Below are 58,581 nucleotides of genomic sequence, written 5' to 3' on the forward strand. Positions count from 1 at the left end.
AAAAAAACCCATTTTATTCGAGTAAACTGATTATTGTCAGTATGGGATTGTGGAGATTGTTGAACTTCATTGAAATCATGAACTGATGTAAGTTAAACCACCATTGAAAATCTGAGAGCACTGGATAGCCGTTTAATCCTAGTATGGGACTAATCAGCAGTGCACAGGCACGAATACGTACTCGTGCATTGAACGTAGGACCTTCTGTTTGACGTACAAACACCTAACTTTCAGATTACTGTGTCGGCATCCAACAGTGTTAATGTTTAGTCTCAATCATTTCATGATGTTATGCAACCATCTTTCATTATTTTGAGTGAGTAACTGCCTCTGATTAGTTCCACTGGTCATGGCTTCTCATAAGTATTGATCAAGATAACATTATCATTTGAAATGAGATAGTTTTGAATAGTTTATTGACAAATTTTCAGCCGATAAAAAACTACTGTATTATAATCAATGCTTTAAAATGATTAAACATTCACTACAAGACTTGAATGTTTCGGTATCATTCTCTCATGGGATCCTACCTGCTGAGAAGTTTCATACTATAAAGAAACGCTTGTTTAATGCTTCCTAGTCTTCAACTGTGTCTCAGCTGAACTCAATCTATGACAACTTTAATATACAAGTTAAACTTAACTCCACAAAATCGATTGACCTAGTAGTGTTCTATGATACGATAATGAATCATTAAATAATAATCAACCTGTTTACGGTTTAATGTGTAGCCAAACCTATCTTATGCAAAGTACATGGTTTTGGCAAGTAAGCTCCACTGATATCTCCTGGTGTCATTCTCTTCTCGATACCTCTACTGTTATTACTTCTGTCTACTTCCAAACTACTGAAGTTTTCTTATAAGCGATTATATTTTCCAGCTGCGAATATTAAGGATTGTAATTGATCAGTCTCGTTTGGCATACGAGTATCGTGATCCGATTACTTGGATTTCACCAATTAGTCATAAACAGTAATAAGTTGAACTGTGACTAACAGTGGAGTCTAAGGGGCACGTTTCGCCCTGGTCAGTACCCATCAGCTGTATGTACCTGCCACATCCTAATGTTGATGCTCATACTTATATTTTAATCCAAATGACAGCAGTCTGTTCATTAAGCTACTGATTCCGGATATCTAGTGATTTGATCAAGAGGTATGAATTTTATTGGTAAGAATGTATATTTTTTCCCATCGCTACCGTTGAGAACTGGAATTAATTAGTATCTTGTAGCTATGTAGCTTAGTGAATAACGTATTCGCGTTTAAAGTGTTTAACTATTAGTCTGAACACCTATACTAGGGTGTAGTTAGTGTATCCAGCCGAGTCCCACATTAAACAAAGTACTTGTTCCGGGTTTCAGTTTCAGCCACCACGTCTTATTTCTAAATAGTCAGTCATTGTAATTATCCTTAGAATGAACACAATTTACCCATAAACCAAGTATATTCTAGGTAACTTTGATTCGTAGTCATCAGTTTAGTAACTGATGATATAATTAACCATACTTACTACATCGTTATATGTTTTCCTGGTATTATTCGACATAAGTAATCAATGACACGATACCTAATGTTTTGACTGATTTAGTGGTTCTTGTCTTTTCTGTAACAGATTAATTATATGTTGTCTTATTCGCACATGAAATACAAACTAGAGCGTTTAAGTTTATGGTTAATTTGTAATCAGTATTTAACACAGATTGATCTCAGTTGATGTACTACTGAAAACTAGGGGGACAGATGATTAGTCCTAGTGTATCAATTAACATTGTGCACCGATGTCTTCACTACGAATCGAATTCATTCCCTTTAGTTTTCGACCACTAGGTCGACATTCAGTGGAATACTTTTGTGAAAATCATCCAATGTAATTAATAGTAACTATTCTATTTCCAACATGTCTGGACTTCACTAGTCACGAGTCCTCACTAGAAATTCAGGGACATCTTGAAGCGACTCACTGAAGGGTGACTATTCTGGTTCAGTTGAAGGGTTTATTTGAGTTGGTAATCGTCAAAAATTGATCTTAGTTACATCAAACAAATATCCACAATTGTTTGGTTCATAAACTTATTATGATGAGATTTTAACCGTTGTCCGAGTAGAAAGATGTCTAGCATCATTTACTGACTCCAGATAGACAATTCTTTTGAATTTGGCAGGATCAAATAAATGTTTCTCCTTGGTATGGAGGCTTCAACGGTGTGCGTCTATAACATTCTCCCAGTGATTGGACTCAAGACCCTTATAATTCACACAAAATATGTTACTTGTAAATCACCAATTCAGTTGGAATCTGTCGAGTTACATTTCCGAATTCATTGATATTTCGAAGCTGTATGAATATCATAAAATGCTACAACAATATCTACCTAACTTCTGATGTGACCGATATTTACTATTCGTAAATTCACACCAGAAATTCGAAAAATTGTTTCATGCTCTGTTACAGCCGATGGTGGGGATTTCACTCTTCCTCTCGAAACGCTCTCACATGGTCACGTCTATACAGTCATTGCCAAGGAAGTCCTACTCACTGCATTCTCATGGCATTGCCGTTCTTTGCGAAATCAAGAGGATGACAAACGTATGTCCAGCACTTTAACCGGGTTGGTGAACACGGAGAGTCCACCTACGGGAGTTGGAAGACCCTCATTCCAAACAAATGGTGTACATGGGGTCCAGGATCCTGAGGAACAAATGGAGTATGCGCCAATCGTTGGTCACCGGCTAACATGAGACTTCATCTCCTGACGTTGTTTCACTACCTTGTGCATCAGACCTTCAGATCGAAGGCTCCGAGTGTGGCCTCCCAAGAAGACCACCTATCTCGGCTTGGGCACCTGGACAGTACCACAACCCACATACAAATCGAGCGACTTTTCTGGCGCATATGTGTTCGTGCCTCCTTGTACCAATATTTATGTTTTCAAATAGTAACAATAGTGAGCAAACAATTATAGTCTGTCTAATCATGTGGAAAGATCAATTCTAATTTTGAGATAGTTCGTATGGTGTCTGGCTCCAGCTATGAAATCATTTTTTCCCAACATAATGCATACCCACGATCTAATACAAAACTGAAAATATTTTCTTCGATTCTCCTGCCAATCTTGACACATTCCTTTAAACCACTGACAAAAGATCCATTTGGCCTACACTTTAAATTTCAATAAAGCATTTCAAAAATTCTAAACCTCAGAATACCGTTAGATAAAAATTAATGTAGTTTCATATGTGAAAATTTCTTACTGAATCGGCCTGTTGTTGAGACACTTAATTGAAATCTGTTCAATTTGTAGGTTACAATCGTGACACCATGCTGCAAATCGATTAAAATCAAAAACTTACTTACTTACGCCTGTTACTCCTCGTGAAGGAGCATAGGCCGCTCACCAGCATTCTCCATCCAACCTTGTCCTGGGCAATCCTCTCCACCTCCTTCCACTTGTTATTCATCTTTTCATATCTGATTCTATTTCCCGACGTAATATGTTCTTTGGCCTTCCACTTTTCAGTTTCCCTTCAGGATTCAAAGTTAGGGCTTGCCTTGTGATGCAGTTTGGTGATATCCGTAATACATATACTTTCCATCGTCTTTTCATGATTTCCTCCTCAGCTGGAAGCTGGTTTGTTCTCTCCCACAGAAGGCTGTTGCTAACAGTATTCGGCCAATGGATATTGAGTATCTTGCGTAGACATCTATTTATAAATACTTGTACCTTCTTGATGATGGCTGTTATAGTTCTCCAAGTTTCAGCTCCATACAGTAGAACTGCCTTGACGTTCATATTAAAGATTGTGACTTTGATATTGGTTGATAGTTGTTTTGAGTTCCATATGTTCTTCAATTGTAGGAATGCTGTCCTTGCTTTGCCGATCCTCACCTTTAGGTCTGCATCTGAACCTCCTTGTCCATCGACGATGCTTCCCAGGTATGTGAAGGATTCTACATCTTCCAGAGTTTCACCATCAAGTGTGATTGGATTGCTGTTCTCCGTGTTGTATTCGAGGACCTTGATTCTCCCCTTGTGTATGTTGAGGCCCACTGATGCCGAGACTGCTGCTACACTTGCTGTCTTTATCTGCATTTGTCCATGTGTATAGGATAGGAGGGCTAAGTCATCTACGAAGTCCAAATAGTCTAATCGGTTCTGAGCTGTCCATTGTATTCCGTGTTTTCCCTCAGATGCAGTGGTTTTCATAATCCAGTTGACCACCAGAAGAAAGAGGAAGGGAGAGAGTAAACAGCCTTGTCTGACTCCGGTCCTTACTTGGAATGCATCTGTCAGCTGTCCTCCATGAACAACTTTGCACCATGGTCCGTCGTATGAGTTCCGGATGATGTTGACAATCTTCTCAGGAACTCCATAGTGTCGTAGGAGTTTCCATAATGTTCTCTTATCTGCACTGTCAAACGACTTTTCATAATCAATGAAGTTGATGTATAGTGATGATTTCTACTCAACTGATTGTTCGACGATGATCCGTAGTGTTGCAATTTGGTCTGTGCACGACCGATCCCTACCAGATCCAGCCTGTTGATCTCGAAGTTGCGCGTCTACTGATTCTTTCATCCGGTTCAGCAGCACTATGTTAAAGACTTTCCCTGGTACTGACAGTAGTGTAATGCCTCTGTAGTTTTCACATTTGCTCAGATGTCCTTTCTTTGGAATCTTGATGAGGTGTCCTTCTTTCCAGTCCATCGGCACTTGTTCCTCCTCCCAAATCTTTTTGAATAGAAGGTGAAGTATGTTTGTAGTAACCTCGATGTCTGACTTCAGTGCTTCAGCTGGTATATTGTCAATGATATGAATCTTAAGCACTTACTTCTAGATCTAAATGCCCTAAGTTCAATTATTGGAAAAATTATGACTACCCACTACTAAGAAGTTATGTAATAGAACAAAACATATCGAAAGTTCCCTAATATTAATTCATGACGTATACCAGCTGTGAATTAAACTATGTTAAATATGAATATATAGATTAAAGTTTCAATGCACACAAAAATTCTTAAATCTCCCCCTCCTCCAAGAAAGATGTATACACCTCTAATCATTGTATAAAAACTTAAATTTTGATTGGTTTACAATTCAACATATTTAATTGAATACACTTTGTTCACATGTCCATCTTATTTAAAACAAGAGGAATTTTATTGAAAAAAAAACAACAATCATTACATTGTGTTCTATTATTATTATTATTATTATTACATTTACTATCTAATTTTCTTTATATTTTCTCTTTCCAATCTTTATACTTGTCTCCCTATTTCATTCTTGTCTTATTTATTTTTCTTATCTCTTTATTTTATTCTTCTATTCTTTTTTCTTTTTCTTTATTGAAACTCTTTTCATCCAATCATTTTTCAGATAATTTTTTTTTCAATATTTTATTTTTTGACCAATAAGATTATTTCAAATGTGATTAACTAGCGATCAGATTGAAAAGAATAATATTCATATTCATATTCTTATTACTAGTATTATTATTAATAGTATAATGTGTGCATGTATGGGTATGTGTGTGCGTGTGTAAGAGAGAGAGGTGGAGAGTGATGAAGGAGATGAGAGGGAGAGTTAATATATTACAAAGTATAACAATGAAATTTCTTAATTTCTTTTTTTCTTTTTAAAACGGTTTCTATTTTATTAAAAGTCAATCATTCACTGGAAATAAGATAAATGATCTGAATTCTCAAATATTATTTCTGTGATCTATAAACATAAGATTCAATATCTATAGAGTAATACAAATAAAAGGTATGTTAAACATTATTCGACTATAATTTACTTAGTCATAATAATATTATTATGCAATTATGAATGAATACTGGTAGTGTAGATAATTTTAGTGAAAATTGTTGATAATTTTTCATATGTGAGTAGATTAATTTATCACTAGCTAGCAAATGCTACATCCATCTGACGAGCCCCAAATAGGACGAAACATGCGTCAAATTGGATTTCACTACTAGCTACTATCCATCTTTGCTTATAATGCTTGTAAATTAAGGCAATATCAAGGAAATACATACAGTATGCATATATGCCAATAATAAGAGACTGATCAATTACAGTCGTAAACATCAGTGGGAAGTTTCAAGTGAACTAATACAATGAGTTGAATGGATCCGACATTTCATTTACATACTATGGTAGTTATTACTTCAGGTGATTTGATTTTGATTTAATTTCAAGTGTTTGCTAATGATTTACAAGAAATCTCCAATCTAAGTTTTGTATTATCTATTACTTGTTACTGTGACAGTTTCACAAAACTGTAAGAAATGATGATCCTATTAATGTGAGATTGAGGACTCTTATTATAATTACGACATTATGATTAAACTGTTCAGGCTGTGAATAATCTTTTATACGACTGAGATATTTACATTGATCAATCATAGGTTACTTCAATTACTTGTTTTTTGAGTAAAGTAAGTATCTAACCGTAAACTTTCATTACCATTATTTAACTGATGTTTCCTCAATTTAGTATAGTCAATTACATTGATCGATAATGTATACTAAGACTAATAGATCAGCTCTGAGCAATATTTAGAAAAAAGATGAAAGTTTTAAAGTATTATCAGTCAATTAACAGATAATTTGTAAAATTCAAGAGTATTCTGTTAAGCATGTAAACAGACTTGTATAATTATAAGCAAAGATAAACAGTAGCTAGCAGCGAAATCCAGGACGCGTGCTTGAAGCGAACGGCACTAAGTTCGAGTCCCAGAACATCATGTCTGAGATCTAGGTACATCCAGCTGACGAGTCCCAGATAAAACGAAACACACGTCAAACTGAATTCCACTACTAGCCACTATCCATCTTTGCTTATAACGCTTGTGACGCACGGTATGCACTTATTTCAACAACAGACTTACCAATTGCAATCATAAACATCAATGGGAACATTCAAGTAAAACAATACCAAATGAATTGAAACTTCTATAATCATTTTAAAATTCTTCTTATCAATTTTGTTGATTTAAATATTGAAGGGGTTTTTTCTCTCTTTTTGAATGAAACTTTATTCTAATTTTTAATGAATGCAAATATGTTTCTTACTCAATGATTTCATAGTAAACTTAACATCCCTTACAAAATTATTCGTAACAAGTTGATTGTATAGTGATTTGAAATGGTATTATGAGATAGTTAGTATAAGGATGATGATCTAACACTCTCCATTACTGTACAAAATGATCGTTAGATCAATAATAACGTAATTTTCTAATGAAGATAATGAATCGATCTAAATTAAATAAAACCATTCTAGATGAAGAAATACTAATTGTTTAACATAAGTCAATTTTTTATCTCAAAACCTCAATGATGAACGTGGAATAGGTACGATGTACATTTGGCTTATCAGTTGCAAGTATTTTTAGTACAGCTATCTCATAATATGATAAATGATAAAGGCTAAGGTTATCTGGAATGTTCAACCAGCGTATCTTATCTAGCGTTTTCAGTCATTTTTTCATTGATCTAATGAACAAGTACTGCATAATGGGGTGGAATTTTCATTGAAAATATTGTTTAAAACATCTGAAGTGATCGGCATTTATCTAATATAGACACTTTCAGTATAGCACACCTCAACATCTTAGCTGTAAAACACAAATATGGTGAAATTTTTGTGTTTAAAATGAAATCTCTAACGAAAATTACTCTTTAATATCCTATGCTTACCCATTAAATGAATAGAAAAATAGGCAAAAGTGCATGGTAAAACCCATTTGTTTAACATTGACAATATAGTGGATAATCTTAATCAAAAAAACTTTAAGCTGTGTACGATCTTCCATCGAAGTCATTCAAGGAAATTATTCAATTTTTTGTTTTCTTCATGATGAAAAATGTAATTTTCCAAATTATTGTTATGATTTAACTCACTAAAAAGAAAAAAAAGTCAGTTACTATAGACAGATTTGTGGGGTTTGTAGAATTCTCACGATTTCAACTATGAACTGATTTTAAATGAACTACTGTTAAAACGCAAAAAATACTGAATGACTCTTTCGCCATGATACAAGACTCCTCAGAAGTCTGTTAGTTAACCATTGTAGATTATGAAAAATGGCTGCGTAATATCGTGATCTGATTGAATTTAAACATGTACACCATTGGATTCGTTCTAGACGTAAAATATTTGCGTAAAAAACCCAAGGTCATAGGTCCGGTCCTATGTAGTTAGATTGTGGATGCACACTGTTGAGAAGTTTCATACTAGAACAAAATAGTTATCAAATGCTTCCTTATTTTCTAGCTAAGATCAGTTTAGGATCAAAAAATATATAAATAAATAAATAGGGATGAAATTATTATAGTTAAAGTTGGTAAACGTTTGAATTTAGTGAAACTCAAAGGTTCTAACCCCAAATTTTATGATAAAGCTACAGTAAATAAGTAAACAATTAATCATGGGTGTATTTTTGAAATTTTCCAGTTTTTCCTGTGAATCATACTGTCCAAATTCATATCAGAAAATGAAGAATATTGAAAAGTATTCTGAAAACTGTAGAGAACTACCTACAAGTTCATCTTATATAAACTTGATTGAATCATCTACCAATACAACCTTACCATCGTCATTACTTACTTCATCATCATCACCATTATCATCGTCATCATCTCAACAATTACCTAGTACATCACAATCAATATTCAATTTAGATTATACTTCAACAGCTTATAAAGAATGGTTACAAATTATGAAACATTTACATCATATTGATCATTTAAAACAAATTAATGATAATAAAAATAATATTCAAATGGACTTACAATCTTCATGTTCACCATTCACATCTTTCAATAAAACTATCAGTGATTTAACAAGAAGTAAAAACATTGAACTATTGAACAATAAATATGACCCATTGGATTCAAATAACTTAATATCACAATATTATTACTATTATTATTACAATTATTATTACGGTTTACAAAAATCGCATAAATTTCTTCAGTCACGACAACATCAACCTGATGATCATAATTATAACACTAATGATGAAGTATATAAGTCTGATGGAACTACTGAGACATTATGTGTAGATAAACAAGACAATTCATTGAAACATTTAACGCCACCATGTTGTTCAACTTCACCACCAATTTTAACAGAATCTATTGTTAAAAATTCACATTTATTTTCTTCAAAATATCCACCAATTTTATTTGAAGGTAAGTTGAAATATTCCCTTATTATTCAGTCGATTGATTATGTGAGATTCGTTATATGGAAAATTAAGCAATCAAACAAACATGACATTGGTTAATATGTACTGATCAGTAAAGGTTAATATGTTCAGTGATGACTAAGAAATAGGAATATCAGTTTCTGTAAGATTGTAGGTTTATCTAGTTGACGAGTGTCAACTAGCAAGAAAGTTCGGTTAGGTAGGGTTACCTACCAACCATCTCGGATCATATGACATCTGAATATCGTACATTGTGTCAAGATACTTAAATAATGGCCAAGTTGTTACTTGATTGACAAATGTTGGTCAGGACTAAAGGACTAGATAAACATGACACCCGTCAATAATCATATATCAATCAATGTACAATCTAGAGGCGCTGATGTTTTTCCGAGTTTCATACTCTTCAACATAATTCATCTATCTCTCAACTAAGTATGCTTTGAATGACCATTGCTTTATATCATCAATTAATTAAATTTAGAAATTCGAATTGTGGTACTAAGTCAGTCATTTCAAAGTTCTCGGGTTTGATTCTTGACATATTTGCAGGTAAAAACTCTTGGGAAATTGTTATAAACTTGATTATCACAACTGTCCATTATTTTTCCAGTTTTCTCGATAGCTAGTTAACCAACATTGACTTCTGACAAAAGTTATGTCATAAGGTATAATCTGGTGTTATATAAAGTATGGTCAACTAGATAAAGTTCGATGTAACTTTTATAAATGTTCCCCCCCCCAATTTATCAACTAAGAAACTGTATTTCATTACAACTGATGTTATCTTTTGCGAGATTGAGAATTTGCTAGAAAATTAGACTTCTAACGTCTATGGAGAATAAATATTAGTAAAAATGATAGTCTCATGGAATATATCAAATGTTTAGTGTGGTATAGAATTCTAGTGATAAGAAATCAGTAGAGGGATGAAGTCTGGGAATTAACAATGATTGATTTTGTTGTTTGTAACATGATCAATCTCACAGTACTCATAAATTCATTCTGTATAATAATTTATAAATAATTAGGAATGTATTCTATGTTGTGTTCATTATTAAATAAATCTGCATCGAAAGTTTCGCATTACAGACTGACTTTCGTCAAAGAACCGCTACAAACCAAGATGGTTTGGGTACAACAACACCCCACTAGGAATATAAGGCAGGTCTCACAACCCTACGGCAACTCCCTGACCCTTATACGATTGAGCTTGTAAATGAGAGTTGCTGGGAGGTCTCATACTCAGAGACAATAGTTGTCTAGTATTTCCTAGTTTTCAATGGTTATCTAAGGTTTGCTTGTGACCTAACCTATGGGAGATATATCAAGTGAGAAAATAATTATTATCTAGTTACGTTTCACTAAACAACACTGTATTGTCTCAGTTTGAAAAAAACTCAGCAGTATGTGTTAACGACCACCGCGAATTGGATAGAACCCAATACCTTCAAGTCATCTAGAACGCTTGATACAATCTTGTCAAAAAGTTGAAACTTAAAAGTCTAAGAATACATAAGATCATTCACTATCTTTGCAATCGACCACTAAAGTCAAACAATATAATTTTTCGCTTCAAAAACTTTTCATTTTTAAACGTAGTCCACATTGATGATGAATAAGGTGTTAGTTGAAGGTATTCGACAGGAAAGCATGAACCTAAGTTTCGTAATATTTAACACTCGTCAGAAAGATATCTCTTTAATCTTGAAGGAATCGATATTTCATGGCGGATTCAAGCTCGTATCGCCCAACTGTACAGTCTGACCTCCTGAGGGAATGAGGGGTATTTACAGTTGACTGATCACCGAATAGTGACCAATGTCAAGTACTATTTTGGTGCGGATCGAATTCTATCGACTCTGTCGCAATATAGTTACCAAACACTACTCAGTATTTAATTAATTATAAACACTGATAATATATTTATGATAAAAGCTATTTGTAAATGAATTTAATATAATTCAATGACTTCAAAGTATTCTATTAATTTGTATTCAGATTACGCCATTTTAATTTGATAGGAGTAATTGTATAGTTAGAACTTAAGAGATGGTTTTTTGTTTGCATATTAAACTGACTCAACTGTATGAAAACTGTATGTAATCACACAAATTACCCATACCAGAAAACATAGAATAATTCAGAAAGATAATTGTACATCCATCTAGCGATGATACATTGTAAAATGTCTAGGTATTTATAAAATAAATGTAAAGTATATACTTGAGAGTGCCCTAGTACGGCCGAGAGTAGAAATAGTCAGCTCTCCCTCTCGAAATGCCCTCACATGGTCACGTGCATACAACCACTTTCAGGGAAGTCCTACTCACTGCCTTCTCGTGGCATTACCGTTGTTTGAGAAATCAAGAGGACGAAAAACGTATGTCCAGCGCTTAAACCGGGTTGGTGAACACCGACAGTCCACTTAGGCGAGTTGGTAAACACTCATTCCAAACTGGTCGTGTACATGGGGTCCAGCATCCTGAGGAACAAATGGAGTATGAGCCAATCATTGGTCACCGGTTACTATGAGACCGCATCTCCTGACATTGTCTCACTACCTTGTGCATCAGACGCCAGATCGAAGGCTCCGAGTGTGGCCTCCCAAGAAGACCGCCTACCTCGGTTTGGGTACCCGGACAGTATCTCAGACCTCATACAAATCGTATGATTTATGCAGTGCATATCTATTTAGTGCCTCATTGTACGAATGTTTATGTGTTTGAACAAAAATAAATAAATGAACAGTTAGTAACGATGAAAATTTAGTGACATTCGATTCAATTTTTACAGCTGATCTAAAAAATCTCGAAACAATGATTCAAAAACTATTTATTAACTGATTTGACTGGAATTATTTCGGTGAAATATTGTTACTTACTTATACCTGTCACTCCCAATGGAGCAGAGGCCGCCGACCAGCATTCTCCAACCCACTCTGTCCTGGGCTTTCCTTTCCAATTCCGTCCAATTTGTGTTCATTTTTCTCATGTTTGTCTCCATTTCTCGGCATAATGTGTTCTTTGGTCTTCTTTTTTTCCTTTTACACCTTCTAAATCTTCTCTGTCAAGTGTGATTCGATTGTTGCATGCTGTGTTGTATGGAAGAGTCTTGCTTTTCCCTTTGTGTATGTTGAGATCTACTGATGCTGAGGCTGCCGCCACACTGGTCGTCTTCTCCTGCATTTGTTGTTGCGTATGCGATAGAAGAGCCAGATCATCTGCGAAGTCTAGGTCGTCCGTGAAATTCTCATTCACACTGATACTTAAATCTTATTTTGAAAAAAATTCTGTTCAAGAAAAAAACGGTTGAAATTTAGTAAGAAAGATTTCATGAGAACGATGGAAAATATCGAGGTTCTTACATTTGAATAATCTGTTGTAATGGCTAATATTGTCATTCAAACAATTATCTTGCATAAGGTATAGTAATGGAATCCAAGTATTTATTATTATTACTGGCTTTATTCAATATTATATTTTTGGTACAATATAGAATTCTCAGCACGAAGTATTTCAACAAGTTTCCTTTTCTTATTTCTTGATCGATCCTTGCAATAAATATTAAGTGGTCGCCAGTTAGATGTTAATAGTTTAGGACTCGACATCTGAATAATCTATATTCTTTTTTATGCATATAACCACGATGTCTCTGATTGGACTCTTTTGTAACTTGTACTGCGAAATATCGCAAAATTTTCACGAACGCACCCAAATAGATTATGAGACTAATAAGTATAATGATGTATTAAGACATACAAGAAAACAGATAACTTGTTGAAATGACCGGATGGCAGGAACAGGTAGTCCAGATATTCCAGCAGGCGGCCTTGTAGAACTCACTAGCTGAATGTACTTGCTACACAATAGAACTTGAATTTAGTACTTTTCGCATCAAATGTCAGCATATTATTAACTGAGCTACCTCACTGACATGATAAAAATAATGTTGACATTCAATCTTTTATATACAACTATATTAAGTCATAATTTTTTGTCCCCTTCATAATTTTTTTTCTTTAGGAGATATTCGTCATGGTTCATTCTCATCTGAAAACTAAGAAGCATAGGATAGCTGTCTCGTCCTTAATATAGGACTCCTTAGCAATACTCATACAACGGCCCTAATGGGGATCGAAACCAATATATGTAAACATCCATCTTCAAACATTTAGGACGGAATCCACTTTTTACTTATATAATAATTATTTCAATGGTTAAGATCATGAGTCAGTTGAAGCTAGACCACCATGGAAAACCTGGAAGCACTGGACAGCCGTTTCGTCCTATTGTGGGACTCCTCGGCAGTGCGCATCCATGACCTCGCCCCTTGCGAGATCCAAACCCAGGAGTTCCACAATAGGACGAAACGGCCATCCAGTGCTTCCAGGTTTTCCAGGGTGGTCTAGCCTCAACTGACTCATGATCTTAACCATTGAAAGTACTATAATATCCACAAAACCCATCTGATATTAATAATTATTTGTTAAGTTATTTTTCATTTATCATATATTTAAGCTTAATTTTTCTTTTGTTTCAAATAGGTCAAGGACGAGTAAATCAGTTAGGCGGTATGTTTATTAATGGTAGACCATTACCATATGAGACACGTTTGAAAATTGTTGAATTATCTAATAATGGTATACGTCCATGTGATATATCACGTCAATTAAAAGTATCACATGGCTGTGTCAGTAAGATTTTACAACGTTATAGTGAAACAGGTAAGTGAAAAACATGTTTTAAATAATAAAAAATATGTGGAGATTGTTTACATAATAGATTGATTTTAGCTAAGATGCTTGAAAGTTCTCTGTTTTTATCCCTAGTGTTGAGAAGACTTATAATAAGATAGAGACAACTGTTCAATACTTTCTTGTTTTATATGTTTGTATAGTTGTAGTCATTACAAAATGTTAAGCATTTTCTAAATGAACAACTTTCATAAGTCTATCATCCTAAAAAATATATTTGCTTATTCTATGTTATGATAATTTATCGAAATAATCACAGTAATGTAAGATAACGCAATTAGTTTTCAGTATCGTTTAGATTTACATTTTCACTTATCCCTTAAATAGTGAATAGGAGAGTAATGTTAGGTACGGATTTTGTCCTATTCGAAACTAGTCAGTTGAATGTACTTAATGCTTCCTAATGTTAATGTTCTCTGCTTCGGTTTGGGCTCTCAATCACTATTCCAGCTTTCACACAAATCATTCGATTTGTGTGGTGCACATATATTTGGTGCCTCCTTGTACCAATGTTTGTGTTTAAATCAATAAATGAAGTACCCAGTTAAATTCAGTAATGATCTGTTTTAAGTAACCAGATAATATTAATATAATAATGAAGTAACAATATGTCAAATTCGATAAAAGGATGGTTAACATTAAATCTAGATTGTACTTTTTTGGAGTTACATCTCATACTGTTGAATTGGACAATGAACAAAAAAAGATTAACACCAATCTATTCAAAAATCCGTAGACAAGTTGAACGGATCATTTTTTTTTATTGATTTCAAACAGTTAACATTTATGAAGTTAATGAAAAATCCTTAAAATAAATTTTTACGAAAGATAATAATCCATATAATTCATCATAGCAAAGAAGTCATTCTTAATAGATTTCACGATATCTTTACTGTAATATAAGGCCCCACTATATCATTTAAATGGTTTATTAGTATGTAAATATTCCAGTCGTATAGGAACTCAGTTATTGTTCACTGAGCCCGGTGATAACATGTTTGTTTATAACATGAAGTGATGTTTGTCCAAATCTTATAGGGGAGCATGAATTTACTCAAGATAGTCAATGTTTGACAAATGTCAAAATTCATTTCCTCATCAGTATATCACGAAATTCGTTTATTTCTTAAGAATTACATCTCTTAAATTACTGTATTCAGTAAAATTGTCATCGGAAAGAAGAAGAATAATACGCAAAGATGTACAAAATCACTCTGGAAAGAAAGTATCTAGAATTAAAATACAATACTCTGTGATGTATAAAATAACTGTTGTCATACTGTACACGATTTAAATCTTGTGGCATAAAACAAAAAAGATAATGATTATTTGATTCTTCATATTCAGTTTGACGTACTCATTTAAAATAATAAGATTGAAGTTCATTCCATTATGTGAATTAATGTCGACAAATACACCATTAAACAAATATTTTGTTCTTGTTTAGGATTCTATATAAACTTTTGGAGAAAAATAGTAAAATATCACGATTTTATGTTTAGTACGATATCATCATCATCATCATCATCCTGTTAATGAGATCAAACTTATTACCTTCAGGTCTCTTTTAAATACAATGTGATTTATATTTCCAAATATAATCACTTTGGGAATATATAACCTAACATTCATTCAGTCTCATTGTTCACATCTGTCTTATTCTCAATACGGTTGAATTCCGCCAATTATTTTAAGAAAACTAAGACTAATCTAGAATAAATCATAATAAGAATAGTAGTTAAGACGATTTAATAATAACTCTTTGTTCAGTGTGATTTCTTAGCTTTTAGCCTAATAATTCTATGATGATTTACTCTTCGCCTCTTATTATCTCTAAAATTTAAAGCTGAAATTAATATCTTGTAGAATATTCATTTAGTTCATCTGTACTTTATTATTTAAAAAGTTTCATTTAAATTCACTTGGTATTGTTTACTTGAATGTTCCCAATGTGGTTTACGACTGCAATTGATCAGTCTTTTGTTAGTATAAGTGTATACTGTGCCTACTGCCTCGATATTGCCTTTAATTCACAAGCATTATAAACAAAGATGGATAATGACTAGCAGTGGAATCCAGTTTGACGCGCGTTTCTTCCTAGAGTTTCAGAGTGAACATCATCTCTGATATGCAGGTAGATCCATCTGACGAGTCCTAAATAGGGCGAAACGCACGTCATACTGGATTCCACTACTAGCTACTATTCGTTTTTGCTTATAAGGTTTCATTCAGTTTACTAATAAATCTTATATTTGAACTTCTATAACTCATTAAGGTAGAGTTATAAATTAGTTTAGGTAAAGAAAACTTAAGGTTTCTTTTTCTATTATTCTTTTCACTATCTTCTAATCATACAATCAATTGGCTTTTATTAACATAATGAAATTAGAAATAATGAATTAACACAAGTCATGTTTTAAATAAATGCGTCCTTTTGTTTTTTTTAAACAAGATTCACTTGATTTCATTTGCACATCATCAATGAATGGAACATTTAAATTACATCATTTGAATATATGTATAACTTTATAACTCATACAGTCAGTTAGATTATTTCCATGGCTAATAACATGAAATTTACAATTGCGTAACATAGATTATGATTATGATTATTATTATTTGTCATAATTAAACGGATACATGAAACATAAAATTGTATTACTTTTTTCTTGATTGATGATAGTTCTTATTCAGATAAACTAAAGTTAATCAACCTGATTCTTAACTCAATCAACGATACAATCATCTGTACACATTTTTACAAGTCTATAAATGTGTACATTTATGTGCATAGACGTATGTGTGTGTGTGTGTGGCTACGTACTAATAAGCCAAAATGTGGTAATTACATCAAATACCTATAATTCGAAAATTAAATGAGTCCGATTTATCATTTACGATACAATTTCAGTTTAACAGATAGAATTAAATTAACACATACGACTTGATAAGCAAGCTATTGGTCACTCATTATTCAGTGATCAATTCATGCAAATAACTTGGTCCTACAAAAGATTAACCTTGGTCCTAATATCCAAACAGTAATGTCTCGAACTGGGAAACTAATATGATGAGGGTTAAAAGCTTACAAGAGTTACCAGTTTTCTTAAGATTGCAGGTTTTCTAGTATGCAAGAAATCTAAGTTTAATAAGGTCCCTGTCAATTGTCTCTAACTATTTAACATCCAAACATAATTCAAATGATGTCGCATCATCTAGACTATTGGTTAGACTACAATTTAATCGACAGAATTCGATGGGTACTAATAACTAGACAAGCAAGGCATTGGTGACTAGTCAATGATTAATCCATGCAGGTCAAATACTTTATTAATATCAGAAGGGATTTTGTGGATATGAGTTTTGTTCCCATAATATAGGAATGATAATTTTATCGAAATGTTTCCACTTTTGTTCTGGATCACATCATCGGTGTCTACTTAATGTAATTATGTTTAAAACTATATTTTTTAATACAATGGCGTGTAATGATCTCATTACACTAAAATGAAATAGAATACAATCACTTCGTCTTTCCAGGGTTGCTAAAAGAACGAGAGATAAGCTCTTAAGTGATTCATGGAATAATAAGGTCTGTGAAAACTAAAAAAATGACATAAATCCATAATGTTCATCAATTTGCTATGTTGATACGTAAAATCAAATATATACTGTCTTTTGTGTATCTCAGTATTCAATTTGCTTTCTGTATAATTCTTAATAAAGTTTATTTGTGGCAATAACTCATGAACATGATTCTAGTAAACTATTCAGATTGGATAGTATGATGTGAAAAATTCCTGAAAGGATAGCAGAGTTGAATAATCTTATTTCTAAAGACTTCTAGAAATATTTTGGATGAAAAGACATTGATGGATCAAGTGAATTGTTATAAATGAAGGTGTATTTTGTGGAGGATATTATTGTCATGAAACATATTTTGATGGAGTTTTGTTCTCTGTGCTTGATGTTTTGGTCTTGGAGCTTTCATCGTTCCATGACCAAAACATCAAGCACAGAGAACAAAACTCCATCAAAATCATCCACCTGAGCTACAAATCTCATGCAATATATTCTTCAATATAAGATTTTTATGACCGCATTTTATGTATTTACTAGAGAGACTATAAGAAAGGTAAAAAAAAATGGTTATTGAAATTTAGAGAGCACAACAAATATCTTCATTAATCATTGAAATCAAACTTCGAACCCTCAAATCACATGACAAGGATAATACATTTAAACAATTGGATCGGAAGCCAATCGATGTTAATTTCTTTCACTTTCGACTTGATTGTCTTCAGTTAGAATTTTGAAGAATATATTTCAAAGATGATTACTTGTGAATACTTGAGTAATTACAACAACAAAAACCACCGACGAAAATGAAATATCATTGTAAATGGTCACTTTTATTTCAATATAAACGAACTAATATCAGGAGTTTTTTTGGATATTATAGTAAATTTATTAGTTGAGATTATGAGTCAATTGGAGCTACACCACCATGGAAAACCTGGAAGCATTGGACGACCGTTTCGTCTTAGTATTGGAATTCTCAGAAGTGCGCGTCCACTAACCTACACGCATGACACAAACTCGGGATATTCGGTGTCTCGCGCGAATGCAAAACCTCTAGACTACTGAGCCTGCATCCAACAGTCTTGATGTCTAACTTCAACTAATCCACAGAATTGATCGACATATCCACTATTGTCTTCAGTGAGTTACTATCTCCCTAACCCTAACCCCAATAACACCGAAGTCATTTCTCACTAATAAATCAATAAAATTAAGTATTTAAAAGATTTGTTAGTATTGGAAGTAATAATGGTGCTCTCTTTGAGAGTTCTTTTGATATAACGAAAAGTACATGCGAAATTAAAATCAACTCTAAGATCATGTTGATATCTGACAATTGAAAGCAGTCAATAGAAGACATTATTTGACATAAGTTTCATAATAATTGTCACTTACAACTAATGTGTCTCGGTATTTACAAAGAAACTGGTACTTTTAGTGAGAAATAATATCATGAAGCTATTTTAAAGATTAATTTTAACAAGTAGAAAACTTGTAAATGATTAAGAATGCGTGCTATTTCACATTTTCAATCATTTATACCACACAAATAGGTATGCATCGGTGACCAGATACATCAATCGGCAGTAAGCCGATGATGATATTACAAAAAAACTTTCTATTTCACAAGATAGGGATCATTGTGTTTAAAGTTAGTGACTGAATAATAGTACTGATTAATTTTTATATTGGTTGTTTGAATCTTCCCATTGATGTTTAGGACTGCAATGGATCAGTCTCTTTTGGCATATGTGCATCCTGTACAGGTGGCCTCGATATTACCTTAAGTTATAAGCACTATAAGCAAAGAAGTCCCATAGTGAACATCAACTCTATGATGCAGGTATATCTGCCTGATGAATCCCAAATAGGACGAAACGTGCGTCCTGGATTCCACTGTCAGTCACCACGCATCTCTGCTTGTGAATAATAGTGTGTTCACTGGTAAAAAACTTAAGAATCTACGAGTCAATCCGATGTATTTATTGGTTACTCGATGCTCATAAATCCTAAACTATGGGGAAAAATTACTACAGTGACCAATGGGTTTCGGTTATCCACTGACTGACATCGGTTCCTGATAAGAACTACTTTCAAATTGTATAGAACCATCATTAATATTACTTTTATCGTCACAGTTAAAACACTTCAAATATCTTATTTTACATTTTCTATTTTTATCTTATATCCTAATAGGTCCTCAATATTATAGTTCATAAGTGAAGCACATCCTTTCTTTTAACCTTCTTCCCTTTTTAAATTTGACAAATTAACCTTGTCAATCCATAACAGCCCATTTCGTTTTTATTTCTCTTATGTTTAATGAGGTATGAAATAGTGAGACCATTTAATTGAGACAAACATTTCAGTCAAAATATATGAGCATATATATATATAAATGTCAGTTTCGTTTCAACCGTTTATTAAAATAAACATATATACCATCGAATTGATTAACCATTAACTGGATCCTCCCATTTTTCCCCCCAAAACTTATCACATTAAATTACTAGATCAGTAAATTTTTCAAATGTTCACCTGTTAATCAAAGTGTTTACTTAATTTTGATCTCTTACATGTATATACATGTACGTGTGTGTGTGTGTGTTTGCGTGTACGTCTGTATACATGACCTTGTCGTTGAAATGCCTAATATAGAAATAAACAAATTCTTTACATCACAATGTCATCATTAAATGGTAATAAATAATAACTGGAGCAATCAAAACTTTTCCCATACATACCTCTTTATTTATTCATAGATTCTTATTACAGTAAACGTTTACCATGTTGACATATTGCAAACAAAAATTGTGTTAACATTTGCTTATTTCAGTAGTTATCATAATTAGTTATGAAATTAATGTCAACTTAAATGATGTCAGTAAATGGATTCAGTTATGCTGAAGATGAGTTGACAAACAAATACGTTTTTCAATCTATTCAATGTAGATTATTTGGATTATTGTCATTCATATCATAAAGGAATAACTTTTGAAAACTAGAATGTTTTAGATGATTATTTCGTTTTAATATATATATATATATGACTCCAAGGTAGTGTTCATCAATGAGATGTGAATTCAAGAGTTTAAAGTCTAGATGCAAGAAATTAACTTTTCAGAAGGCTGAATTGATATCAAATAGTTTAATTTTGTAATTTCAATAATTTCATGAAATTGTCCAACCGTCTGTCCATGCGACTAGTGGATGACTGTCGTATAACTGAAATGATGTGATTACATAAAGTATGAACATGAGATTAAATATTATAATGTAAAGTGTATTTTTTATGGATGCGATTTAAATGTTAATTAAAAATAGATAGTGGCTAGCAGTGGAATCCAGTATGACGTGAGTTTCGCCCTATTTAGGACTCGTCAGATGGATCTACCTGCATATCAGAGATGATGTTCACTCTGAAACTCTAGGAAGAAACGCGCGTCAAACTGGATTCCACTGCTAGTCATTATCCATCTTTGCTTATAATGCTTGTGAATTAAAGGCAATATCGAGGCAGTAGGCACAGTATACACTTATACTAACAAGAGACTGATCAATTGCAGTCGTAAACCACATTGGGAACATTCAAGTAAACAATACCAAGTGAATTTAAATGTTAATTGTTTGAAGTCAATCGGTAAAAAAAGTTCTGTTTAACCTAGATTTTATATTAATCGCAACTTATCAGCAAAGGATACCCATGATCTAAATGGAGAGAGAGAAAGAAAGCTAGTGAGATCAAAAACCGGTAATCTCACAAGTCTAGGTTTATAAACTTCAACCAATAGAATCTAGCCACTTAACATCAAAATTTAAGGCACTCTGTTGCTGAGTCCTTTCACAGGTGATAATATATATGATGAGGATCTGATCCATTCTAAGCTACATGAATATTTCTATATTTTAAATATTATTTTTCTTATATCCATAATGAATAGACATGAAATGTTAGTCGATTACATTTGATCAAAACAACTTCAAACACGAGGAATTCAAAGAAGCTGTACATAATTGCAGAGAATTTGAAATAAGAATAAGAAGATAATACCCTGTAGAGCATGGTTAGTTGCATAGCTTACAAAGAAGAGTGATATTTTATTGCAGGGAATATGTACCTAAGCTAGTATCATACAAAATGTTTGTTTATTAAGTTCAAATATTGTATAAATGCCAATAAGAAATACAAACTGAATTATTCATTGAATAATTAAATTCTGAAGTATGTTGAAAATATTTATGTTCAAATGACTGATCTCTTGATCATATATGATTGAATAAACAATCACATTCAACATAGTGTTATCCGACTGGATTTATTTAAGTTTGAATTAAATTCAATTAAAATTTACTCGATTAATAACTTGTTCTGTATGAAATCCTATGCAAGACTGTAAATCACATCATAGATAAATTTTTCCTCAAGATGTATATATACTACTTAATATATTTAACAAAGTAGTGATTATACACTTTTTTTTACATTTTAGGCAGTGTAAGTCCAGGTGCAACTGGTGGAGCTAGAAAGTCTAGAAATAATAATCAAAATCATCCTCATCATCATCACCAATCGCGCGATCAACATCTTCGACATACTACTACTACCACTACTACATCAACATCATTAATTAATGATAGTAATAATCGTCGTTCACGACACTCAAATCAAACTCATATTAAATTAAATCGTTCAAACAGTAAACAAAATAATAAATCGACAATTTTATTTAAAAAAAGAATGAACAAATCAAAAAAGGGACTGTTTTCAACAAATTTTAATTCAATCCATTATGTAAATCAATTGTCAACAAGATCATATAATTATTCAACTGGTAGAAAGAAATTACAAGGTCTAACTTCAATGAATAAAACATTGTCACATCAATTCGAAATGAGTGGACAGTTAGAACGACAACAACAACAACAAGAGGCTATCGATTTATCAATGCATAACAGATCACAATGTATTCAATCAGAGACTACTACACCTTCATCAATAACATACGAACCAATAACTTCTCATTCAATATCATGTAATTCTTCAATGTTTCATATGATAAACAAATTAACTACTGATAAGACTATATCTACTACTAATACTATTGATACTACTATCAGCACCAATACTATTACAAACGTAAACATTAATCCACAAAAATATTTGAAACATTTGAATACAGATTTATCATTGAAAGAAATTGGACTAGATTTATCTACTTCAGTAAATGATAGAATACCAAATTGTAAGTTCAGTTTAATTAATTAACTCATTCATGTGTGAAATCATTAATATTCTTCCAGCAAAAAAAAAAACATTCGTCAACTGAATTATAGATATTTCTAATGACTATGGTTACATGAAAATAGTAAATAAAATCTTAAAAACAGATTTCAATGAAATACAATTGTACACTGGTTGATGACTAAGTAGCATAAGGGGGTTTATAGAGATTGTTGAGTTTTGTAGTCTATTTGGTGCTAATTTAATGACACACATTGCGAGACCTGTAGATCCTGAGTTCGACTTCAGTTGAATAGTGGATAAACATTGCCAAGAAGTTTCATACTGAGAATGTAGTACTTGGTTTTTAATGGTTATTTAACTAAGATCATTCAATGATCAAAAATATAAAGCTAAATAGTAAGTATTGAAGTGTATTTGTACTTTTTGATTTTATTGAATTTCATGATATTAAGTAACGCGAGTCGCAATCATAATGGGATCATTAGCTCCTTGAACATTGAAGAGGTTCTGATGATGAGTGCTAACTAGTATATAACATGTACCTAGAAAGGTTTAATGTTAATTAATTTCAACCATCTAACATGTACAATCTGTGTTTGCATGATCATTCCATATGTTTATCAATACACTTAAAGAACAATGAGTTTTATATCAGTGTCTCGAAGATAGCATATTAGTTGCTACATACCAAAGTTAATAGATACTAACTTACATAAGTCGGACTATGAAATGTTAATGAATTAGAGATTAGAATTCTTATTAATAACTGTCTTCGGTGAACTCATCATAAATCAGTGAGACAGTCAAAATCGATATTGTACAATATAGCGAATTAACTCAACTCAGTAAATTTCAATTATATTATTCTTGCTATGAAACTTTGGTGTTATTTGTTTGACTTCTGACAAAATCATATACATGAACTCCTAAAAGAGTTCTAAATAATGACGAACATAAACGACACTGCTGTTTAATCAGGCATTGAATAGACAGACTTTCAAAATTAATCATCTATCACCAAAAGTTAAAAGATGCATATAGTTGTTCTACAAAGTTTATGAGTTTTTCAAGATTTTTAATCAGGGTTTTTCATCTTGAAACTGCGTTGTTTCGATCCTTCATCGGATCATAAACTTTTATAAATAATTTCTTATAATTTCCACAATATGTGTGTAATATTAACGGCATAAAATTATGCAACAACGATCTTAGAACTGGATCGTCTTAAGAAACTTGTACTACACAAATGTCAGTAATTATATGAATTGACTGAATGTTTATTATTTTTTTATTTATAAAGAAGAAAGAAACAAGCTCTAGTCAAATTACATTTCTGGTCGAATATAAATTAGGAAGATTATGGATTATATATAGTTTTTCTTCCATTTTTTTCCTATATAATGGCTTAATACACTATTTTCTTCAAATGTCACTTAATCCTTCACTTAAATTAGAAAATAAGTCATTAAAACAAGTGATTCAATGTTCCAATATTCACATCTTTAATGATACTAATTATAAATATTCTAATCAAATGTTTACATAAATATGTATGTACGTTACAGGTACACATAAACTGTAAGTATTTGAATCTTCCACCAACAAATGTATCCCATTCCCTTTCTAGTTTATTTTCATTTTTTGAACATATTGGAACTATTGAACAAATTTATGATTATTTTCTTTTGTTTTATAGAAGTTAATAAACTAATTAAACAAAAACTAGATTGGCTTAACCACATCAAAAATACTTTTTTTTTCAAATTCATTATTATATTTTTGGAAAAAGAAAATAATAATGGTGCATAATGTAGCTCATTTACCAATTGTACAACATTTGTTTTATCTCACTAACATTCATTACTAAATGGGCTTCTTTTTTTTAAAAATAATGTTTACATTACTGTTCTTTTGAATGAAATTTATTATTCAGTGTAAAAGGATTATCAAAATAAGGTGATTGACTAAACAAGATTGTTTAAGTATTGAATAAAATATATAGTATAAGGATTGGAGAATGCTGGTCGGTGGCCTATGCTCTATTGAAGGTAACAGATGTAATTGTATAACTGTAGTTTAATCATATTCATTTGGAAAATTGAAAAAAATAGTTTCACTGGTTGAGATTATGAATCAGTTGAAACTAGACCACTATGGAAAACCTGGAAGCATTGGACGGCTATTTCGTCCTGTTGTGGATTTCCTCAGCAGTGCGCACCCACAATCTCGCCCCCCGCGAGATTCGAACCCAGGACTTATCAGTCTCGCACGTGAGCGCTTAACCAGTAGACCATTGAGGTGGCGTCCAACGGTGTTAATATCTAACTTCAACTAATCCACGAAAATAATTGTTTGAGTGAATGAAACATTTCAAATCAAATGATTTAAGAATTTCTATTGAATGTTTTTAGAACAAATATATATATATACTTGACCATACATGCCTTTGAAGCAATGAAGCAGTTAATTGAATAAAAATACTTAACAGAGTTATCATTTTGTTTGATAAGATTTTGAATCCTTATTGTTTTTAGATGGTTGAGAGATATATCGCTCACATGCAACAATCATCCACCTCAAGATATGGTTGAAAAAGGCTAACGTTGATTAAACCTAGACATAATATCGGTTCATGAAGTAATTGGCTGTTAACTTAAGCCAATACAAACTTCCTGGATGGTATCCGTCAGATATTCAAATAATTAATGGTAAACATCTATAAGGTGACATAGTTCTATTCTTCTGTGTTTGGAGGTATTGATTCGGAAGACCAGCATAACTTTGGTTTCATGCTTTTCAGCATTTACAACACCAAGTATATCCATAATCATAGGGAAACTAATCCCCTCTCCCCCCAGTGGGATTCAAATACATGATAAATAGTATTACAAACAGAAAGACTACAATTTAACACTTCAGTATTGAGTGGCACAACTTATCTAAAAGTTTACTCAATACACTAACAGAAATCTGTCCAATCTAAATTCATCACTAGTGTTTTTTAAAGAAAGAGAAAATAAAACGTAAACAATTCCATTGTTTCATTTTTTTTTCGTCATTGTTCTAACAGTATACAATGAATTAACACCAATAACAAATCAATTCAAACTTATATAAACTGAAGACAGTTTATATTTTCATTATTGTGAATCACCTACATGTTTGTGAAGAAATTTGTGAAACCTTTTGGTGACTTTTTTTCTCTCTTAAAAAAAAAAGAGAACAACAAATATTGTCAAAAATGGGTGATATACATAGAGATACAACAAACAACAGTAATGATTTAATTTCACTTAAACGGTAGATATGCTTACATATATGTTTGTATAGTGAATATGTTATAAAATAGTATATGGGTGGGTATTTGTCTTAATTGTTATACATAGATAATCTTGTCACGTTAGCATATCGAGTTCCACACAGTGTAATATCACATAGCATTAGTATCCATACGTTTGATACACAACCATACACATACAATTGTTTTATGTCGAAATTTATTAAACTTTGAATTAACCAGTTGACAGAATAAAAAAAAACATAAGACATAGATCATTCCAAAGGAACAGTAGATGTGAAAGTTAATGTATGTTGTAGAATGTAAGACAAAAAACAACAACATAGATTTGTTTCAATAATAAATAAATTGTAGTATAAGTTGAAATTCGACACAGATGGACACAATAGACCCACACCTCATGTTAACCAATTCGAAACTAATCACAATCTTGGCTAATTTGTAAAAAAAAAAATAGACGCGGATATCTTTCAAAATTTATCAAGTCATATTTAAACGAGTATAACTGACCTAATTTACTACACAAACATTTACAAAATAGATAAAAGTAAGGTGATAATATTCATATTTGACCTGTACAATATATTTACATTAAGTGACTATATTTTTGATCATTTTTTATTTGGTAATTGATTTTATTATTGTGGGAGATCTTAGTAGATTTCCCATTTTGAAATGAAATTCATTCAGCAGTGAATAAAATTAGGTGAATACTTTAAGTAAACTGATCGCTTTTTGTTTTTATATCAATAGATTTATTTTATATGATGAAATGTAACCGTTAAATACCAGTGTACTTTTATTCAAAATTCAATGGGTTAACGGTTTCCAAGATGTGATTTAGGGTACACTAAAGAAACAGTTGATATCAAGAATGTAGATGAAGAATGTTAATCGATATATTAATAATTAATGACTCAAGTCATTCAAGACAGGTTGTACTAATTAGTGAGTAATGCTGAATGACAAATACATGATTATTTATCTCGTCGAGTAGAAAATGTCTTAAAGTCATTATGCCATTATAGTTACCAGTATAGGGGTTGTGGAGATTACTAAGTTTTTGATTGAGTTCATGAACCGAGAATGAAGGCCCTGGGTTCGAAGCCCGTGAGCGAGATCGTGGATGCGCACTGCTGAGGAGTCCCACAATAGGACGAAACAGTCGTCCAGTGCTTCTAGGTTTCCAACAGTGGTCTAACATCAATCGGTTTATGTTCTCAATAAAAATCATTGTATTATTCACGTTCGTTTAAAAATTCTTATGACATTTAGTAGCAAGTTATATCACATTGTTCAATCATAGGCGTTAACCATATTCTTACAATCAAGTCCCAATATGATCACCAATCTAAACGACTTTACAACAAGTTGTGGTTGTGTTCAATCTTAAATCGTTGAGAAAGAGATCATCAAGAAACCCTATTTGACTTGAATTTCGTGCTCATTGGAGCCAATCAACAATGAAAATTTGGTAATAGACTACCTGTTTTTTAAAGTTGTGATCTATCTTGAAGTTTGAAGTAAAGTAGACAGTTAGCAGACTTTGCAAACTAATCGATGTAAAATTAATCAGTACTAATGACTGGACAAAATAATATTAGTTGCTACTTGCTGATTAATTGGTAAGTAGATATTTTACTCCTACAATAAAACAATCAAAGCCTGAGTATATCAATGATATCCTCCCTGACTGTGACAATGAGTAGCATGGGCTCGAACCTTGCAGTCAGCATCAACCTCCTGAAGACTCTAGGTATATCTTGTTGATGAATATCAAGTTGTATGAAATCTACCTTCATGGTTTTTAAAACAGCATGCACAAACATTGTTTCACTATGGTGTTATAATCACAATTTATTTTGTAGTATATAGTGCTTTGTAAGTTTCCAATCCACTCTACCATTCCCTTCTATTTGATTCAGCTAATCTTCATATATATATGAAAAACACAAATTTCCTTCACACAGTTTCATTTCTATTATAAATGTTAGTATATTAAGGTTGTAAGAAGTTGAAAAGTTGATTTTGTTTTACTAAAATCTTTGATTTCGTAACTTGAAAAATATCTGAATAAATAGGTTAGATGATTTTGAGAGAACTGGTTGACATTTATATATAGAAGCCGATTACAATTAGAGAAGTACTAAAAGAAACGATTAAAATAAGTATAATGATAAGTCGTAGATATTAATGGATATCAAACAGATTGAATGAATTTGAATATGTGAACCGTTCAATACCAGTTGAACAGTTTACATGTATTGTGTTCATAGTTTGTAACCTGTGAAACATATGGGTTCTTTTCTTTTGTGAGGTTCACGGTAGAAATAAACAAATGTATTATTATTATTACTGTTATTGACTTCACGTTTATAAATGAACGGTGCCTTCTGAATCGCATTGATAATCACAGATCAAAGTAATTAAATGACCATATGTTCATCATTAATTAATTAAGAGATGAATTTTTCGGGTTTCTTCTTAGATAACCCTAACCATTATAGTTAGTTAGTTGGATGTATCTGCCACATCTCAGTGCCCATGTTTATATTAGGACCTGAACCCAACATCTTTCACTTTCAATACTAAACGCATTATCCATTTAGCTACTATATATAAATAGCCACTGAGTACTTACTACTTAATGTTGAATCAAGTGTAAATACATATCAGTCCCACAACAGACCAGTCGTTGCCAGAATAGCTCTAGTAATAATATCTCTGACTGTAAAACTGAATGACAGCCTACATTTTATTAAGGAAAATCAAGCCTCTCAAGATACACCTTACTGACAAGTTCCAAATAGAATGAAACTTTGGTTTAAGGATTCCTGTCAGGTATGAAGTTATTAAGAATGGTTTATAATTTCCTATTTCTGATATTGAAACTTGCAAATGATCAATTTTTTATTAGTGCATGTACATTTTGAGCGAATTTTTATTCATCTGCCTTAAACCATAACTAAGATTTCTTTGAGATTTAAACTTTTAAAGAAAAAATAAATAAACAAATAAAAAGAGCAAACTATCTACTTTGCTACTACGATTGTAGTGTGTGCTACTTACGTAGACAGATATAAGTAGTATGTAACACCAATGAGAAGTCATATGCCTGCCAAAAGAGAATTGAGAAGATTTAATTGAAGAGAACTAAAAAGGGAAACAGAAAGAAATTGAAATAAAAACAGCATCGGGAGAATCATGAAGGATTTAAAGGACAACTGATGGAAGGTATGCAAATGAAGTATATAATCTATGATTTCCATATTTTATTGACACTCTGTAATTCTACATCAAACAACAAACTGAGTCGTCCCAACTTCAGTGTTTGTTCACTACTGCTAGGTTTGAAGCGGTTACGAGTTCACTTAATCTGTGAACGGAACAAAGACTCGGTGACCAAAGAGCAATAAGCCAGCTATTCGATGCGTCCCAGCCCCTCTAACTAGAGGAAGAAGTCAAAGCTTGGAATGAAGAAGTATATTCCGCAAAAGCCAGAGAACGAGCGACAACAACAGACACAAATCAAAACGTATATATACAGCACAAAACCGTCCTTGGGGAGAGTTACCAAATAGCATACTAAAAGACGAGGCGGACCAATAGCATCTAAGATTCTCCTAAGTGAGAAATACGACATGAAGGTGAAAATGTGTGCTTTTTGGAGCGAAAACAATGAAATCCAACTTTTCTAAATAAAATTACAAAATTAAGTCCTTTTCCATGTGAATTCGGGGGATCTAACGTCTCCAACAACTACCATAAAATAAATAGGTTATAATTAATAATGTTAAGTCGAAGCTGTGTTTAATTATCTTCTGAACACTTATGAGAAATTCCATACTAGGACGAAACAACCATCCAATGTTTCCAACTTTTCAATGGTAGTGTGGCCTTATATTGACTTATGAATTCAACTATTAAAATCACTACAATCTCTACAAACCCCCATTTTAATAATTATCTTCTTAGTGATAAAAATTTTTTTTCTTTTCTTAAATAATCGAATATTAGATCTACTTATCTAATTTTCTATCAATAAAATTTATCCCATTATAGTTCAGTTCAATAATTCATTAATTGGTACTTCATCTAATTTCCTTAATGGATTAATTTATATGTAATCAATATTTCGTACATTTTTTTTAAAAAATAAAAAAAAAACTTTTACCCAGTAATCATTTTATACTTGACAATAAGACCACAGTAACAAGTTCCTTTTTAACTTTTTTTATAAATTCAATTCAATAAAATTTATCCATATTTCAATGATTATTGTACGGGCAGTTTATATTTTTGATTAAATTTAACAAAAATATTCTTAATGTTTTCCATTAAATAAAAGGAAAATTTTTTCAATGTATAAATGTATCTAAAAGGAAAAGGAAAAGAGGGGGGGGGATGAATGAGTAGATGATGAATAAATGAACGAGTAGCACCGAGAGAGAGAGGGAGGGAGGGGGAGAGGGAAATCCTTTCAACAAGTGTATAAAATTATAAAGAAAGTAAACCCGTATCATTGCTATCAGTATTAGTATGATTATTACTAAGTCATGAAAATTATACTCTTTCATCATATTTCGTTACTATGTCATTTTATATTATTAGTTAGTGAAAAATTCATTTGACATTGAAAATAAGATAAGTCGTTAATTCTAAAGAAATAATTGATATTTTCACGTTTTTTTTTATTCTCTCTCTATTTCTTATTTAATGGAGGTTAACAATGATTATATGAGACTAGAGGTTCAAGTGAAAATGGACTCCGCTGATCCAATGGAGTTTAATGGGTGTCGGATGTGAGACAGTTATCCACCTTAGACATTCGATGAAGGGTTACGCAATATCGTGGACCGGTTGAAGTTAGACATTAACATCGTTGGATACCGGTTTAGAGGTTGGGCATTTACGTGCGAAACCGAGGGCCCAAAGTTCGAGTTCCGCGTGCGGGTGGTGAGTGCGCACCGCTGAAAGATCCCATGTCAGGATGAGACGGTAGTCTGGTGATTCTAGGTTTTCAGTAGTGGTCTAGCTTAGGTTGAAAATGGATTATTTCATATTTGTTACATTGAGATTGTTTTGTTATTATTCGATTAAAATGACCAATAATGATTAAAAAGTGAAATGAAAATCTTTCGTAGTAAATTTCATTTATAGACAATACACTTATTAGGGATGGTTTGTAAATCTGTTACTCGAACTTTTGATAATAACTTCTTGGTCGTTTTTTAGATCCTTAAAATTCTCCTATATTTGAGCTCTGAACAGTGGAAAAGAAAGGTGGCTATTAGTAACAAAGGTTTTGCTTTAAGGTAAATTAATGTACAGAAAATAAAGGTATTAATCGGTTTATTGGTAACTTTTGGGAGTTGGTAGGTATACACGCATAATGTGATACATAATCCATCAATTCGTTAAGAATTTCCATTGTGTTTCCAATGGATGCTGGTTGAACGAGATGTTCTTGACTTTTTAAGATTTCATGCAGGAATTCTTGAGGGATCCTAACAACATTCGCCAAGGGATAATTTCAGTTAGGGTACCTAATTTGAAGTCCCCCAATAGTGTATATATGAATTCATCAAGGGTCGGACTTAGAACTCTCAGGTTTTGGGCTGAACACCAAGCTATTAGAACTACTGTTTCGACGTTGGCCTGTTCGTATTTCAATCACCAATCGATTCACCATATACCTTTACGATCACTCAATGATACTAGCGACAAAATAACTGTTCAATGCTTTCTGGTTTTCAATGGCATATCAAATGAGATCAACCAGTGATCATTATCACCTACAAATTTCAAAAAATCTTCACAAAACGCTTTATTCTAGAATAAAATATTTCTCTAATTTTAATAAAATATGTCTGGCCATTTTAGTTACGTTTACAAGGTTAGTTTCTTATGTATCACGAGATGACATATGCAGGAAAACTATTGGAAAGGAGTATGGGTTGAACAATGACTTCGTCTTAGATTGGAGCAACTGAGAGGGACTGCCCAGGATAGAGTTCGATGGAGACTCTTGGTGGGCGGCCTATACTCCTCCACGATGAGTAACAAAAGCAAGTAGATGGGATTAAAACTTTACAAAACACTGGGAAATGAATTCACTACCTTCACGTTTTAAGGTCAATGGGATCTGTTCAAACTGTTGGGTTCCATGGCTGTAGTTCTAAATTTTCAGTTTGCAAATCATAAATATTGTTTGTTTATTCCGATTGATATGACAAAACACGTAATCGAATTAGGATGAAGCCTCTTTCTGTTTGGATTAAATTTGATTTATATACGCCAAGCACCTCCAACATTGACGCGCTATGTTTGATGGTGTAAGAAATCTAGAGCCTGACAAAACACCACAAGACATCAGCCCATGAAACTAATTAACTCCTGTACTGAACTGTGTTGCCAAGTGCAGATTACTTAGTTGTTGTCCTCACCGCTATTGTAACTGATAGTTGTAGACTTCAGGCTAAATGTCTCAGAATCGGTAGCAACGGTACAGGTGCATTCCCTATTTACTCTCCTTTAGAACTACTTCATACCTTATATTTTGAGGAATCCCATTCTTTCTCCTAAAACCACATCCATTAAAACTAGTCTTTTTTACAATATCCCCCATTATAATTAATTCTTACACTCTAACACACCTTGATAATTTGTAAAGGTTAAGCGTTCGCGTGCGAGACCGAAGGCCCAGAGTTCGAGTCCCGCGAGCGGGATCGTGGGTACGCATTGCTAAGGAGTCCCATAATAGTCCCATAATATGCTAATTATAACTAGCTAACGTTGAATGTTCATAATCTTTATAAATACTTCAATGTTTTAGTTTATCCTATTGTAATTTCTTTTTTCAGTGGTTTAATATCATTTCATCTTTAACATTTAATTCACAGTCACGTACATAAATTAGAGAAGTTACTGAATAATGTCAATCGAGTTACCTGTTATACCAAGCCTACATATATGCGTATATATGTATGTATGTGTAAAGAATGAGCACATTAATTTATTTATATATTTGTTGAAGTGATTAAAAGACAAAATTATACTGTAACTAAATAATATTGTTGATTTTTCTCTTAGAAAAGTCACTAACAAACTTGACATATACCACAGTTAAACAAATAAATTTGTTTCAATGTTACAATATATATTAGCTATTAATAAATTTAATCTCATGAATTTATTTAATAACACGTTGTCTTATCTCTTTATGTTCATCTAAGAAATTAATTTCTTTTTGTTTTGTTTTGTTTTAAATAATCCAATCGGATAAATATATTCAGATAAGATGGTGGTTGGAAGTAGTCAACAGGAAACTTTGGACCTAGATTTCGTGTTAATCGGTACTCGTCAGCAAGATGTACCTGTAATCTTGAGGGAACTTATGCCCTTGACAGATTCGATCCTGTGTCAACCAGCTTCATAGTCAGAGACTTTATCACTGAGTTATCCGGGACACGACAGACCGCCTGTAGGACTGATATGTCTTTATAATTAATTGATCACTGGGTGGTGATCAATGCTATTTATGTCAGGTCTTTCTTAGGGCAGATCAAATCCTATCGATCAAGCTGGGTGACACGGGATTGAATCTTTCAGAGAGCATCAGTTCCCTTAAGATTACAGGTACATCTTGCTGACGAGTGGCAATTAGCGCGAAATCTAGGTCCAGTGTTTCCTGTTGACTACTTCCAACCACCATCTTATCTCAACATAGTACACGCAATGTTGAGTCACCTAGACTGGTTGCCATACTGCGACTTGCTCGATACGTTTCGATCTGCACTAATAAGGACCTGACATATATGACACTGATCATCACCCAGTGATCAATCAATTATAAAAATATTCATATGTTTATTTAACATTTAACATAGACATGAATTAACTTAATCACATTGAGTACATTTTACAACTGAAAAAGACTGATTTCATCCACGAATATTTGTCAAATATAGCCATCTTTCTAAGTTGATAGGTTCAAAAATCTAAGGCATAATTTAAATAATTATATCATTAATTAACTAGTATCTATGATAAAGAAGATATTGATAAATAACGAAACTGTAAAAACTCATTGTTCAATATTTTATTGTTGATTAGTAATTAAACTCTTCTCATTTCAACTTGAACATTCTGTAACTGGATGATGATAGTTTCAATTATTTTAGGTTAGATTTTGTTATTACTGGTATCGATGATAAAAGCATAGAACGAGATTTCATATTGCATAGTTTACATCACTGAAAACCAGAAAGAACTGAAAGGCTGTTTCGTTTAGGTATGAGTCTCCTAAGCATTGCGTATACACAGTTTCATCTGGGGTAGAACCAAAGGTCTTCAGTTCTCAGTTCAAAGGCTTGGTAGCTTAGACAACTAAGACAGTATCCAGCAATTTACATGTTGAGAGTGCACACCTGAGGTGTCACATACTACGTTGAAATTGCTTCCTATTGCTTCCTAGTCTTCAGTATTTGTTTAACTAAGATCAGTCGCTGATGTAAGCTATAAAATTCAACGATCTCCACAAACCATATATGGTTTTAAAATTGTCCTTTGGGGTTTAGCAATTGGTTTTCAATCACCCCTAACTCTAAGTATTTCTAATATGGTGTTTCAATATGAGTAAAAATCAATTTCTCCCAACAAAACCGTAAGCAGTCCCCATAACCGACTTCATTTAGTTTCCACGTTGTTTATGTAAATAATCATTGATAGGCCAACTAGACGAGGTTGATGAAAATCAAGTTTATGACAGAAGTATCTATTAGTAGGTGGATCAGTATAAATATGATTTGATGTTGATAATCTTCAAGAAACCCTAGGCCCAGCTCTTGTGACGCTTAACAACCCTCATAAAACTTTATCTAGAATTTTGAGGGAATCACTTTTCTAGATAATTATATCATTAAGCTTAATCGATCAGGAACTGGTCCCCCATCACTTTTATAACTGTAACATTGAGTGATACAGCCTCTTATTCAACATGCAACATCATTTCCATCAACATTAATTCACTTTGCTGATAAATCCACTCTAGTAAAAAAAACACAATTTTAAGGCCTCGTAATGATTTTCAACAATCATGTAACAATACCAATCATTTCTAGATTTTTCACATTTCTATACTTTCTTTTCCTAAATAACAATATCTACAGATCTGAAATTCTCAACTGAGGACAAAACGACGCATCCTACTGACTTAATGATGTGTAGTAAACAAACTAACGCCAAAGATTATTCTTATCAATCATCTACAGACCGTAATTTAACAAATCCATCTATTGTAAGCAGTACTGTTCAATGTAAAGAATCAATAGATCAGTTAAAAAACTCTAATTTACATTTACATTCACAATCAACAACTCAAAGTCAACAAGATAATGATTTAATTGAACATTGTACAGATATTATTCAAGCTAATGATCAAAACATTCGTTGTAAAACTATGGAAGAGATAAATATACAGAGAAATTGTATACAACAAACAAGTCCAATAACTTTTAATGATCGTTATGTTTGTTCGCCTGGATCACCGTTATCAAATGAAGATATATTGAATGATTCCAATGTGGTTAATTTTATGGGAAGACGAAATAGAACAACATTTTCTGAGAAACAAGTAACTTAATATTTTTTTTCTTAAAAAAGTGTTTTTTTGGTCAATAAATGTATGATGATGACGTTGGTGATGATATCTCTCTCTAACTCCCAAACTCACAGTTTAGAAAACGTCCATAACAAATAGGCGAACAGTGAATCAAATTGATGTACTGAGTTTTCGGTTTTTAGGATATGTGTGCATTCACATACACTGAATTTGACTGATTGGTGAAAACTTTGAATCACCTGTTTTCCGATTAAGGAATATTTTTGGTTAGCCTATTAACTAAATACTAATAAATGCCGACTGTATATACTCATGTATCATAAGAAAAGGTTTCTGAGAGGACAAATGCTAGAAGGCTCAAAGAGAAATGCCATAGAAGTTGGTATATTTTGCTATTTGTCGACACTTTGAAGAAAAAGAGTGATAAATATTTTGAAGTTTATATAACAAATGTACAACTAACGGAATAAATAGTCATAGCAACTAAACTGGGTAAAAACATATATGATAAACAAAGAGTTGGAGATACTGTCTGTCCAAAAATCTTTAGAAATTATAATTCCGAACAATTACGATTTGAATATATGTTAAACAGAAATTTTTTGCAGTTTTACAGTGGATACTAGTAATTTCTTACTGGGAAAAGATTTATGATATTGAATACACCTAATGTTATTATTATTCATCGCAAGTCTATAACTGTCATTTATAATTGCCGGAGTAATAATTATGTATGGGCTTCGTAGTACTAGATTTTAATTCTACTGACAGATAATTTGAGCTCGAAATGAATTATGAAGAATCCATTTATATTGTGACCCATACTTAATACTTTATAATCAGACCCTTATAGTCAAATTTATCCAATGCTGACCACAAATATCGCATATTCAACAAATAGAAGAACTACGTTTAATTCAGTGTGCAGTTTTTCTAATATAACGTTAAACTCTGGTGAAGACATTCTCGAAATGTCTAATCAGATTTCATTGATATTGTCTGAAACTACGTTTGTTGAGATAAACTACCAAATGAATGTTAATGAATAAACTCAAGCTTTTTGTACTTAATTGACAGTTCAAATTTTTTGAAAAGCTCCGGAAAAGTTTTATTTTCTTGACAGAATAATTCTTACTACTTGTTAGTAGTATAACTATAAATCAAAATTGTCTCTTCAACGTAGAATCTCGAGCAAACAGATATGAACTCATGATAAATGACAACGAAAAAATATTCATCCCAAGTTCACTGACTATCCTTGATAAATAAGTGAAAGTATACATTAATATACTAAGTCCTTCTATTTTCTCACAATATACACCTATAGTGGTTTATATTTTGTATGTGTTATTAATTCAAAGTATTATTTAAAATAATAATATCATTGAAGTAACTGAAAAGTATTCAGGAAAGCAATTCACTAGACAACTACATAGACCGAAGGGTGTACATCTTAAGCAGTAGTCAAAAATTTGATGATAAGTTAAAGACTTACTGGCCTAGTTCTCCTTGAAGATTTCCTCAAATATCTGATATACTCTGAATATGTGAATTTAATCTTAAATAAGTTCTATGTTGATTTGATTAAATAACGAAATATTTGAAATCACTGAAATAGTAATTTACTTGTGAATCCCACCATCAAAATCCCAATTTCATACATTTTAGAAAGGATGGATATGATTTAGATAGACAGTTTTCCAGAATAATTTCAGATATTCATATTTCTATATGCAGACTTTCAGAAAATTGGTCCTCTCATTTAATATTACAACTTTAAGAAAGGCTTCATATAAAAATACAAATATCCAAAACTGTTCTAGGATGCTCTTTTATCTCCTTTCGCAATTTTATAGAGATTACTAGAGCTCATTCAAAACTATAACCCTTATGTATTTTACTCATTATTTGTGTGAGTTAATTATCAAAATGATACAAAGTAATCGTCACCGATTTCATTAAAATTTAAACGTTTTAAAATCGGGACTTTGGAAAAGTGAGAATCCGCGTTGATTTGTAGACAGTGTAAAAGCAATACAACAATGTATTTGATTTGAGAGCATGTAAAATCAACAGCGACTACGATTGCTACCCTCTTCTTCGTAACACCTTTACAATTATTCGGATAAATGTTAAAAAAAGACTTATGCTGTAATCGTGAAAATCTATTATTCATCTGAGTAAAATGCTCCATTTACATTTTTAACTAGTTTAAAATTACAATAAAAAGGGTGATTAAATGATCGATGCTGACTAGTCAAACGGTAAAACTACTTGTCTGTTATATCCGCGTTGCCTATTACTTATACTTGAAAAAAGTGGGGAATCATTACGATTCTCACGACTCAAAGTACGAACACAAAAGAGTGGTTCAAGTGGAGATTTGTTCATTCAAATATACAATTATTCTATGCTGGTTTGTACATTATTTATTTATTTGAACACATAAACATTAGTACAAGGAGGCACTAAATATGTATACGCCATTCAATTTGTGTGAGGGCTGAGATACTGCTCAGAGCCCAAACCGAAGCAGATGGTTTTCTTGAAGGACCACTCCCCAAGCCTTTGACCTAAAGGTCTGATCCACAAGGCAGTGGAGCAACGTTAGGAGGTACAGTTTCATGGCAGCCGGTGGCCAACAATTGGTTCATACGCCACCTGTTCCCTCGGGGTCCTGGAGTCCATGTGCACCACTGGCATGAAATCAAGGTTTTCGAACTGCCCTAAGTGTGGATCCTCCAAATCCACAAACTCGGTTAAAGCATCAAACATTCCATTTTTCCCCTCTCATTTACGTAAACAACACTGCTGAGAGAAGGCAGTGAATAGGAATTCCCTGACAGTGGTTGTATACGTGTGGTCATTTGAGAGCATTTCGAGAGGGGGAGTTACCTATCCACACCCTAAACCGTACTAGGGAATTCGGGGACTGATCTGTACATCCTCCTGGCTATTGATTTAAATAAGTCACATTTACGAAATTTAGCGAAATTCCATGCTGTATGTTGTACCCCACACAGTTCACGTTCATTTAGTACAAAAAGTATCATGCACAATAAAAATGACACAGAAAATGGAACTAATCTTATGTTGAACAAACTATTACGCTGAAAATAAAACGTATATTATCCAGAACAGTTATCATATTGAAGTTTTTGAAAAGGAAATAATATTCAACATCAGTCAGAATGAATTAAGAAAAAAACGTGATCTCGCCTTTTTATCCCGTCATATTGTGATGTGTGCTACTGGTGTCGACAGATTTAAGTAGTATATATCATCAATCAAAAGTGAAATGCCTGGAGGCAGAAGGTTAAGAAGATCGAGGAAAGAGAACGAGAACAATGAATCATTGGTGTGTAAACGAAAGAAAAATGAAGTCTGAGACGATTGACTTATATTTTCAAAAGGGACAGTCAAGTCTAAGACAATTGATTAAGATTTTGCAAATGAAGTATTTACTGTATGGTTCCCAGATTTTACATTCGACTTTCCACACTTGTATTCTCGTTTACTACAATATCATTGTCCAATAAAACTATTCAAACGATTTGGCGGTATGAATTAAACTCTGAAAATTCTACTTCACTGATCAAAAGCTTAATTATTAATGTTAATTCTTAATTTTATCAAATCCAATTCGTTGTGTACATATTCTTATGGAACTGATTTCTTTGGTATTGGTTAATTTATAATTCTTTTAATAGTTGAGATCGTGCGCATCCATGATTTTGCCTCGCGGGATTCGGGTGAGATCGTGGATGCGCACTGCTGAGGATTCCCACAACGGGACGAAACGGCCCTCCATTGCCTCCAGGTTTTCCATGGTGGTCTAGCTTCAATTGACTGACGATCTCAACTATTAAAATTACTGTAACATCCAAAAAACTCCTTCTGTTATAATTCTTTATAAAATTTTCTTCACATTAATTTCCTATATCATTTTTTGAATTAAATGGATATTAACTGAATATATGATTAAATTTTTGTGTTTTTCTCAGGTGGAATTCCTCGAATCCGCCTTTAAACATACACATTATCCTGACTTGCAACTACGTGAAACACTTGCCTATCAGACTAATTTACCTGAATGCAAAATTCAAGTAAGTTCTCTTTTTTTATTGTAGACAAAATGAAATGTGTTTATTCACTTACAATGATTTAGTTTGATTGAATAACTTCTCCACTAATAAGTTGAATGGTATGAAACCGAAACATTAGATGAATGGCATCTGAATAAATGATTTAAATGTATCATGTTCGTCCCAAAGCTCAAAATTACTAATAAATAGTTGAAGGTAATTCGTAAGAAACCTTTAATTTGAGTTGCGTTTTTTCTTTGAATGCAAAAATCAAAAAGGTGAATAGTTAGTAATCAATGCTTTTTTAACTTTGTCAGCCACCCTATCTACCCACCCTTGAACCACCAAACAACATGACACATTTCTAGGATCTCTTTCATCTACTTCATACATCCATATAATCGAGTCAGCTCAAAATTGGGTAGTCCAGAAATAAATTCTTTAAATCTATCTCTGTCTGTTTTAAAATCCAATCCCTATAAAAGTGCGAAGTCTCTTAAGTTTGCATTATCTATCGAGTTAACAAATACAAAAATCTATGAAACTTCGTTACATAACGGTCCAATATTTACCGTTAACAATAATAACTACTTGTAAGTAGCAACATATAAAAGACTAAATTAAATCGCAAGGATTATATACTTTCCCAGTCAAACGTAATAATTACTTTAGTGATTGTACGATTGAATAAATAACGCACTGTTGGATGAGCCTTTTCGACAAGGCAATTTACTAGTGATAATAACATATTTTGCCGCAACATAAATCTTTCCCCTCATCCAAACTCCTTTATTAATGATACTGTCAAACAATAACTAGAAAACCTAATAAAACTACTACTACTACTACTACTACTACTACTACTACTACTACTACTACTACTACTACTACTACTACTACTACTACTACTACTACTACTACTACTACTACTACTACTACTACTACTACTACTACTACTACTACTACTACTACTACTACTACTACTAATAATAATAATAATAATAATAATAATAATAATAATAATAATAATAATAATAATAATAATAATAATAATAATAATAATAGTAATTGTAATAATAATAGGACACATTCCAGATCGGGCTTTATTGATCCGATTAAAGATAAACAATTCGTATTTTACCATCAGTGTTCAGGTATATGACTGCCCAGTTGTCTAGGCAACTAGATATGCGAAACATGACTTCTTTTCATTTAACTTAACAACATTAAAATTTAAGGACATTATTATTTATTTTTATTGAGAGATATAAAGCCAGAACATTGGGATAAATAAAAAATGTTTTTAAAGATGACATTTAGGATTACAGATATTTCTTTCTTTCTACCATGGTCAATTTTAAGTAACTGAAATAGTAATAATTCGGTGGTTATTCGTTTATCTTAAATAAACAATGACAAAGCATTCAGTTCAATAGAAAATAGTCTTTTATAAAGGGTTGATTTTCAGTTTCATATTAGTCTATATAATTTTGTTCGACAGGAACTGTTCTAAAACTTACAAAGTTTTTTCAATGAATTATGTAGAGATTCACATCATTAAATGATAGCATCTTTAGGGTCATTGATTATAATGATGGTTTGACCATCTGTCTCGTCATAATTTTAAACTTATTAACAGTGTATACACAGAATTCTCAGAGCACTGACGCAAATACGTAATTAAACGTAGGTACTTGGAATCTTGCGGCTAGCACTATCAGAACCAGTAGTGTATATTTAAAATGATAATAAGTGTTGGTTTTTCGGAGAGCAGAGTAGTTCGACTGAATAATTTTTAGAAAAACACAATTGATCAGTGAACGTTTATAGTTCCCCATTGTTGATATTCAGTTCTGCAACCAGTTAGACTCTGTTGGCATATATATATATATATCCTGAGTGGATTTCGCCGATATAGTGTTATAAATTTTAGTATATTTGATAAACGGTTAACAGAGGAATCTGAGAACCGCGCTTTGTTAAATGTGGAATTCTTCGGCTAGATTCATTTAGATCCAGCTATTAATGTCCACATTCAAACGCGAACCCAACAAGAAGTTACAAACAACTTACTGATATCTTCACCCCACATGAATAAGTTAATGGCTATCTGGACTTAATAATTCAATGGGTAATGCGTTAAATGTTTGAAGTGGTAGATAGTGAGTTTGAATCCGATTGTGAACATCAATATTGGGATGCTGTAGGTAAATCCAGCTGAAGAGCTCCAAACAGGATGAAACAGACTTGGTAGGTTCCACTGCAAGCCACTATTCGTATATTCTACGGTAGTTCACATAGCATATTTATACATATCACTAAGTTTGCTACAACTAGAAACAAGATTGATTCTTCAAAATTCTATAAACGAAAAAAGATTTATCAGTCAAAAGCGTTGAAAATAATTGCGAGTTAGTTAACGAGAAACACAATGAAGAAAATCTATTCGTTCGAAACCTTTCCTTAATATTTTGTTTTAAATTATGACACAACGACAAAGTACGATTTCATGTATAAATCACGTACAAAATCAATATGTTATGATACGAAACTAACTATTGGTCATGTTCAAATTTGATGTAATTATATTTAATCAAGTTGACTTGATAATAAAGATTATTTTGCCAAGGCATACAAAGAGCCGTGATAATACCAACGGATCATGATCCCAATCAAAAACTTAATAATCTCCACAACCCCTATACTAGTAATTAACATATGCTCACTAGTGAATAACTTCGTTAGGGAGTTCTCGGAGTTCTAGTGAGAAGCCGTGACCAGTGGAGCTAATCCATGTCGAGTAGAGACAGGTATCTACCTCAGTACAATGGAAGATGGTCGCGCAATTTCGTGGATTGGTTGGTGTTAGACACTGTCACCATTGGAAGCCCGCTCAGTGGTCCGGTAGGTTAAGCGTTCGCGCGCGAGATCGAAGGCCCTGGGTTGGAATCCCGCCAGCGGGATCGTGGATGCGCATTGCTGAGGAGTCCCACAATAGGACGAAACGGCTGTCCAGTGCTTCCAGGTTTCCAAAGGTGGTCTTACATCAATCGATTTGTGATCTCAATCTAATACCAACTCGATAATACAGTATTGGTTACTAGTGCTATTAGCTTCGAAAAGAATTTCTCAACATTCTCATTGATATCTATGATCTATAAAGCTAATAATTCAGGGATACGACAATAACTAGCCTATTATATCTGAAGAGTATAGCTCAATATCGTAAAGAAATGGTAGATAAGATTCGCAACTCGGGTGAGTATTTTAGATAATGTTGTGTTCTCTTAGGTGGATAGTTTATATATAAAGAGCTTTCAGTTACATTTTGTACAACATCATCAGAGCTTATTTCATACTGTTCTCACTGGAAGACATGGTAATCAGAATTCAACTTTTTGGGAGATTGTGAAAAAAAATACTGGAAGAAACTTGAATTTTATCAGTTTTTAAGTGATGACATCTTGAAGTAAACTATCTGTTCCCATGAAAATCGTAAGGTCGGTTCAAGAATCATTCCAGGTCGATTGTATCATATTGTTACATCGCAGATTTCTCATTGACTGATACTAAACAATAAATTATTTATTCATATAGGTATGGTTTAGTAATCGGAGAGCTCGTTGGCGTAAACAAATCAATTTTACTTGTCAAAATACTTTGGAATTAGTGAATTCACCATGGCATACTTTTAATAAACAACCAAAATGTGAAGTATTCACATCAAACAATGATGAAATACAACAACAAGCTATACCTCTATCTTCAATAAGTAATAAACATTATATTAATGAGATGATATATCCATATGCAAAAACATCACATGATCCATTGAATAATGAACACTTAAAGAATACTGGATGGAATTTAGAAAAAGTAATCACAACAACAAGAACACATAAAGTTACAAATTGTGAAAAACTACAATCTTCTCCATGTTCAGAGAATAAAATACTCAATGATTATTGTAATGTATTATTAAAACTTTATCAAACTAAACAATTAACATCAAATGAATTAAAACATTGTTCAAATAATTTATTAGATCCTATTCAATGGAATTATTCAATTAAATCAAATGATTATCAAACAAGTTATTTATCACCTTCAAAAGAAACTCAACAATTATTTCATACATTTGAAGAGAATTCTAAATGTTCATTGAAATCAGTAAGTTTAGTTATAAATATTGACATGCTAATAAACTATCAACCGTTTTTTTCTTTGTTAAATTAGCCAATTTATCATAGCAATAGTTTAAGTCAATTAAAATGAGCTAATCACAGGGATTATAAAACTATTTTTGGAAGTTATAGGCATTCAATTCCTAGCTGTACACATATTAACTAACGATGTTTCGTTCAGTATATCAGTCAATCATAATGTATAAATAACAAGAAGTGTCAAATTATCTATTCCTTAGTGTTGAGTAAATTCTGTTGATCAAGTCGAAATACAATAGACAAACTAAACAATTCAATATTACAGTGCATTTTATTTGGATTTCAGTGGTTAAAGGTAAATGGTAGGAACTGAATTATTCAAGTGAACAACACTTTGCCGTCAATATAAGCAAGTATTTTACTGAATAAAACCTTTATCATCAATATTTTATTTAGGCTGGTAGATCAGACTGCATCAAGGTAATACATCAAGTGAAACACAAATGTGAACAGGTTATTATTGTATATAAGTGAACTATTTATCTACTCATGACCACCAAATCATCCACGTGTTTCCATAAATTCTGCAATCAATACATATTCATAAGATAAAAATATTGATATTGTGGGACTTCTCGGCATTGCGCATCCAGGATCCCGCTCGCGTGACTCAAACCCAGAACCTTCAGTCTCGCTTACGAACGCCCAAACTACTAAACCACAGACGGCATCCAACAGTGTTAATGTCTAACCTCAACCAATCCCGTGAGCAGGATCGTGGATGCTCACTTCTGAGGAGTCCCACAATAGGACAGAACGGCCGTCCAGTACTTCCAGGCTTTCAATGGTGGCCTAACATCGATCGCTTCATGATCTCAATCAATAACTTAATAATCTCCACAACTCTATTCTGAAAAATATTGGTACTTAAGTTTTAAAAGTAAAGTTTCGCACTCATTTTGATTTTTTCTTCATCCAAACAGCTAGTGCTTAGTCAAGTGTTAAGAAAGTGGTAATGGATGAATCGAAACGTAAAATATAAGAGTTGCCTCATGACCATCTTGAATTTTCTTTTACTTCCTATCTCTTTCACTATAATATAAAATAATGACATTGTTAAGATCCCTTGTTATTACTCAGATAAGTAAACCAATATTAATTCTATGTTTCTTTTTGTTTTCTTCTTTTTTTTAAAAAAAAAATCAAACAGGGATTCGCTACACAGAGCAAATCTATGGATTATAGTAAAACAACTCCGAATAAACCATCAAGTTCAACTATGACTGAAAATAAATATACAATTCAAAAACAAATAGATGAATTAAATAATAATAATAATTTAGAAATATCATGCCATTTATCATCATCTAAATTGTATCCATTAAAAATAGATCATAATTCTGATATCAATGAATCTATTGAACCAGATTCTACAATGGATAATCAAAAATCACCTTAAATTCAAATCATTTAATTTACTATTATGAATTAAAACAACATTTATTTCATTGTACAGTATACCAAAACAATAAAATGAATAGTTCTTTACTTCCATATTTCAATACAATACTACTTATAATGTAAATATAAAACAGATTTGAAATATGTACCAAAAAAAATTAGCATCCATATTGTTCGTTTTAAATTAACTAAATTAAGAAAGAATAATAATAATATTGAATTGTTTTAAATAAACGTATCGAAAGGGCGGAAAATTCAATGTTCAATGTACGACATTTTGAAAAAAAGCTTATTACACTTGATTTATTAGAGAAAGTTTTTAAAGTTTAGCATAAATAGTAGACTGTTTTACACGTTGGAGTGTATGTCGTAAGAGATAATCCAGGAGGTAGATAGAATCAACAACAACAAAAAAAAACCAAGACAGTAACAAAAACGATTAGAAATCGATTGAAATATTAGTACATTACCGATTGAAAAATCAGCTGTTTGAATATATATATGTATATGACATATTAGACGAGTGACCAGTCTAAAAACTGATCATTTATTTTTCTTTACTTACACAAACTATTACTTGAAATATTTTTATAAAGTGAACAAATGTATTACGTGAAAATTGTCTATTTAGATATGTTTATACATTCATGAGTGTGAAAATGCATGTGTTCATTACATGATTATTCATTTAGAAAGCATAGTTTAACTGAAGTATGGTAACAATGTCAACAAATGATTTAATTCATTCGTTGAACTACTTTTGTCGTCTGAAGGGGTACGTAAATAAGAGAGAAAGAGAGAGAGAGAGAGAGATGAAAACAGGTCCTAGTGAATGTATTACACAATTGATTGATCACTGGGTGGTGATCAATCTTATGTGTGTCAGGTCTTTCTTAGTGCAAACCGAATGCTATCGACAAAGTTGCAATGTGGCCACCAGTCTTGGTGACTCGACATTGTGTGCACTATGTTGAGATAAGATGGTCATTAGAGGTAGTTAACAGGAAACCCTAGACCTCGGTTTCGTGCCATTTGGCACTCTCCAACTACATCGAGAATAAGACAGGTATTGCTGATAGGCAAAGATGACTGATTCATTGTGTCATAAATTGAGTGAGGTTGAATTCCGAATCAGTAGTCTGAATGTAATGCTCATACACCATAACTTGTAGTTTACGCCCATTTAGTACCTTATATTTCACTGAGACACATAATATCCGAAGACATAACCTGGCCTGTGCAGTTGAATACAGCCAGTATAGCATCAGCCTCTGCATCAGTACTCCTCAACATACACAAGTGAAAAAGCATGTCCTCAAATACAACACAGACAGAGTCAACCAAATCAAACTCGATGGAGAAAGTCTGGAAGAGGTGGAATCCTTCACGTACCTGGACAGCATCATCGATGAACAAGAGGGATCTGACGCAGATGTAAAGGCAAGGAATGGCAAGACAAGTGCAGCATTCCCACAGTTGAATAACATATGGAACCCAAAACAACTATCCATCAACAACGAAATCATAATCTTCAATATGAACGTCAAGACAGTTCTATTGTGCAGAGCTGAAATTTGGAAAACTACCTCAACCATAATCAAAATGGTACAGGTACTTATAAACAGTTGTCTGCATGAGAGAGAGAGAGAACAAATCAGGTTCTAGCTGAAGATGAAATAAGGAAAAGACATTAGAAGTAGATAGGAAACATTGTGGAGACCGTCAGATTCATCACAAGGCACGTCCTTACTTGAGATCCTGAAGGGAAAATGAAGAGGCAGACATCAAGAGAATGAATAACACCTGCGAAGGAGTGGAAAAGAGAGTCCATGACAGAGATGGTTGGGGAACTCTGGTGAGTAGCCTATGCTTTCGCGAGGGGTAAAATGCGCAGGTAATTAAATAACCTGGCCTGTGTGCAAAAAGAATTAATGTTTAGTAAAAGGACCATTATTTGTATGCATTCCTAGTCAACTAGAAAACGATGAAATAATTTGTGCTATTATGTTGATTAGAAGGATTTAAATTATTGTACAAACTAAGAATTCTCAAAACAGTTCAATTTAAGTCAGATAGAACTTTATAAGCACAAACGAACGTATTGTATTTGGAATTCGTAATCAGTGGGTGATCAAGCACAAAAGAATTATTAGTTCGTACAAATACCACAGTTGGTTGGTCCAGTAACAAAATAAATTGCCTTGTTATGTCTGTCGATTCTAAGTGTTCTAGTCAGAAGCCTTGACCAGTGGAGTACAACTGTGTCGGGTGTGAACCATTTATCCAATGAGGACAATCGAAGATGTTCGCTCAATATCTTGGATTGCTTAAAGTTAGACACTAGCGGTCTAGAGATTAAACGCTCTCACGAAACCGAAGTTCCTGGGTTCGTGTCACAAGTAAGGGACTGTGGATATGCACTGCTGAGGAGACCAGTACTACAATGAAACGGCTGTCCAGTGTTTCTAGGTTTCCAATGGTGATCTTACATTGATCAGTTCGTGATCTCAATAAAACAGACTCTAAGTGAGTTAATAACTGAATATTGGTAGGCCTTACTTACAAGCTATTCAGTTTTTTTTGGAAATCTCAAGAGCTGCTATCTCAAATCTGGTTGCTTCCTCAGTATAGTATACTTTCAACGAAGAATGTGTGATTTTCACTAGTTAAGTTTTATGTATATTCGTATTTTACTGGATAGTCATTAACATTTACAATTATTCACGGAACAGTGATCAATGTCATGTTTATCTAATCCTTTTGTATTGATCAAATACCATCGGATATAACAGGGAGTGTCAGTCCTCTCAATATTACAGATACACGTTACTGACGTGTGTCAAGTAACATGAAACCTAAGTTCAGGGTCTCCTGTCAATTATCTTAAATCACTGAACAGTTGTTAACATTGAATTCTACCTTCTTAAATTAATTTCAAAGTGATTACTTCATATTATACACAAAATAATAATAACATATTATTATGTTGTGAGATAGTAACTCACTGATGGCAATGGTGGATTTGTCGCTCAATTTCGTGGATCAGTTGGAGTTAGACATTAACACAGTTGGATGCCGACTCAGTGGTCTGGAGTTTAAGCGCTCGAGCGCGAGACTGATAGGTCCTGGGTTCGAATCTCGCGAGGCGGGGTCGTGGATGAACACTGATGAGGAGTCCCATACTACAACAAAATGGCTGTCCAGTGTTTCCAGGTTTTTCATGGTGGTCTAGCTTCAGTTGACTCATGATCTCAACCATTGAAATTAATTTTAATTAATTACTTTGACTATACCACACTCTATAAATGGTCATTCATTTTAGAAATCTTTATAAATATAAATAAAATAACGCGTTCTATTCGTAAATGAGTATAGTAACTTACTATTTAAATTAATGCTAGCTGAGTCATCATATTCATGTGACCTTGGGTCTTTTTTTAAATTTCCGATTAGTCATCTATACGTTATTGATCGTATGCTAATGTATATATATATGAATAGTTTGATAAAAAGTGACATTTTTAACGTGACTTAGACTTGAATGTTTAAGAAACTTTGTTTCATAATGATGAATATATAGACAATGTGTTCATATTGGCTAATTAGCAGGATATTATAATTACCTTATGGAGTAGTTGTTCAGTGATAATGCAACAAGTATTAGATTAATCTTAATTACATGATTATAAATGAAGCTGAACTATATCACCTAGTCGTGCGAACTGCTTCAACATCAAGGTATATAGATCAAACAAAACAACATGTTATCTATGCATAACATTACATATAAACTAACTGTGAAATATAATCCTAATCTTAAAGTAAAACCCTGAATCAAACTGTAACTCTATGTTCTAAATTTTACATCATAAATCATAGCGCTCAACAATCTACTGTTTTTTAAATACGCTAAGTTTAACAAAATGATCCTAAACACTAAGTTTTAATATAATAAATCATTCATATATCTTTGCTACCTCTTAATTGATTAGATCGGGTGAGGATCCCAAGGTCACTTGATGATAAAGTTCACCTTTATCACAATTGTAAGTACAGAAAAATATACTTTTGGTGATTTCACCATGGAATGATGTTATCTGCAAAACTGAAAATTATAAAATAATCGTTTAGTTCTGGTTTAAATAGTCTTCAATTAATGTACTACTCATAGTATCTTATTTAGGATAAAACGAAGGATATTAATGCCTTACGATTACTACGTCGTGTGTAATCCAGTTATCCATATGTTTCAAGTTCACTAAGATGGAAACTTCTTAAAGATTGTTTGATTGGAAGATAATTTACACCATCAATTGACTTCAGGTAGATAACCATTGAATTCTAGAAAGTACTGAATAGCTGTTTGTTCTATAATAGGACTCCTTAGTTACTCACACTCACAATATCCTCAGGTATTAAACTACTAATCTTCAGATATATCCGCCACTTTCTAACAACTACGTAAGAGTTCTACATTTTCAGCTTCATTCTATTTTTGATAATAATAATTCTTTATTCATTACTACAAATTTCTGAATTACATGAGCACTTATTCCACAAAGGTTAAGCGTTCGCGAGCGTGACCAGTAGGTCCTGGGTTTGAATCCCGCGAGCAGGATCGAGGGTGCGCACCCCTGAGGAGTCCCATACCAGGATGAGACGGCCGTCCAGTGCTTCCAGGTTTTCCATGGTGGTCTAGATTTAATTGACTCATGAATTCAACTATTAAATTACTATAATATCCACAAAAACCCCTTTCTGATAACATTCAATATCTGTTCTTCATGGATGCATTCCGCCTATCAATTGATTTCAGAGCACAATTATCAAATGGAATCATTTCGTGTCACCAAAATATCGATAATTGTTGATTTTCCCAGTCGAGATTCTTATTATTATCACAATGTTGAGAAGTAGCTCTGAATCTGAAGTTTCACATCACAGTCATCAATTGCTTACTAGCGATAACTATTATGACACTCAATGTTCGAAACTGCTACCGATACACAAAACTTCCTGTATCCAAGCCTCCAACCGGTTACTGAATGAGAAAAATAAGAAAGAAGGAAGTTTATTGGGTTAAACCCATTTATACGAACAAGCACTCATTTGTATAAATATGTCTGTTCATTAGGAAACACAATTATTTCTTGACCAATCACATGTAATTGTCATTATGTGATTTCTTATCGGGACAATGTGATTTTCTCATCTGGACTATTTTTGATCGTCCCTCTGTATCACAAACTTCAAGAGATAGTTTCCACAGTTCTGCTAGGAAGCTGCAGTTAGTGAAATTCGACCATGGCGAACGTAAGACAAAGATCGTCAATGGTAATTAGCAAATTTTAGACAATATTGACGACAAAGTGAAATTAGAGAAGTAAATCATTGATTAACAACTCAGCAGGTTAGCTACTTAACTCGAAATCCAAATATACGGCTTACAATACTCTACAGACGTGTCGATATGTACTACCAAGGATTTTCTCAGTAAAATGAAGAAAGCTGTTCATTACTTCTTAATTTTTAAAAGTTATCTCATTAAAGTTAGTTCATGACGTAATACTTCTAAATTCAAGATTATTGTTTCAAAGTAATCATCATTAATATCAGATGGGTTTTGTGGATAATATAGTAATTTCAATGGTTAAGATCATGAGTCAGTTGAAGCTAGACCACCATGGAAAACCTGGAAGCACTGGACGGCCGTTTCGTCCTATTGTGGGACTCCTCAGCAATGCTCATCCACGACCCCACTCTCGAGATTCCAACCTAGGACCTGCTGGTTTCGCGCGCGAGCACTTAACCACTAGACCACTGAGCGGGCATCCAACTGTGTTAATATCTAACTTCAACTAATTAGTAATCATCATTATTCAATCAACTTGATAACAGTCAATCTCTTATTGAACGAATTGATTATTACATGATTGTATTCCTAACAGGCATTCAGTCATTCTGTCAGTTAATATGTATGGGTACATGAAAGGATGTATAAATGGGTTACTAATGTATCAAAGTATTCTACATTAAATTTAACATATTTATTTAAATTATACTTTCACATTTATCAAATGTCTAGATGGAATTGTCATTGTCAGAAAGTGTACAACATTTATTGTTCAATTGCATTTAAACTTCTGTTTGATTTTTTTTTCTAAAAACTTATGCAACACAATAGTGTTATTAATTAACATTGTTGTATGATTACCGTTGACATTTCCACTCCCTTTACATTACTGTTTATGAACAGTATAAAATATGCTTAAATCAAATGTAGACATGTATGTGTTTGTGTGTGGAATAAATTATACTGAATTATACAGGTATATTCACACTTCAGTTGTTATCGTATTCATTGCATAATAGAGAAATTAAACTGTAATATGTAAGGGGCATCTTGCTGGTGTTGTTGATTGGTACTATGGAGTGAATTTATTATTGTTTACTTCCAAAATGCCTCATTGAATAAATATCTTGATATTGATCTCACTTACAAGATGTCTGACGATATTCATTGAGATCATTATGTACTTGAAGATTTTAGACACGACATACTTATGTGTCAAGTTGACTGAACTCGAACCAAAGGTTTATAACTAATTTTATTTAATAAAATTTCATTTTAAATTTTTTTTGCCCGGATAGCAAAACTAGATAAGTCATGCTAAATCATACAGTTACTATTCTAATTTTTAGTCTCACTTTTAACATTCTCAATGAATCATTTGGTAAATTATAACAACTGTCAACTTAGTTAAATATTTCTAAAATGAATCAGAGATTATTTTATCTTGAATCGTTTTGTTGTGTTTTCTAGATGGAAGTGTCTCAGTTGAGTGTTATCCCCTTATTTTCATTTTTCAGGGTTGGATTTTAGCCATTTACTTATTTCAGTTTTTCTTGAGGGGGGAGTACTCAGAATACATCTAAGTTGACTGCATCGAACTTTCGTGCTCGACTTATAGTGATTACAACTTGGGGTTAGATTTATTTACACACATATCCAATCGTTATTCAAAAACTAAATATCAGTAATCAAACGTGTATTGATGGGATCACAGAGCGGGAAGAAGTACTTTACAAAGTAAAACCAATTTGTAGGACCAGTGAAATGTCACTGGGTCCTAGCCAGATCATTCGGCAGTTAGGTCACTGAATGTTGAATAGCTCCTCGATCCCCGTCAAGATCAAGGACAATCAACGCCCATCAATTAATTGTACGCCATGGACTGGCCCATGCGGTGGTGGTCACACTATCTTATCCGTACCCATTCTAACTAATATATTTCCGTAATAATGTCCTTTGTATTATACAATCTTCAAAGCAGCCATAGTACCTTGATACGACGAAGAAGCAATCCAAGTTAGGTGTTGACCGTGAGGTGTGACATCAAAGTTAGCTATTGGTTAGGGACTCGAGTAGGCCCCCAACCATTCGACATAAATCATCTACGTTAATGAACTACAAATTCATTATATCAGATTCACAAAGTTATGTCTGTGCTCACTAATTAGCCAATCACAACGTCATTCATTTGAGATACATAAATATCTAATTTCAGTTTCCGATAATATATTTAATATTCTACATCACTTTTATTTTATACACTGACTGAGTTTAGTTGGGATACCATTGAAAACCATGATACACTTATTTTTCCTCAAGAATATGCGCTTACAACTCTGTGAACAAGGGTCGGATATACAAACGACAAGTTATAATGTATGAGCATTACATTCAGACTACTGATTCGGAATTCAACCTCACTCAATTTATGACACAGTGAAACAGTCATCTTTGCTTATCAGTAATACCTGTATTACTCCCGATGAAGTTGCACTTCTCATACAGACTGAATAATTCTCTACACTTTCAATTCATCTGAGTTATTTGGAGTTAATAGAATGTCATTTTCCCTATACATTTGATCATAATATTTATCAGTTTATCCTTTATCGATAACTGTATTTTATCAATTCTGTAATACATTTACTAGGACCTATTTTCATCTCTCTCTCTCTCTCTCTTTCTCTCTTATTTACGTACCCCTTCAGACGACAAAAGTAGTTCAACGAATGAATTAAATCATTTGTTGACATTGTTACCATACTTCAGTTAAACTATGCTTTCTAAAGTAATAGTCATGTAATGAACACATGCATTTTCACACTCATGAATGTACAAACATATCTAAATAGACAATTTTCACGTAATACATTTGTTCACTTTATAAAAATATTTGAAGTAGTAGTTTGTGTAAGTTAGTAACTAATCAGATTTGGGATGAAAGGTCTTGGATTTTGGTTCGAAATTCAATCATTCATTTGGCTACATAGCATTTTGGCATTTTAATTCACGTCAGTTTGTGAGAAAAAACCCAAATCTAATTCCTAACCATCAATCTTAAATCATAATCTAAATTCCTCACACTGGTTTATAACCCTTATTTAGACATTCTCAAGGTCACTTTGGCGTCTCTCAAAGGTCATCGATTAATTTTAGTCTGACCGATTTCGCTAGCGTAATCAATGGTTAACACTTTCTCACTATAATCGACTTATTTACAAATGGCCAGAGATTTATTTAATGCCTCAGGCATTAGCGACATCCCCAATAACGGTGTCGAACAGGCTTTCCGCGCAGTTTGGTTTGCTTGAAACGCTAGTTACAGACAATGGACCTCAGTTCATGTAGGAAATTTTCTCGAACTCCCTCCTAAAGTACGCAATTACACACATTCAGCAGCCACCCTACAACCCCCATCCAAACAGTTGTGTTGAGAGTTTTGTCAATATTTTCAAGCGATCTCTCATCCAGTCACAAGAGGAGGGCACAACGGAGGAGGTCATCCAGAATTTCATGAGGGCATACAGAATAACCCCGAGTCCAGCTTCACCCAATGGTCTCTCCCCAGCTGAATGAACGTTCGGAAGCAAAACTTGGACTTCATTTGATGACACGTATCCATAAGAAGACAAGATTATAAGCCCGAAGTGAGAAGAATTTAACGTGAGTTTCTCAATGGGTTACCAGTGTGTGTAAGAAACTTCCGGCAATGGGGATCTGCGTTAGTGGTGGGTGTTATCGTAAGAAGAGTCGGTGACGTGATGTCCAAAATTGATGTTCGAGGTAAATACTTGACACGATATGTAAACCACATCCGCGATAGACAACTAAATCCGGATAAAGGCCCCCCTAGCTCAAATTTGTCACTAGATTATTTAATTGATACAGATAGTCTGGAGCGACAATATCAGCGTAGAAGTAATGGTTAGACCACAAGAAGACGAAGTTTACCTCAACGTTTCCAGTCAAACCCATATATATATATATATATATATATATATATATATATATATATATATATATATATATATATATATATAGAGAGAGAGAGAGAGAGAGTATTTCTGCATTTTATTCGGTAACTCAATATACTTTCTCGTGCAGTATTGTGTTCTCGCTCAAGTAGTTAGTTAGGGGTTAGCACATAGCGTGTCGTGTACCAATATCAAATTTCGAACACTGCCCATCACAACAATCAAGACTTTCGAAAACTTCTAAATAGTTTTTTTCGTGGAAATCTCGTTTGACCGCATCAATAATAAATAACTAGTGGTAGACTTTTATAAATGTTTGTCTGTGTTTGGAATTCATCAACAGTATTTATTATTATATATTGTTCTGTTAGTCTCATTAGAATTCATCAGTGCATATATGAAAGAGTTGTCATCAGGGTTCAGTAACCTTACATACATATATAGTATGCTAATTACTATCAAAATCTCACTAACAATAAAACCCAATCAACATCACTTCATTCATAAACTTATTTAGATGAGAGAAAAATCGATGCATAATATTGGCTAGTAACTTGTTAAATATCTAAATTAAATAAACATCTTACTTATAATATACGCGCCCACACATATAAATAGAATACAAAAGGTCTCTTAAATATTGGCCTAAATAAACTTCTAAAATGATAATTATTTAAAGAGTAATAGCTTCTTTATATTGTATTGAAATAGTGCACAATAGATACTACTTCTAATAATAATAATGGTAGTAAGGGAAATAATAATGATCATACTTTTATAGTGTTGAGCGAAAAAAACCATTAACCGGGAAACATGGAAGAAATAAACAAATAAATCCATTACATATACACACATACATGGAATACACAAGGAAATATGATATAGTTTATTATCAATCAAACTTTTTACAAGATTTGATAAAATATTAGTTAGTAGCTATAATAAGACACATTAAGCTTAACATTACAAGCTTCAATCTATTATAATTGTGAAAATAAGTATAAAAAATAGATTACGTGGTAACATTTTTTCATTTATTTCCCCCACCCACAAAAAGACAAATCCACACATACACATACATGCATATATACATCCTATCTGTGATGAGTAGTGGTAATTGTAGATAACTATTGAAAGATTATTGTTTCATAAAAGAGATACATTTATGAAGTAGAGATTATTTCTCATTTGATTTGAGAGTATGAAAATATAGACATCTGTTTTGTTTGAGTATATAACTTCAATCAGATTAATCGAATAAAGCATTAATCCTCTTAAATTATCAAAGATTATATTCATTAATGGTCTTAATGATTGGAAAAAATTTTAAGTGAAAAGTATATGTAAACTATCGTAAAGGAGTATGAACCAATGATCCAATGAATTATCAAAATCTAATACATTCCTATTGAAAGATTATTGCTATCAGAAGTTGTTGTTCCCATTTGCTAGACAGACTACAATACAGTAGTTGAGAGGTTTTCTTGTCTCTAATGTCTATTTTCGTTCAATTAAGAGAAACCAATTGTTTATTCGTAAATTTATGATAGCTCAAGAAATAGATCGTGATATCTGAGCTGTACCACCTTTTAAATGTTTATTGTGAGTGGTGCTTTAAACATAGCAACGAATATATATATATATATATATATATATATATATATATATATATATAGAGAGAGAGAGAGAGAGAGAGAGAGAGTATTTCTGCATTTTATTCGGTAACTCAATATACTTTCTCGTGCAGTATTGTGTTCTCGCTCAAGTAGTTAGTTAGGGGGTTAGCACATAGCGTGTCGTGTACCAATATCAAATTTCGAACACTGCCCATCACAACAATCAAGACTTTCGAAAACTTCTAAATAGTTTTTTTCGTGGAAATCTCGTTTGACCGCATCAATAATAAATAACTAGTGGTAGACTTTTATAAATGTTTGTCTGTGTTTGGAATTCATCAACAGTATTTATTATTATATATTGTTCTGTTAGTCTCATTAGAATTCATCAGTGCATATATGAAAGAGTTGTCATCAGGGTTCAGTAACCTTACATACATATATAGTATGCTAATTACTATCAAAATCTCACTAACAATAAAACCCAATCAACATCACTTCATTCATAAACTTATTTAGATGAGAGAAAAATCGATGCATAATATTGGCTAGTAACTTGTTAAATATCTAAATTAAATAAACATCTTACTTATAATATACGCGCCCACACATATAAATAGAATACAAAAGGTCTCTTAAATATTGGCCTAAATAAACTTCTAAAATGATAATTATTTAAAGAGTAATAGCTTCTTTATATTGTATTGAAATAGTGCACAATAGATACTACTTCTAATAATAATAATGGTAGTAAGGGGAAATAATAATGATCATACTTTTATAGTGTTGAGCGAAAAAAAACCATTAACCGGGAAACATGGAAGAAATAAACAAATAAATCCATTACATATACACACATACATGGAATACACAAGGAAATATGATATAGTTTATTATCAATCAAACTTTTTACAAGATTTGATAAAATATTAGTTAGTAGCTATAATAAGACACATTAAGCTTAACATTACAAGCTTCAATCTATTATAATTGTGAAAATAAGTATAAAAAATAGATTACGTGGTAACATTTTTTCATTTATTTCCCCACCCACAAAAAAGACAAATCCACACATACACATACATGCATATATACATCCTATCTGTGATGAGTAGTGGTAATTGTAGATAACTATTGAAAGATTATTGTTTCATAAAAGAGATACATTTATGAAGTAGAGATTATTTCTCATTTGATTTGAGAGTATGAAAATATAGACATCTGTTTTGTTTGAGTATATAACTTCAATCAGATTAATCGAATAAAGCATTAATCCTCTTAAATTATCAAAGATTATATTCATTAATGGTCTTAATGATTGGAAAAAATTTTAAGTGAAAAGTATATGTAAACTATCGTAAAGGAGTATGAACCAATGATCCAATGAATTATCAAAATCTAATACATTCCTATTGAAAGATTATTGCTATCAGAAGTTGTTGTTCCCATTTGCTAGACAGACTACAATACAGTAGTTGAGAGGTTTTCTTGTCTCTAATGTCTATTTTCGTTCAATTAAGAGAAACCAATTGTTTATTCGTAAATTTATGATAGCTCAAGAAATAGATCGTGATATCTGAGCTGTACCACCTTTTAAATGTTTATTGTGAGTGGTGCTTTAAACATAGCAACGATATATATATATATATATATATATATATATATATATATATATATATATATATATATATATATAGTTTAGTGCCGAGCGATATGCTTAGATATCTCGTTGCTATAATAGGCTTCAGGTGCTTAGATATGTAACAAAGTTATTGGAAAACAATTGTAGTTCGTTCGGACTATAATGTCAACTTTAGTGGGGCCCGTAATTTTGTCCTATTTTAGATCGGACGATGTCAAAATGGCTCTCCACTTTAGTAGCCCGAGATCTGACTTCAAGTAGATCGTAATGATGAGTGTTTTTGAAATATATATGTCGCCTATCCTTGTATATAATCATCGACTTAAATCGCGTTAGTCAATAACGGAATTAAAAAGTCAAATAACGAGGATGGACTTTTGAATACAGATATTTTGTATATAAAGCGAATGAAATAGAGAGAAGAGAGACGATGCAGAGTGGAGATGGCTGGTAAGCCAACTCTCATTTAACCAAGAGTTAACCAATATTTCTAGTTACACAAAAGTAGGTTACAGACATGTGATGAGTAATGGGATAGGAAATGTACACACACCTACG

General features: G+C 32.5%; 1 protein-coding gene across 1 annotated transcript; it reads left to right on the forward strand.

Annotated features, from left to right (window-relative positions):
• Window positions 1-5,523: 5,523 nt before the first annotated feature.
• On the forward strand, window positions 5,524-45,521 carry MS3_00006963 (uncharacterized protein; the record flags this gene model as incomplete). The annotated part of the gene is made up of 9 exons (XM_035734041.2): window positions 5,524-5,527; window positions 6,210-6,291; window positions 8,470-9,209; window positions 13,773-13,952; window positions 22,055-22,807; window positions 35,278-35,741; window positions 39,734-39,835; window positions 43,412-43,984; window positions 45,188-45,521. The coding sequence occupies 9 exons, from the start codon at window positions 5,524-5,526 to the stop codon at window positions 45,434-45,436; spliced, it is 3,147 nt and encodes a 1,048-aa protein (XP_035590132.2). The 3' UTR covers window positions 45,437-45,521.
• Between the last annotated feature and the right edge of the window lie 13,060 nt (window positions 45,522-58,581).

Source organism: Schistosoma haematobium, chromosome 2 (assembly GCF_000699445.3).
Source record: "Schistosoma haematobium chromosome 2, whole genome shotgun sequence".
Lineage (NCBI taxonomy): Eukaryota > Metazoa > Platyhelminthes > Trematoda > Strigeidida > Schistosomatidae > Schistosoma > Schistosoma haematobium.